A 60,948-nucleotide genomic window follows, 5' to 3' on the forward strand; every position below is an offset into this window, starting at 1 on the left:
CTGTATGACACAGAGGCCCAAATATAAAACCCCAAATCAACTTAACATGAGCCAGGATCCACAGCAGGGAATCATTGTCTGTAGACAGAGGAGACTAGCAGGTCCACTGACACCACTTACAATGACTCCTAACTCTTCCACAACACTACATTAACACACCTGAAGGCTTGGAGCTTAATGCCTATGTGTGTATTCATTTGTACAATGTGTGTTAATTTCTGCTCCTCTGTCATACAGACTGGTCCAGTAAAACACAGAAACTGAATTGCTGGTTAAATCAAACAATGGAATCGTGAGAATGATCTTATCATGTGTTTTATATAATTACTTCCAATGAACATTCAGATCAGAGATAACCATGTAATACATATTTATGCATAACCCATATTCATGCCCAGTCCATTACCGTTTCTTGCCTTGCTTTTCTGTTAAAGCATTAGCGAATCCCAATCATTTTTACCAACTAATATCAATGATGTATAATGCAATGCTGTAGGCATGACACATCGCGCAAGTTCTCTCAGTAACTTTACAACCAAGGCCAAGTTTTCTGAAACACTTCTTTGCCAATATAGTGGGTTCCCAGCCTTTTCTCTGCCTTGACTCTCACAAGAGATTTTTTTTTCTTCTACGGAATAAACCAAAACAATCTTACAAGGTACTTACAGCAGTACACAAGGACACTAATGTAATGTAAAGTGTGACCCAGCCCTGTTTGTGTTATGGTGTGCAGGGTGTAAAGCGGCAGGTAGGCTAGTGGGGAAGAGCGTTGGGCCAGTAACCGAAAGGTCGCTGGTTTGAACCCCTGAGCAGACTGTGAAGAATCAGTTGATGTGCCCTTGGAGTAAGGAACTTAACCCTAATTGCTCCTGTAAGTTGCTCTGGACAAGAGCATCTGCTAAATGACTCAAATGTAAATGTAGTAATCCTAGTGGGACATTAGTTACTCACTATGACCCCTGCGTTGCGTACTGCCAGGGGAAGACCCAGCAACCCAGTTCCAATGTTCCCTTTCAGCAGGTGGATGAGAGCCTGAGTAAACCTGTGGAACACAGAGGGTTCGGATTAGGGGTCCACTCTGAGACCAATGTAATTTGATCTTGAATGGCATGGGAGTCAAACTCAATTCCTGATGGGCCTCAGTGTTCACTATCACAGACCTGCAGTACAACAACTCTAACCACTAATAGAGAATGCCTCTATGTTTCAGAATCTGGTATTTGAAGTGTTTCATGGTTGAGGTAGTTGACAGGTGTGTTAATTTACGTGATGCCCTGGTGGCTGTTTCCCAGCTCATAGTGTCTGACAGGTAGCAGCTCTGGATCCTGGTCCTCTTCAGAGTTCTCCTCCTCCTGCCCTCCTCCTCCTCCAGGGTTCTCGATGAGGGGGGTCATCACCTCCATGTCTGGAAGGGTTAACCAGGAGGTTAGAAGTTAAGGTCAGTCACTAGTTCAGTTTTCCTTAATCTAATGCTCCCTCCCAAATCGAGCCCTGAACACCTAGCCCCTAACCATCTGAAAAGATAGGATAGGTAATAGCTATATTTTTAACACCTTTCATGAAGTAGTGTATTAGTATACAAAAGATTAAGAACACCTGGCTCTTTCCATGATATAGACTGACCAGGTGAATCCAGGTGAAAGCTATCATTCCTTATTGATGTCACTTGTTAAATCCACTGTGGTATTATTTAAGATACTCTTTGAAGAGGTAGGGTTTCAGATGTTTGGCCAGGGTAATGACAGGGGCAAAGATCAGTTATTCATTCTATTGCAATCCTATTCTTTAACCTTTGAGTAGATTCACTCACGGCAACCTCAACCTCTAGCCACACACAGGGAAAAGAGAAGAGACCATGCCTTGACTTCCTTCTTTGCAAATAGTCTCTTCACTCACTCTACCCATTTAAGAAACTACAATAACAACAGTGTTGCTCCTACTTTCTCTGTTTACATTGACATTGAATGTCAATGGACTGTTGACATTGAAATACTACCAGCTAAATGTATTATTAGACTGACTCAATTGTAAACTATAATTATGTGCTCTCTTTGTCCTTGAGAATGTGTTCTTAACACTAAGAGCTGGTCTAACACCATGCCCAAACCAGACACGCGAGTGCGCCATCGTGCGCAAATTGATTTTGTCCCCCCACGCCAACACATACAGGACACTCAGGTTGAAATATCAAAACAAACTCTCAACCAATTATCTACATTTGGGGACAGGTCGAAAAGCATTAAACATTTATGGCAATTTAGCTAGCTTGCCGTTGCTAGCTAATTCATCCTGGGATATAAACAGTGAGTTGTTATTTTACCTGAAAGGTCCTCTACTCCGACAATTAATCCACACATAAAACGGTCAACCGAATCATTTCTAGTCATCTCTCCTCCTGCCAGGCCTTTTCTTCTTTGGACTTTATATGGCGATTGGCAACTAACTTTCATAATAAGATGTATTACCACAACCAACCTCAATTCATCTTTCAATCACCCACGTGGGTATAACCAATGAGGAGATGGCACGTGGGTATATGCATCTAAAAGCCAATGAGGAGATGGGAGAGGCAGGACTTGCATCGCGTTCTGCGCCACAAATAAAAGCAACTTCTATTTTAGCGCCTGGCAACTGAGACGCTCGTTGGTGCAATGATTGAATAACGTGTACATTCACTTTGCAAAACTCGCGCACATGACCAACCGGTGTGGTCAGCATGTAACACCATGCCCAAACCGGACGTGTCACGTGCGCAAGCTTTGCAAAATAAATGTACACATACATGTTATTCAATCATTGCACCCACACTGCTCGCGCACGTTTCCGTGCACCAAAATAAAAGTTGCTTCTATTTGTGACGCAGAATGTTCTGCCTCTCCCATCTTCTCATTGGTTTTTAGGAACATATACCCACATGGATGAATGAAAGATGAGGTCAATTGTGGTAATGCACCTTATTATGAAAGTTAGTTGCCAATCACCGTCCAAAGAAGAAAAAGAAGCTTGGGAAGAGAGATGCCTAGAAACAATTCGGTTGACCGTTTTATGTGTGGATTAATTGTTGAAGTAGAGGACCTTGTGCATTTCAGGTTAAATTACTCAATGTTTATATCCCAGGACAAATTAGCTAGCAACTGCAAGCAAGCTAGCTAAATTGCCATAAATGTTTAATGCTTTTCGACTTGTCCACAAATGAATATAATTGGTTCAGAGTTTGATTTGATATTTCAACCTGCATGTCGTGATCGCGTTTGGTGTGGCGGGACAAAATCAATTTGCGCACATCCGGTTTGGGCATGGTGTAAGTCTGAGGCAGCAAAGAGGTGTACTTTTCTGTAGAGCAAGAAAGAGGTTGTGGCTCACTCACTGTTGGAACAATTTATAGAATACTTTAGCTGCCTGTGTCAGATCTATTTAAACCACTTAAAACCAGTCCGCTAACGTTCTTCACTAACATACAAAGAAGAACATTGAGGTGGAAGCTCAAGGCTTTAAAGACACTACATCATGGACTCTTATTTCACAGGATCCAATCTTTTTCTTTCAGCAACTGATGCTTAATGCTCAGATCAGATGCAATGCAAAGAGTTGACAAAGATGCCATGCAAAGTGGTGGAACCAGGAGTGTCAGTCAGCAAGTGTTGAATCTCAAGTATAAGTCTCTCATAATGTTATGCTAATAACTACTGGATTATTACTATTATACTAGTATTATTCCTAAGAAATGTCATATTGGTAGTTCATTTAATGAGTGTCTCTTAAACCTTCAATAGATTAATAGCAAAGTCTTTAAACGGTGGTTGGACATCACAATATTGTATGGGCTGCTCTAGTCCACTGGTTCTCAACTATTTTTGCTTACTGTACCACCAACTGAATTTTGCTCTGCCTGGAGTAACCCTGAAGCTCCCCCTCATGTTCATTTTACCACTAGACCTATGGTCTCATGAATCTTCTCAAGTACCCCCTGTGGACAGGCCTAGTACCCCTTGCTGGGAACCACTGCTTTAGTCACACCAAAAAAAGAGAGGCTACTGTACGAGAGGGAATAAAAAGCACGGCTGAATCCGTTTCCACCAAAACGTTGAAATGATAGTTGTTCCCTTTAATTCCGACCCCTAAATCACAGCGTCATCATTCCCAGAGAGGCTAGTAGCTACCTAGCTGTTGCGAAGGCATCCTCCACCGGGCATCTGGGCAGCAGTCGATACAGACAGTCCTGTCACTGTGTGGCGGTTAGCCCTGGCCAGGAAAGGGCGAGATGGGTAGGCTTGCAGTTGGTCTACTGACACAATAATATAAGGAAACATCAACAATGTTATTGATTAATCTTCACAACGCTATTGACACGTTGTCATTTGGCTTGCTCGTAGAAGACACCAGCAAGCTCCGTGATATTACAGACATTGTAGCCAACTAAGCTAATAGCAGTTTAGGCCTATCGCATAATGTATTGCAACGTATCTAAACAGAACGTGCAATTCACCGGTTTTGCAGTAAAAGTTGTGGGCTAAAATATGCCGGCAATGTAAGAAACGGGGTAAATCAGTGCTATTGTTGTTTGAACGAACAGACAAATAGAAACGTAGCCAGCTATCAAATCTGTAGCAGTGTTATTATGGATACAATGTAACAGCGACAGCAGTGCTATCAATTTAACGTGGCTCTATGAATGATGTTAATGCTAGTTACGTTGTAGTCTAGTCGTAAGCAGTGTGGGGTTCTGAATGATCCTACCAAACTGTCTCGCGGTTCAGTCAGGGAAACTTGCTACTTCGGTCGAAAGCTCTGTCAAAACCCAGACGTTCCTGTCGAGACTTTTTGTTGTTCTTTTTGGATGGATGTTGAAATGACCGGAACACTTCCATTGAGTTTATGAATTCATAGCTGTCCTCTTTGGTTACAATTTCATTACCAGGTTGAAATTCTCCGGATTAGAAACCGTAGAACAGCATATTTTCCTTAGCCGACGAGATGTGGTAAACGTCACACCAGCTACAATTGTCAACCCGGGAGAGGGGAGTCTTAAAGGAAACGTGTCCATTTATTTACGATTCCTCTTGCAGTTGTGAAGTTATTTCGCTTCGTGCCTGAAGTAGCCCCAATTAGAGTTGGGTTGACAGTCATCAACTCTTCACCCCTGGCTGGCTGGATCCCTTGCAGTGATGCAGTCCCTGTACAAATCTGATGGCATGTGAGCTGAACTAATGCCCTGGTCCCATATTGGAACAGTGTAGTACAATAGTGCAGCTATTTTTACACAAATGACCAGCCTGGTCTCATAGACTTGATGCAACAGAGTAAATGTAAATCCGGGATACTCAGTGCCATATAGACCCTTTCTATGTTTGCAAACATTGCCGCACAAGGGTGATGTGTGCAAGTTGGTGGCAGAGCAAGGGGGGTGTTTTTATGGAACACCAGCAAAATAAAGCCTCTATTTACATGTTGCTTATGAGTGCATTTCACACTACTTTTGGTTTATAATTTGATTTTAAGGCTTGTATAAATGTCTTAATATGTTTGTCATCGCAAATCAACTGCATTATACTTTTTTTAAAAACACTTAAACTTCAACCTGTAAAATGGCTCTTTGGCTAGCTTTTGCTACAGTCTATATCAATGTGTGTTAGTATTCTAGCTAACAACTGTTGCATCCAAAATAGTTATTTTGCAAAGATCACAACCAAATGTAATCTTAGTGACTATTCAAGCAAGAATCAAAACATCATTGTAAGTGTATGAGAACCCCAAAAAGTTGTTTTGTTTGGAAGTAATCAAAATGTTAATCTAGGCTATGATGAATGGGCGCAGATGGCAATGGCTTTCTTACTGCCGTCAAGAGTCACGCGCATCTGTCAGTGTGTCATGTATGGCAAAAGGGTCTATACTAAATGGGGGATTCAGATTTACATACAGAATAATATGAAATTATCTGAGACCAGGTTGTAGCCCAGCCAGCAACAGGTCACACTCACACAATCTACTGTATGTACCTATATGTACCAGACCAGTGTTTCCTCTGTACTCATTTTGCTGTGGGGGTGCGCCACGGCAAAATCATTGCCACTACGCAACCAAAACAATATGGAACATGAAAAAATATTTCTGCTGAGGTGCACTGAAGATGCTAGAACATTCTACACCTACTTTTCCTCTGCAAACAAAACAAGTAATTAATAGAAAAATCAAACAACCCCATGGTATAATAGTTGATCTATTTACCTAGTCAGCTTGTTGTTGTGTTCCATGCTAGATAAATATTCCTCTCTTGGCACATTCATGTTATAAGTGCCACAGGGAGGGAAACATGCATTCTGACAAGCAGTGAATGCACAACAATTCTTGCAATTGCAAAAACAACAGTTTTAATGGCTTTTGTTAAAAAGTGGGAAATCCCAGCTTTCTATTCCTGCTTTATTTATTTATCAACTCCTAAATATGAGCGAACTGAGCCTTTTTAAACCCAGGGTTTTTAGCAGAAGTATGGTTAAGCACGAGGGGAGAGTGGGGCTAAATATAACACCGGTCAATCGTAGGGTGACTTGGGTTACAATGCCTCTCTACCTTGGAGGAAGCAGTAGTGGGCCCCCACTCAAGATCAGGTGGGGACTCCCCAACGGAGCCGGTGTCTGGAAGCCAGGGCCAAGTGGAGGGCACGTTGCTGGAGATGAATTGGACTCCTCATCAGGAGCAGGTGGGGGCTTGTCGTTGGCTTCTGGCGAAGCCCCCCTAACTGAAACAGGGATGACTCTTAGTCTAAAGCCAGGTGGTGGCCCCTGGGCTGCAGCTGGTAGGAGAGATACTGGGATTCAGGCTGGGAACAGATGATGGAAACAGGCTGGGCCCTCATGGATGGAGAATGCTGCTCCTCATGCCTGGCAGACAGTGAGTCTGACTTGACAGGGGTAGGCTGAGCTCCTATAGCAAGAACAGACAGGAGGCTGGAGCACGGAGTAGGCTCGGCCCCATAGTCAGTGGCATACAGGAACCTGAGGGAAGAATGGGTTAGCTTTGTAGGGATCAGCAGTAACCCTGGGGAAGGTGGCTGACTGGGCCCCATCTTCAGTAGCTGGTCTGGACTCCAGGACACAGTAGGCAGAGCCCCTGTGGCTGGAGCAGCTAAAGAGTCCACCTCGTTGATTAACTTCGGCTCTGTAGCAGGAGCGGGTGGCAACTCTGGAACAGTGGCTGGCTGCAGACTACTGTTGACTGATGGGTCCTTCGTGGTGGCAGACTGAAACACCTCGTCAGGAACAGGCTGGATACCCATGCTGAGGGTGAACTGAGAACCAATGGCAGGGACAGGTAGACACACCCTGGCACCATCAAGGGGCTGATACTCCACACTGGGAGTGTCTAGGAGCTGACAGGTAGGTATTTCTCTTAGCTGGACGACTGGTGGAAGAGTAGCCTCCTGACAGGTGGAGTGAGCACCGGGACTGAGGGAACTCATAGCTGCTGGAGGAGGCTCTTGGTAGCCGCACTATAGGCTTGGAGTCACTGATGACATGGCAGTAGTGACTCATCACATGCTGGAGGCCACGTTGGGGGGGGGGGGGGGGGGGGGTTCAGGCCACTCACTGTTGTCATACTGTCCATCACAAGTCGTATCTTCTTTGTTGGTTGATTGCTTTGTATGCTCAACCAGCTCTAACGCAGGCCGTGGTGGTGTCAGCTGAACTTTATCTGCTGGAAGGATACCTCAGCATGAGGGCTCTGTAGGGGCTGGCTTAGTGGGAGAGACTAGCTATAGACTGGGATGTGAGCTGCGGCAGCACGGAGAGGAGAGTCTCGGCGAGCTGTACCATCTCTTCTTGTTTCTCACGTAGCTGAGTGGGCCTGACCTGCATAGCTCGCTGGGACTGCCGCAGCTGGCCTCTCTTGCTCAATGTACTTTCTCGCTAGCTCGTGCTCTGTAGGTGGCTTCCTGTGTTCCCAGGGACTGTTGTAGACCAAGGACAGATCTCTATGTTGCTCCTTACTCTGCTTACTGTGGCTCATCCTTCTGCTCTTGTGGGTCAGATGAGGGTTTAGAATGGCCCTGTACTCTCTGAAGGTCTCCAACTCATCTGGAGTTGTTTCATCTGGCCTGGCTGGAGAGGAAGGGACTGGGTGGAGTGAGGGGTGTCATCTTGGCAGCTCCCTCCATGCGAGGCTGAAGGTCATCTTCTTGTCCATGTGTCCTGTGCTCGTATAACTTGGATAAGGTGAGGCTTGGTGCCTTGGATGATCAGACCAGGTCCAGGCTTCACCTGCTGCATCTTGATCCTGGAGTAAACACCTTTATCCGGCTCGAACAGAACACAATGTTAGCGAGGACTTGATGGACTGTATATTCTTTAGGTTAGGTCTTACTTTATGTGTTCGCTCCCGTGTACTGGTAAGGGCACAGATGACAGTCAGATCCATACTACAGTATGACAGTATGTAGTATGGATGGGCTAGGGCACTTAGTGGTCTGGCAACTTGCTTCAACCAGTGTGTGTCTGTGTGGTCTGCAAGTAAAGAGATAAATAAAATAAACAATAGTAAATGACAGAATACTATCTCCAATTCACATCTCTCATAAACAACATGACTATGATGACTTAATGCTATACAGGACCATACAGTGCAATACAACTTGAATGTGACTGCACTAATTTGAGATTAATGGGGTGCCGCCGCACGTATACTACAAAGCATAGCACTATCATATTCAGTACTGGGCTACAACTGCACAATGAACTTGAATTCCTAGAAACAGTGAAATACAATGTAATACCCATATAATGATGTACCATACACGTATACAATTACAGGGTATATAAACAACGCACTGGGGGACATTATTCTTTACAAATACAGGCTTAAATGTACGAAATGATATGACAACCAAAACAGTGCCAACCAGCTCACAATAGCCAAGTAGCTCGCAGTATAAACTACTAATTAGCATAACCATAAATCTGACATTATCGTCGCAGAGTGCATCTTCAGACATAAACCGCTGAAAGATATGAAATATGTACTTACATATCAACAAGGACGCACAATGAAACCTAACTGGTGGGAAAACACAAGGATGGCTGGAACTTTCTCTCACTTAACTTCTCTCGAGCTGATCTTCTTCTCTGAGCTGGAGATCACCCAGCATGCTCTGCTCCACTTCGCCGGTGGGCGGAGCTACAGCTCTGCTATGAGGAACTAACGTTACTGATATGATTAACCAATTGGATATGACACAATTGGGGAGAAGAAAGGGGGGGGACATATAATAAATGAACCAGTGGTGTAAAGTAGTTAAGTAAAAAACTTGAAAGTACTACATAAGTTGTTTTTTGGGGTATCTGTACTTTACTATTTATATTTTTTACAAATATTACTTCACTACATTCTTAAAGAAAATGATGCACTTTTTACTCCATACATTTTCCCTGACACCAAAAAGTACTCATTACATTTTGAATGCTTAGCAGGACAGGAAAATGGTCTAATTCACACACTTATCAAGAGAACATCCCTGGTCATCCCTACTGCCTTTGATCTGGCAGACTCACTAAACACATGCTTCATTTGTAAATGATGTCTGAGTGTTAGAGTGTGCCCCTGGCTATCAGTAAATTAAAACAACAAAAAATGGTGCCATCTGGTTTGCTTAATTTGAAATTACTTATACTTTTACTTTTGATACTTAAGTATATTTTAGCAATTACATTTACTTTTGATACTTAAGTACATTTAAAACCAAATACTTTTACACTTTCACTCAAGTAGGATTTTACTGGGTAACTTTCACTTGAGTCATTTTCTATTAAGGTATCTTTACTTTTATTTAAGTATGACAATTGGGTACTTTTTCCACCACTGTGATTAACTACAAATACTTCATAGCCTTTTGTATACCATCAGGTGCATAATCATGACACTGTAAAATACTGCTACAAGTTTTTCTATGATTGACACTGTCACAAGGTTGTTGTGCATATGATTCAGTGTCCTAGTGAGGGGAGAGAACAGCACTTTCACCAAGAGGCCTACAGTACTATGACCTGACCTATCCAAGTGGTTGGTTTCTATAGAGAGGTCTACAGTACTATGACCTGACCTATCCAAGTGGTTGGGTTCTATAGAGAGGCATACAGTACTATGACCTGACCTATCCAAGTGGTTGGGTTCTATAGAGAGGTCTACAGTACTATGACCTGACCTATCCAAGTGGTTGGGTTCTATAGAGAGATCTACATCACTATGACCTGACCTATCCAAGTTGTTGGGTTCTATAGAGAGGTCTACAGTACTATGACCTGACCTATCCAAGTGGTTGGGTTCTATAGAGAGGTCTACAGTACTATGACCTGACCTATCCAAGTGGTTGGGTTCTATAGAGAGGTCTACAGTACTATGACCTGACCTATCCAAGTGGTTGGGTTCTATAGAGAGGCATACAGCACTATGACCTGACCTATCCATGTGGTTGGGTTCTATAGAGAGGTCTACATCACTATGACCTGACCTATCCAAGTGGTTGGGTTCTATGGAGAGGTCTACAGTACTGTATGACGTGACCTATCCAAGTGGTTGGGTTATATAGAGAGGCCTACAGTACTATGACCTGACCTATCCAAGTGGTTGGGTTCTATAGAGAGGCATACAGTACTATGACCTGACCTATCCAAGTGGTTGGGTTATATAGAGAGGCATACAGTACTATGACCTGACCTATCCAAGTGGTTGGGTTATATAGAGAAGTCTACAGTACTATGACCTGACCTATCCAAGTGGTTGGTTTCTATAGAGAGGTCTACAGTACTATGACCTGACCTATCCAAGTGGTTGGATTCTATAGAGAGGTCTACAGTACTATGACCTGACCTATCCAAGTGGTTGGGTTCTATAGAGAGGTCTACAGTACTATGATCTGACCTATCCAAGTGGTTGGGTTCTATAGAGAGGTCTACATCACTATGACCTGACCTATCCAAGTGGTTGGGTTCTATAGAGAGGCATACAGTACTATGACCTGACCTATCCAAGTGGTTGGTTTCTATAGAGAGGTCTACAGTACTATGACCTGACCTATCCAAGTGGTTGGATTCTATAGAGAGGTCTACAGTACTATGACCTGACCTATCCAAGTGGTTGGGTTCTATAGAGAGGTCTACAGTACTATGATCTGACCTATCCAAGTGGTTGGGTTCTATAGAGAGGTCTACATCACTATGACCTGACCTATCCAAGTGGTTGGGTTCTATAGAGAGGCATACAGTACTATGACCTGACCTATCCAAGTGGTTGGGTTCTATAGAGAGGTCTACAGTACTATGACCTGACCTATCCAAGTGGTTGGGTTCTATAGAGAGGTCTACAGTACTATGACCTGACCTATCCAAGTGGTTGGTTTCTATAGAGAGGCATACAGTACTATGACCTGACCTATCCAAGTGGTTGGGTTCTATAGAGAGGTCTACAGTACTATGACCTGACCTATCCAAGTGGTTGGGTTATATAGAGAGGTCTACAGTACTATGACCTGACCTATCCAAGTGGTTGGGTTCTATAGAGAGGCATACAGTACTATGACCTGACCTATCCAAGTGGTTGGGTTCTATAGAGAGGTCTACAGTACTATGACCTGACCTATCCAAGTGGTTGGGTTCTATAGAGAGGCCTACAGTACTATGACCTGACCTATCCAAGTGGTTGGGTTCTATAGAGAGGCATACAGTACTGTATGACGTGACCTATCCAAGCGGTTGGTTTCTATAGATTGCATTGTGTCCATGACTTTATGGGGTAGATCATCATTCTTATGAGGTTTTGACACTGTGCCAGTGTGCCTGTAACTATACTGAACAAAAATATAAATGCAAAATGCAACAATTTCAATGACTTTACTGCGTTACAGTTCATATAAGGAAATCAGTCAATTGAATACAGGCCCTTAACTATGGATTTCACATGACTTGGCAGACTTGGCAACACATTTTTATTTTTTATTTATTTTACCTTTATTTAACTAGGCAAGTCAGTTAAGAACAAATTCTTATTTACAATGACGGCCTACCACGGCCAAACCCTAACGACGCTGGGCCAATTGTGCGCCGCCCTATGGGTGGGCCAGGGAGGGAATAGGCCCACCCACTGGGAGCTGGGCCCAGCAAATCAGTATTCGTTTTTCCCCACAAAAGGGCTTTATTACAGACAGAAATACTTCTGTTTCATCAGCTGTCCGGGTGGCTGGTCTCAGATGATCCCGCAGGTGAAGAAGCCGGATGTGGAGGTCCTGGGCTGGCGTGGTTACACGTGGTCTGTGGTTGTGAGGCTGGTTGGACATACTGCCAAATTCTCTAAAATGACATTGGAGGCAGCTTATGGTAGAGAACTGAACCTGCAATTCTCTGGCAATAGCTCTGGTGGACATTCCTGCAGTCAGCATGCCAATTGAGACATCTGTGGCATTGTGTGACAAAACTGCACATTTAAGAGTGGCCTTTCATTGTCCCCAGCACAAGGTGCACCTGTGTAATGATAATGCTGTTTAATCAGATTCTTGAAACGCCACACCTGTCAGGTGGTTGGATTATCTTGGCAAAGGCAAAATTCTCACTAATAGGGATGTGAACAAATTTTTGCACAAAATTTAAGAGAAATAAGCTTTTTGTGCATATGGAACATTTCTGGGATCTTTTATTTCAGCTAATTTAAAAATCGGAGCAACACTTTACATGTTGCATTTATATTTTTGTTCAGTGTAAGTTATATGAAGAGCGTAGCATATGGGTGACCTATATGGTTTTAAACTGGAGGTTGAGGTAAATAAATAAAGATAAATCCACTAGTGAACACTGACTGTACTCCTTAATATGCTAGGCACTTTTCTTCATCACTATAAACAAATTAAGAAATAGCACTCAGTCATTCTATGTGTTTAACATTTGGCCAAATTTTACATTTAGCAAAAAGTGTATTATCCAAATGTAACTAAATCTGCTGAATACAGAATCAATCTGCTTTATTGTTATAGTTATGATTCATTGAACGCTCAATACGTCACCATGCATTAATTATATATCATTTGATTCAGAAATTAACTGAGGATTGCTTTACAGTACTTCCAAGTTGAAAGGCTGAATTAGCTATTGTTACCTCCACCGTGGCAGGCAAATTGGTAGGAAAATATGATCTTATATGTAACGGCTGTCGTAGAGAGGGGACCAAAGCACAGCGTGTTTAGTGCTCATGATGATAATTTATTAACTCAAAAACACTAAAGATAAAATAACAAACGCAAAACGATCAGATCACAGTTCTGTCAGGTACAGAGACTAAACAGAAAATAACTGCCCACAAACACAGGTGAAAAAAAACCCTACTTAAGTATGATCTCCAATTAGAGACAACGAGGACCAGCTGCCTCCAATTGGAGATCATCCCAAAAAGCAGAAATAGAAACCTAGAACTTAAACATAGAAAAACACAAAACACCCCCTGTCACGCCCTGACCTACTCTACCATAGAAAATAACATCTTACTATGGTCAGGACGTGACATTATAATTTATCTCAAAAGGCAGTTCAATGACTAGTGCTCCAAATGTAAATTCTGCATCTATATATTTTGTCCGTATACTGTGTTCATTGTCTGTCTGTGTATTCTGTTTATTGTGGCAGCACCATTCCACCGAGTCAAATTCCTGAACATGCAAATGTATTTAGCAAATAAAGGTGATTCTGATCTATACTCTCTCTTGTCTTTGAAATCCGGTCCTCTAAAAATAATCTGACTTTCAAAAGCTATGAATCAGTTTTCTGCCACATCTAAGATGTAATGTCCCTTTAGAGTAGAGCTCTTCTCAAAATTGCATTTGCTCTATGCATGTCGGTTCAACTGGCATGCAAAATCAAATCAGTTTTCAGCTGAGCTGACTAAGACAGGAGGCCTAAACACTTGCTACAGGCCAGACACATTGTGAAGATATAACTAGAAGAAGCAGACTATTCTAGCCAGAGACAGTTAATGACAGTGTAATAAATAACACATTTTCTGTAACAATAAACAGAAGATTTTCACAAAACATTTTGAGGTGCTCCCTCCTAATGTGAAGGCTTTTCACTACAGCAGTATCTGGACAAGTCACTCTGTGCTGTTGTGTATGTCAGTGCCTGTGCATGTCACCTTCATGAACTGTTATTCAAACAGCTTTTCCCATTTCTTGTCTGCCCAAATCGAGAGATATGAATCAGAGACTAAAATTATCTATTAGCATTAGCAACATTACCAAATGGCTTTAATATGTTCATCTACGGGGAGTTAATCTTGTAAACAGTTCTTAATTGAATTATGGTTGAAACATGCTGTTTCAGAGGTTATCAAGTTTAGATTTTGTAGTGGAAAAACTTGCAGGCCAATTAAATTTGCCCTTTAAAGTCATCCATTATACTTGTTTAGCAAACTTAGCTGAGGTCAATGACCAACAATCGAAAGCAACACAGTGTTGACAGATGTGATTCCCCCTCATTTGTAACAGCACTGAACCTAAAAACACCATTTACGTTTAAATACACTCCCTCAGGGTAGTCCTCCATCACAACAAGAAACAATTATCCACAAGTTCATTTAAAACCAAACGGAGTGAAGAAAACCTATCAGTTTTATATCCAATACTTGTTTGCTTCTTCCAACTGGAAATGAATTGGTTGTGATAGAGAGATAGAGAAATGCTCTCAGATAGACATTGAGAGGGTGTGTTAGAGAGGCTGAGTAACACTGAGTGCTACAGAGAGAGAGAAAGACAGAGGAGGACAGAGTAAGAAGGATACTGTTGTGCCCTTTTGACAACACCATGCCCGACCAAAACCTTACTATGGTGTTTGGATATTTTCTTTTCACATTGACTTTTCTAGAATGGTTCAGTTCCTCAGCAGTGCTCTTCATAATGCATGTGGGAGCCAGAGAGAGAGAGAGAGAGAGAGAGAGAGAGAGAAAGAGAGAAACAATGACTCCTATGACCATGGTAACATCTGTTTGGGGTCCCTAGCTGCACCCCTATTGGGATACACTTTTAATTAGGCTAGACCATCTCTACACTACTTTACCTGATCCTATCTGTTGGAGACAAATCCCAACTTTGTAATTAACTTCCTTGAACCGAGGCTGAAGAAACAGCCTTTTCCTAATTTCATACTTATGTCTTTTAAGCGCTCTTTGTGCAAGGCCAGAAAAACGATATAATTTCATCCTCCCGGGTTCTCTCGCTCGAACTGTCATTTATTGCATCCCAAGAGCCAGACAAATTGGAGAATTTTGGGGGGGATCTTTAGTGACCCCAGACAAATTCAGCGACCTATCATGTTAGAACTTGGAATTACTTTCTATGATGATAATGAAATTGTCATTTTCAGCCTATTGCAAGTTTAATTATAGCCTATTTCCCATGAATTAAAGGTGAAATGTAATTGGACAGGTGGCTGGTGGCTGGTTCCACTTGCAGCTGGATGGACTCATCTAGCCGGAGAATGCCCATGCACCCCTGAAATGGAACTCCAGGGTTTAATAATAATGAAGCTTCTCATTTTTGTCCTTCTTTATTTGAATTAATCTAGCTACTCCCCTCCTGTGTTATTTACACATGCCACTGGGAGAAAGTGTTTTGCTTTTCCCAAACTTCCTCTCTGTTTGTGTCTGTAGCAAAAGTGAGTTTACTCTAAGACCACACAAGTTGAAGCTGAAGTAAGTTCAACAAGTGGGCACACAACTTGAATGCTAGAGCCAAGGTAAACGTGGTCCACAAGGGTTCGAAACTTGGGTATCCTGTGTGCTACAAGATTATGTTATCCCTCTGAGCTAAACCACATACAGAACTCCATGACAGTCTGAGCCAATCCCTTTGAAGTCTGACTCAATGTAAACCCACACGAGTGCAAAGCACCAAACAAAGTAGGTTGTGTGTGTTGGGGGAGTGCTCGGGGTGGCACTCTCAGAAATATCTAGTCATTTCTACTTCAAAGCAAATTAAACCTTGACAGAGGTTTACCTTCAAGGGACTGCAGGGACTATCGGTGGGAGTTAATAATATGAAAAAATATATTATTTGATCAATTAGGATTAAGACACAATTTCACAAGCAGCTATTCATTTCCTGAAACAGGAAAGGGCCTTCCCCAAACTGTTGCCACAAAGTTGGAAACACAGAATCGTCTAGAATGTCATTATATGCTGCAGCGTTAAGATTTCCCTTCACTGGAACTAAGCAGCCTAGCCCAAACCATGAAAAACAGCCCTAGACCATTATTCCTCCTCCACCAAACTTTACAGTTGGCACAATGCATCTAGGCAGGTAGCGTTCTCTTGGCATCCGCCAAATCCTAGACGTTTCCAGTTCACAGTAACAGCACTTACAGTTGACCGGAAAGCTCTAGCAGGGCACAAATTTGACGAACTGACTTGTTAGAAAGGTGGCATCCTATGGCGGTGACACTTTGAAAGTCACTGAGCTTTTCAGCAAGGCCATTCTACTGCCAATGTTTGTCTATGGAGATTGCATGGCTGTGTGCTCGGTTTTAAACACCTGTCAGCAACGGGTGTGGCTGAAACAGCCAAATCCACAAATTTAAAGGGGTGTTCACATACTTTTGTATATATAGTGTAAATATATCACAAGTGTGTGATGTATTGTTGTCTCTACCTTCTTGCCCTTTTTTCTGTGCCCAATACTGTTTGTACCATGTTTTGTGCTGCTACCATGCTGTGTTGTCGCCTTGCTATGTTGTTGTCTTTGGTCTCTCTTTATGTAGTGTTGTCTCTCTTGTCGTGATGTGTGTTTTGTCCTATATTTATATTTTTTATCCCAGGTCCCGTAGGAGGCCTTTTGCCTTTTGGTAGGCCTTCATTGTAAATAAGAATTTGTTCTTTAACCTTTATTTAACTAGGCAAGTCAGTTAAGAACAAATTCTTATTTACAATGATGGCCTAGGAACAGTGGGTGAAACTGCCTTGTTCAGGGGAACAGTGGGTGAAACTGCCTTGTTCAGGGGAACAGTGGGTGAAACTGCCTTGTTCAGGGGAACAGTGGGTGAAACTGCCTTGTTCAGGGGAACAGTGGGTGAAACTGCCTTGTTCAGGGGAACAGTGGGTTAACTGCTTGTTCAGGGGAACAGTGGGTGAAACTGCCTTGTTCAGGGGAACAGTGGGTGAAACTGCCTTGTTCAGGGGAACAGTGGGTAAACTGCTTGTTCAGGGGCAGAATGACAGATTTTTGTCAGCTCGGGGATTCGATCTAACAACCTTTCGGTTACTGGCCTAACGCCCTAACCACTAGGCTAACTGCCGCCCCTTAACTTCTTAACTGACTTGCCTAGGTAAATAAAGGTTGAATAAAATAAAAAGACTGCAGCTATTGATGTTTCAAGAAAGGAGTATATATATTTGGCCTGGCGAAGCTGTTTTATGCGCTTACTGAATGGAAGCTGATAATTGTGAGTTTTTTACTCTGCTGGTCTCGGGAAGAAAGTCCTCACTGTCCGAGACCTCACTGTCCGAGACGCGTCAAGACCGAATACAAATGTATCTGACACCTAGACAAGACATGGACACTCAAAATGTGGTCTCGAGACCGAGACTGATCTGGTGTAGTTATTAACATTCCAGTGTCAACAACCCAAAATCCCTGGTTATGAGCTGACTGAACTGAGTATCCTCTGAAACAAACAAGCTAATTATGAAACGCCACAACTCAGCTGGCCCTATAATGAACCAATTTACTCAGAGAACAACACAACCCTGCTTGTAATTAACTGATTGGGAAACAGCAGCCAGCGCTCCATGCGTATTCTGACTTTCACAGCAGATCTGACTGGTGAGATGCTGTGACATACTGTACATTCTTCAGGGTTTCATTTGCTGCTCCACAGAAGGCTATTCCTTCCTATACACCCACCTCCACTTCTACCCTCTCCTCCTCTCCTCTCCATTCCCCATTCCTCCACAATCACACACTGCACATTAGTCATTGCTTACACAAGCTGTGTGTATGTGTGTGTGTGCCTACTACTGTATGTGTGGGAGCATGTTTTTGGTTATTCCTAGGATGCATTGTCATCCTGTATATATTTCATTTGAATGTGTGAATGGACTCTAGGTTAGCAGTACCATTTATAATGGCAGTTACGAAATCCTATGATGTCCACTCTCTCTCACTCCCTCCCCCATTCTGACCTCCCCATCTCCCTCCCTCCCCCATTCTGACCTCCCCATCTCCCTCCCTCCCCCATTCTGACCTCCCCATCTCCCTCCCCCATTCTGACCTCCCCATCTCCCTCCCTGCCCCATTCTGACCTCCCCATCTCCCTCCCTCCCCCATTCTGACCTCACGCATTCTGACCTCCCCATCTCCCTCCCCTCCCCCATTCTGACCTCCCCATCTGCCTCTCTCCCCCATTCTGATCTCCCTCTCTCCCCCATTCTGTTCTCCCCATCTCTCTCCCTCCCCCATTCTGACCTCACGCATTCTGTCCTCCCCATCTCCCTCCCTCATTCTGACCTCCCCATCCCTCCCGCATTCTGACCTCCCCATCCCTCCCCCATTCTGACCTCCCACTCTTATCTTTGTGAGCCCTCTCTGTTACATAGCCAATCCTGTCACTTGGGAGTAGATGTTACATAGGGTAAGTGCTGTTTGATAAGACTGCCTGAAATTTCAGCCTGTTTTGGTGGGATAGAGTTTTGGCCTGCCTGGGGACATCACCAGGTGGTAAATGAGTTAATAGACAAAACCTTTCTTCCCATATCAGCTAGTTTTCAGTTTTCCCCTCCCCACTCAGACCACTCCCAGACAGTCCAAGCTAAATTTCTGCTTGAGAAATTGCTCGTTGCTAATAAGCAATAAAAAAATGTATTACACTTTTAATTGAAAGCGATCACAGTAAGGTAGTTAATTGTTACCCAGAAATGATTTGATATTGAAATAAAAACGTCTGCATTGGACCTTTTTAAAGTGTGGTTTATATATATCAAAATAGCTTGTACAGTTGTGAGTAAAATATGAATAAATCCATTTATCATTTATTAATAATTTGCAAATGTGTTTTGGACTGTTTCGATCCAGGACCTATTTGGCCCGGATCCAGGACCTCTCATGGCATGACAAATAATTGTCACATTTTGCAATGCAAAATTCTAATAAAAGCAATCGCAGATAATTCGAGTTGCCTCTTTGTTAATTGTCCAAGACTTAATCAAACCCTAATGCAGTGGTGTAAAGTACTTAAGTAAAAATACTTTAAAGTACTAAAGTTGTTTTTTGGGGTATCTGTACTTTACTATTCATATTTTTGCCAACTTTTACTTTTACTTCACTAAATTCCTAAAGAAAATTATGTACTTTTTACTCCTTACATTGTCCCTGACACCCAAAAGTACTAGTTACATTTTGAATGCTTAGCAGGACAGGAACATGTCTAATTCACACACTTATCAAGTGAACATCCCTGGTCATCCCTACCGCCTCTGATCTGGCAGACTCACTAAACACACATGCTTTGTTTGTAAATTATGTCTGAGTGTTGAAATGTGCCCCTGGCTATGAGTACATTTTTAAAAAACAAGAAAATCGTGCAGTCTGGTTTGTTTAATATAAGGAATGTTAAATGATTCTTATTTTTACTTTTTATAAAGTATATTTTAGCGATTACATTTACTTGTAATTCTTAAGTACATTTAATACCAAATACTTTTAGACTTTTACTCAAGTAGTATTTTAATGGGTGACTTTTACTTGAGTCATTTTCTATTAAGGTATCTTTACTTTTACTCAAGTATGACAATTGGGTACTTTTTCCACCACTGCCCTAATATGAAAAAATTATATTTCAGCCCGGGCCTAATATTCTAAGAGTTGATTCGGGTTGGGTCAGCCCAGGTTTATGGTTTGCGTAACATTGTGAGTGTGAGTAGCACGCCTGTATCTCTCACAGAACTCGAATGAGATTCACTTTCTATGATCTCTCTCCTTATCAATTCAATTCAAGGTGCTTTATTGGCATGGGAAACATACACTACCATTCAAAAGTTTGGGGTCACTTAGAAATGTCCTTGTTTAAAAAAAAAAAAACTTTTTTTTGTCCTTTAAAATAATATCAAATTGATTAGAAATACAGTGTAGACATTGTTAATGTTGTAAATTGTAGCTGGAAACAGCAGAATTATTTATGGAATATCTACATATGCGTACAGAGGCCCATTATCAGCAACCATCACTCCTGTGTTCCAATGGCATGTTGTTAGCTAATCCAAGTTTATCATTTTAAAAGGCAAATTGATTAATAGAAAACCATTTTCCAATTATGTTAGCACAGCTGAAAACTGTTGTGCTAATTAAAGAAGCAATAAAACTGGCCTTCTTCAGACTAGTTGAGTATCTGGAGCATCAGCACTTGTGGGTTTGATTACAGGCTCAAAATGGGCAGAAACAAAGGACTTTCTTCTGAAACTCGTCAGTCTGTTCTTGTTCTGAGAAATGAAGGCTATTCCATGCGAGAAATTGTCAAGAAACCGAAGATCTCGCACAACGCTGTGTACTACTCCCTTCAAGGAACATTGACGATACCATCAACACCACAGGCCTTTTTGGGTTGGAGGGTTTTTATTTTGTCCTGTAGTTCATTCAAAGTAATTGGATAATCCAGTGTTTTCTGGTAGTCTTTAATAGTTGATTTGTATTTGATCATGTATATGTTTTTGCAGTTTGTTCTTTGTTATAGAGCCAAAAAGATTGGAGAAGTGGTTTACCCATACGTCTCCATTTTGGATAGATAATTATTTGTTTGTTTAGTGTTTTTACATTTTCCCAGAAGTGGTTAGTCGATGGATTCTAAAATTACATTGAGCTGATTTCAGATGTGCTGTTCCTTATTTTTCTGTATTGTTTTAGTGATTCACCATAGTGAAGCTTAGACATGTTTTCTGGGTCTCTGTTTTTGGTTGAACAGGTTTCTCAATTTCTTTCCTAGATTTTTGAATTCTTCCTCAAACCATCTGTCATTGTTAATTTTCTTCGGTTTTCTGTTTTGAAATTTTTAGATTTGCTAGGGAAGCTGAGAGGGCAACTATACTGTTTATATTTTCTACTGCCAAGTTTACACCTTCACTATTACAGTGGAACGTTTTGTCCAGGAAGTTGTCGAAAAGGGGTTGCCTAATAGTTTTTTGGTAGGTTTCCATACTACATTCCTTCCATCTATAGCATTTCATGATTGACTATTACTCTGTGACTGTGATTTTGCTATGAACTGATAGGGGTGTCAGTGGGCTGACTGTGAACACTCTGAGAGACTCTGGGTTGAGGTCAGTGATAAAGTAGTCTACAGTACTACTGCCAAGAGATGCGCTATAGGTGTACCTACCATAGGAGTCCCCTTGAAGCCTACCATTGACTATGTACATACCCAGCGTGCGACAGAGCTGCCGTTTTTGTTGGTTATGTTGCCATAGTTGTCCCTAGGGGAGCATATGGGGGAGGGAATGCTGTCACCTCCAGGCAGGTGTTTGTCACCCTGTGTGCTGAGGGTGTCCGGTTCTGGCTTTTAGGTCGCCACAGACTAGTACATGGAAATGATTGATTTCCCCCTCCAGGGTGGAGAAGCTGTCTTCATTAAAGTGGGGGGATATAGGTAGCACACAGGAGAACATTTTTCTCTTAAGATAATTTCTAGCCAGATGTAAAATGTTCCTGTTTTGATTCATTTAATAGAGTGAGTTAGGTCTGCTCTATACCAAATTAACATACCCCCTGAGTCTCTTCCCTGTTTCACACCTGGTAGTTTGGTGGATGGGACTACCAGCTCTCTGTAACCTAGAGGGAAACCAGTGGGGTCCATCTCCTCTATACCATGTTACTTGTAGGATGACAATGTCTGTATTTCTGATTTCTTTGAAGTCCAGGTTCCTGCTCTTTAGACCAAAGGCAGATGGCCTTGGATATTCCAGGATGAGATAGTGAAGGCTTTGTGTTCCATAAAGTGTCCAATGTTGTTGGTCGTGTGGTTTGGCTTATCTCTGCTCAGATAGACATGAGCCTGAAACTCTCATCTCTCCAGCGTTGCACTTCATAATTTATTTCTTTATAGAATCATAGCCGCGTGAAGGATTCTAGAGGGTCTGCAGCACCCCTGATTAATTAAAATACATTTACCAAAGTTATAGAATAACTGCTGTCTGTTCAGAAATAATTCAGAATAGCCTACTACAGCATGAAAATGCCCTTAATTAAGCCACAGATGATTGATAGTTTATTTTTTTTAATTGCGTAGCTGTAGACTGTGTGTAGTCCAACAAGGAATGCGCGGCAAATCTGTCAGTGAACAGTACACAAACAGTCCTTTCGCAATATGTCAAATACAATCGCGGGCAAACAGGTTGGAAACAAAATGGCTCCTGCTGAAAGACAACTATAATCTGTCTGCTGTAGGCTAACTAAATATTTTATAAACTTCCAAATACTGTTTTACAAAGTAAGACGAGCGCGAGATATGGGCTTTTGGCAGGAACGCATCGGCCATCACCAGCGAGTGAGCTGCGCTTCATTTGGTGAGCCAGTGAAACTGGAAGGCATGTTTAGGCCTATAATTTCCTCATATTGTAGCCTACAACGTGTCCACAAACCTAGGCCTAGGCTATTGATTCATTCAATGTCGTTTTTATTGATCTCAGATTATCAGTGTCAAAGTAGCCTGTCATTTCGATCATTTGTGCGGTATTAAAAAATATTCTGCCCAATTCTCCAGTCATGTAGAATTGCACGAAATACGGTTATAGAAAGGCCACATTTTTACCTGACCCTAAGCTACTAAAATGTTCCCCAAGTGTTATTGATTCTACTCTACTGCTCTATGCCACAACGCAAATCCGATTAAATGCATGCAACGCTTTTATTAAATTTTTCTCATGCGTTCCGGTACCTCAGGGCTCCCCAGGTCACATCTCGCGCTTATTCTTTTGTTCTGGCACCTCTCGATTTACAAATGAAGCACTGCGGGTATCCCCTGAACACCCTTTGATGGGAGGACAATTCACAGACAATAGAAAATAGTCAGAAATCCCTGGTCTTTTGTATCTGTTGTGTTGTACTTCTTGGTTGGTTTGGCAACCGTGTGCTCTAGCAGAGAACCTAGTTTTACCCAAGGGTGCACACTGCATTCCGAATTTGAAGGTACAATTGTTTTGTTGACTTTGAGCTCGCCACGAGGAGGCATTGAGGACGTTGTGTGGCAAAGGAGAACGTATCTTCTGGCGCCCTCTGCTGACCACTACACTCAATGACATCTGGCTGGAGCCAACAACTGTTGACAGGACTCACAAGTTTGCTATTTTCCAAAGAAAGTAATGTTTACTTTTTTTCTGATAAGTCAGCTGTTCAGAGAAGAGTAAAAGCAAACATAGTGTAGTCGTTATGGTTAAGTGTTAGGGACCCCACAAATGTTGACTTTGTAATTGTATCCACATGCTACAGCTCATGAAACATGGGGGAGGCCAACACTTCAGATGCGCCTGTTTTATAACACAGTTTCAGAGTCTAATTTAAATAAGGAAGAGATCATTATAATTGCTGTGCAAATGTTTTGCCTATGAATGAGGTAGGACATTGTGCACCAGAGGCAAAACATGGGTAAATTCACAGCCAACAGAGCCACATTTTGTGACCAAAGTGCATTTAAAGAATTGAAGGAATGTGTATCCTTTGTTCATATTAATATTATGAACATATCAACAAAGTATCATGCAGAAATACAGACAGGCAGACTCACCACCAGAACATATTTGTAAGTCTAAGTTAGTAGCCCAGTACTGAGGGGTTTGAAGTGATAACTCACAATCACCAGACAGTCATTGGAGTGCTATTAGACCACAGCTTCTGCAGCTAGCTAGGCTATACCACATCACATGGATTGGATTAACCTCCAGGTCAAATTACCTGGCTATAGGCCTTGATATTATACAGAGCTAGTTCCCCTTTATTTTGCTACTATAAACTGTGAAAGATATGGCCTTTTTACAATGTCACTTAAAAGTAATGACTATCTATGGACTAGTTCTAAATAGGAAAGTAGTTATATGTGAGTTCATTGTGAGGGGAAGTACATTAGTAATTATGTCATCACTGAGGTTGACTTTATTTGCATAAGACTTTCATGATGAGTGAAGGGATAGACTTGCACTAATTCCCTGCTGGGCTGGTTTTACGGAATCCTAATTCCCAGCGTCCTCCTACCATAATTCAAATGTGCTTCACTATGATGCTACACACTAATTCTATATAGCCTATAGGCACAGACGTCAGTTCAACGTTTTGATTTACATTTGGTTGAGTTGTCAATCAACGTGAAAACCGCCAAAAAATGAACCATGTCATTGGATTTAGGTTCAAAGTTGCAGAGAAATGAAGGAATTCACTTACACAGATTACTTTTTTATTCTGGGACATTGTTACATTGTGGGTTGCAACCAATGACGTGTACAAACCCTGGATTACAAACCCTGGATTACTGATGCTATGTATTGGCCATTGAGAGGTTTTGAAGCCACCGGTTGGCCATATTTGCACTCCCTAGTAGGAGCAGTCCTCCATAGGAATGAATGGAATTCTACAGTACTTAAATAACTTTTTTTTTTTTTTAGGGTAACTCAGTGACATCAGTTATCTCTAAACATTATACTTTAAGGAAAATGTTTTTATATACAGTACCAGTCAACTTTGGACACACCTACTCATTCAAGGGTTTTTCTTTATTTTTACTATTTTCTACATTGTAGAATAATAAGACGTATGAAATAACACATCAATATGTAGTGACCCAAAAAGTGTTAAATCAAAATATATTTTGTGTTACTATTTCCTTTTTTATTTAGCAAATATTTCTTACTTTTAACTCTGCTTTGTTGGGAATGGGCTTTACGCCTGTCGTACTCGGTGATTTGATTTCAACACAGCGCCCCCTATAAGTAATCTAGTGTATATATGAATCATTGGAGGGAAACCGTCTGCCTAGGCCGGAAGACTGGACGTTCGTTTCTGGCAAGGGAATGCAGTCTGTAAACCACGCCCCTTTACTATAATTTTTTTAATTTTTTAATGGTGCTTGTATTGCATTCATGGAATAAAATGAACCCTGAAATGTGCACCACCGGCGAATTTAGCTGGAATGTCTCATACAAATATTTATCATAATAGTTGACGAGTAAACATACATTGAAGGGATATGCAAAGCAAATTGACTTGGAAATGAAAGCACAGTACAAAGCCCGCTTTGGACGAGGACAGTAGCCTAGTCGGGTAAATTGCTTCTGCAGTCTACACGCTGCATTTTTTTTCACTGTTGCAATATGTAAAAAAGAAAAGTGAACTAGGTTACTTATTGTAAACGTTAGATTGTCTCGCAGGAAGTGCAGCTCAGTTTCCACCACATTTTGTGGGCAGTGTGCACATAGCCAGGTTATGGCCTATCTCAATAGCAAGGCTATGCTCACTGAGTCTGTACATAGTCAAAGCTTTCCTTAATTTTGGGTCAGTCAGTGGTCAGGTATTCTGCCTCTGTGTACTCTCTGTTTAGGGCCAAATAGCATTCTAGTTTGCTCTTTTTTTGTTAATTCTTTCCAATGTGTCAAGTAAATATTTTTGTTTTCTCATGATTTGGTTGGATCTCTCTCTCTCTAATGAAACCAGACTGTAGGAAATTGAGTTACAAAACCATGATGCATTGGCAAAAATCAACTTATTCTGACACTTGGCTAAGTGTCTTATTGAATATTATTTTGTACATTTTCACCCTAAATAAAATGTTACTTTATTTTCATTTACACAAAAAATGTTTGTGGTAGTTTGTCCATAAATTGTATACTAGTTGAATTTTACATTACTGTGACACTTTAAGTTTCTGTAAAAACGTATTCACCCATGATGCATCATCCACAGGAGTAGTCCTTAGATGAGCACAAGTTAAAGCTACAATATGTAACATTTTGGGATTCCTGACCAAATTCACATAGAAATGGGAGTTATAGATCTTTCATTCCAGTTGAAAGCAAGTCTAAGAAGTGGTAGATCTGTTCTGTTTCCTTTTTGTGTTCAAACAGCTGAATATACAATATTTTTGGTTATAGAATGATATTTCAGTGGCTTAGATGGTACAATGATTCTCTACACAATGACTGCTTGTTTTGCCACAAACTGAAATTAGGTGAACTATTAGAATTTTAGCAACCAGGAAATGGTGTAGTGATTTCTCCATAGTGCATCTTTAAGTAAATGTATTCCCTTAAATGCCATCAGCATGAAGTTCCTATTCTCAAACACCCCCTTAACCCCACTTGGCATTCTCAATACCAAAATGTCTAAAACGCTCAAATTGGTAAAATAATCATTTTCAAATTGAATTTTAATTATTTTTATTTTCATTGTTATGTTTAACTGAAGCCTTTTCATAAGGGGAGCAATGTAAAAAAAAAATATATATATATATATTAGAAATTGATTTGTTTTAACTTTTTTGGACTATGAAACTGTTAATGATGATTTTGTGGTAAAATACATATCTGATTAAAAAAACATAATTATGAAATAGATATGTACAGATCCTAATCTCAGTGATCCAAGAGGAAATCTCATGAAAAATGACATGAGAATAAAGCGAGACCTAAGACAACATAGCAAGGCAGCAACACATAACAGCATGGTAGCAGCACAAAACATGGTACAGCACAAAGGGCAAGAAGCTAGAGACAACAATACATCATGCAAAGCAGCCACAACTGTCAGTAAGCGTGTCCTTGATTGAGTCTTTGAATTAAGAGGTTGAGATAAAACTGTCCAGTTCAAGTGTTTGTTTCAGCTCGGGATATGCTCTCCACTGGTGCCAATAACATAGGCTATACTGTTCTCTCAATTAAGTAGAGCATTTTTATAACTAAAGTATTTTCATTGTCTTTTTACAGCAATAGTTTGGAAAGCAAATGTATGTTTTCCCGCAATTGTGTTTGAAAATATTGCAATAGGGGTGGCAGGTAGCCTTGTGGTTGGACTAGTCACCGAAAGGTTGCTAGATCAAATCCCCGACTGGACAAGGTAAAAAATCTGTCGTTCTGCCCCTGAACAAGGCAGTTATCCCACTGTTCCTAGGCGATCATTGTAAATGAGAATTTGTTCTTAACTGACTTGACTAGTTAAATAAAAGTATGCCTCGCTGGGCCTCCACTTTTCACTGACAGTCGCAACTCAACAATCTATTTGGTAATTTCAGCATGCGCTGCCCAAATTCGCCCTTCTGATTTGTAGACAATGCGATTTAAAACAATCCACAGCTTATTCTTTTCCCAAAAAACGAATGATCCTCTGTGGCCAAATCATGCTTTCTGGTGTAGTAGCCTATTTTGAATGATTTTAATTTATTTCTGTATAGAAGGGGGAGTCTATGAATATTACCCATAATTCTGTAAAAAAAATTCCTAAGGCTAAATCAATGCAATCTAACAATGGAATGTTGTTCAGCTTTGGAGTCTGCTCTTGGCTCAACCTCATCACACCTGAGAGAGCTGGACCTGAGTGGCAGTGATTTACAAGATTCGGGTGTGAAACTGCTCTCTGCAGGACCACAGAAATTGGAGACTTTGAGGTATGTGTTTTTCTTTTTTTTTTTCCAGAACGAGAAGTGTGTTCAGTAGTAAAGAAAAGCTAGATACCTCGACCTCTTATGGAATGATTGACTAAAGCATGAAACGCATCGTGCTCTCACTGCCGATAGGTACTTATCACAGTGGGAGGCCGGTCCTTTTCTCTTGCTAGAACAAAAGCGGTAACTGCAGCATGCCGACCCGGTAGCGGCGAACCAACGGCAATGCTCGTCAGTGGCCAGCAACGTGACGTTGAGCCAATCAGAGAGCATGAACCCCCACGCGGGGGAGCCAACAAACAGGAAAGAAATGGGTAATTTTCTCGTGGAGGTCGACGAGAGTGAGGGAGTTTTTTATTGTATTTATTTATTTGTAATAATGACAATTACAACAATACTGAATGTACACTTTTGTATTTTAAGTTAATATATTACATAAATAAAATCAATTTAGTCTCAAATAAATTATGAAACGTGTTAAATTTGGTTTCAATTATGCAAAAACAAAGTGTTGGAGAAGAAAGTAAAAGTGCAATATGTGCCATGTAAAAAAGCTAATGTTTAAGTTCCTTGCTCAGAACATGAGAACATATGAAAGCTGGTGGTTCCTTTTAACATGAGTCTTCAATATTCCCAGTTAATTCGTTTTAGGTTGTAGTTATTATAGGAATTATGACGTGTCGACTATTTCTCTATACCATTTGTATTTCATATACCTTTGACTATTGGATGTTCTTATAGGCACTATAGCATTGCCAGCCTAATGTCGGGAGTCAATAGGCGTGAAGTCATAAACAGCGCTGTGCTTCAAGCATTGCTAAGAGCTGCTGGCAAACGCCGTCAAGTGCTGTTTGAATTAATGCTTACGAGCCTGCTGCTGCCTACCACCGCTCAGTCAGACTGCTCTATCAAATCATAGACTTAATTATAATATAATAAACACAGAGAAATACGAGCCTTTGGTCATTAATATGGCCAAATCCGGAAACTAACATTTCTAAAACAAAACGTTTATTCTTTCAGTGAAATACGGAACTGTTCTGTATTTTATCTAACGGGTGGCAACCCTAAGTCTAAATATTCCTGTTACATTGCACAACCTTCAATGTCATAATTATGTAAAATTCTGGCAAATTTAATTAGTCTTTGTTAGGAAATGGTCTTCACACAGTTCGCAACAAGCCAGGCGGCCCAAACTGCTGCATATACCCTGACTCTGCTTGCACTGAACGCAAGAGAAGTGACAATTTTCCTATTTTGCCTGCTAACATGAATTTCTTAACTAAATATGCAGGTTTAAAAATATATACTTGTGTGTATTGATTTATAATAAAGGCATTGATGTTATTGGTTAGGCACAGGGTGCTTTTTTTTGTGAATGTGCTTTTGTTAAATCACCCGTTTGGCGAAATTGAAGTAGGCTGTGATTCGATGATAAATTAACAGGCAACGCATTGATTATATGTAACGCAGGATTGCAACGATTATGTGAAGATTGTTTTTTTTACAAGTTTAATGCTAGCTAGCAACTTACCTTGGCTCCTTTGCTGCACTCGCGTAACAGGTGAACAGCCTGCCATGCAGTCTCCTCGTGGATTGCAATGTAATTGGCCATAATCAGCGTCGAAAAATGCCGATTACCGATTGTTATAAAAATTGGAAATCGGCCCTAATTAATCGGTCGACCTCTAGTCCATGTCCCTACAAACTGAGGCGAAAAGGCCTTGTGGGTGTGTTTTGTGGTCATTTGTCTAGACATTTTTGCTAGACCTGTCAACTCTGCCTTCCCTTCACATTTGTCACTGTCAATCGTGAATGATAATTCTTCAAGTTTTACTGATGAAACATCCATGCAGCATCTGCATACCAACCATTTGACTTCAATCAGTTTATTGGGATATGCATTTAGATTTTCTTGAGTTATACAGAGTTGTTTCAAAGTTGCCTAGTGTTTTTGAATGATGTACAGGGACCACATTTTTGAGCAAATGGTGTTTACAAGCCATAGCATAGTTTACCTGTGTATTTTGCATAGTGGCGCACAATGTTGAGTTTCGGCCACATGGGAGAAATGTGTTTTTTTGTCTTACAGTAACATACAGTAATACTATAATCAGTTATGATTGTGATCTTGTGATCTACTCTCTCCTCTTCCATCCTATCATCTCTTCCCTCTGCTCAAACCTTCTCCAACCTATCTCCTGATTCTGCCTCCTCAACCCTCCTCTCCTCCCTTTCTGCATCCTTTGATTTTCTCTGTCCCCTATCCTCCAGGCCGGCTCGGTCCTCCCCTCCTGCTCCGTGGCTCGACGACTCACTACGAGCTCACAGAACAGGGCTCCGGGCAGCCGAGCGGAAATGGAGGAAAACTCGCCTCCCTGCGGACCTGGCATCCTTTCACTCCCTCCTCTCTACATTCTCCTCTTCTGTCTCTGCTGCTAAAGCCACTTTCTACCACTCTAAATTCCAAGCATCTGCCTCTAACCCTAGGAAGCTCTTTGCTACCTTCTCCTCCCTCCTGAATCCTCCTCCCCCTCCCCCCTCCTCCCTCTCTGCGGATGACATCGTCAACCATTTTGAAAAGAAGGTTGACGATATCCGATCCTCGTTTGCTAAGTCAAACGACACCGCTGGTCCTGCTCACACTGCCCTACCCTGTGCTTTGACCTCTTTCTCCCCTCTCTCTCCAGATGAAATCTCGCGTCTTGTGACGGCCGGCCGCCCAACAACCTGCCCACTTGACCCTATCCCCTCCTCTCTTCTCCAGACCATTTCCGGAGACCTTCTCCCCTTCCTCACCTCGCTCATCAACTCATCCTTGACCGCTGGCTACGTCCCTTCCGTCTTCAAGAGAGCGAGAGTTGCACCCCTTGTGAAAAAACCTACACTCGATCCCTCCGATGTCAACAACTACAGACCAGTATCCCTTCTTTCTTTTCTCTCCAAAACTCTTGAACGTGCTGTCCTTGGCCAGCTCTCCTGCTATCTCTCTCAGAATGACCTTCTTGATCCTAATCAGTCAGGTTTCAAGACTGGGCATTCAACTGAGACTGCTCTTCTCTGTGTCACGGAGGCTCTCCGCACTGCTAAAGCTAACTGTCTCTCCTCTGCTCTCATCCTTCTAGACCTATCTGCTGCCTTTGATACTGTGAACCATCAGATCCTCCTCTCCACCCTCTCCGAGTTGGGCATCTCCGGCGCGGCCCACGCTTGGATTGCGTCCTACCTGACAGGTCGCTCCTACCAGGTGGCGTGGCGAGAATCTGTCTCCGCACCATGCGCTCTCACCACTGGTGTCCCCCAGGGCTCTGTTCTAGGCCCTCTCCTATTCTCGCTATACACCAAGTTACTTGGCTCTGTCATATCCTCACATGGTCTCTCCTATCATTGCTATGCAGACGACACACAATTAATCTTCTCCTTTCCCCCTTCTGATAACCAGGCGGCGAATCGCATCTCTGCATGTCTGTCAGACATATCAGTGTGGATGACGGATCACCACCTCAAGCTGAACCTCGGCAAGACGGAGCTGCTCTTCCTCCCGGGGAAGGACTGCCCGTTCCATGATCTCGCCATCACGGTTGACAACTCCCTTGTGTCCTCCTCCCAGAGTGCTAAGAACCTTGGCGTGATCCTGGACAACACCCTGTCGTTCTCCACTAACATCAAGGCGGTGACCCGATCCTGTAGGTTCATGCTCTACAACATTCGCAGAGTACGACCCTGCCTCACACAGGAAGCGGCGCAGGTCCTAATCCAGGCACTTGTCATCTCCCGTCTGGATTACTGCAACTCGCTGTTGGCTGGGCTCCCTGCCTGTGCCATTAAACCCCTACAACTCATCCAGAACGCCGCAGCCCGTCTGGTGTTCAACCTTCCCAAGTTCTCTCACGTCACCCCGCTCCTCCGCTCTCTCCACTGGCTTCCAGTTGAAGCTCGCATCCGCTACAAGACCATGGTGATTGCCTACGGAGCTGTGAAGGGAACGGCACCTCCATACCTTCAGGCTCTGATCAGGCCCTACACCCAAACAAGGGCACTGCGTTCATCCACCTTTGGCCTGCTGGCCCCCCTACCTCTGAGGAAGCACAGTTCCCGCTCAGCCCAGTCAAAACTGTTCGCTGCTCTGGCACCCCAATGGTGGAACAAGCTCCCTCACGACGCCAGGACAGCGGAGTCAATCACTACCTTCCGGAGACACCTGAAACCCCACCTCTTTAAGGAATACATAGATTTAGATGCACTATTGTAAAGTGGTTGTTCCACTGGATATCATAAGGTGAATGCACCAATTTGTAAGTCGCTCTGGATAAGAGCGTCTGCTAAATGACTTAAATGTAATGTAAATGTAATCTTGCAGACATCGATTCAGCTTTGATCTAACCATTCACCAGAGTAGTAGAGCAGAGAATGAGCGTAAAGTACAGCATAAACAGAAGCTCCGAATGTGATCCGCACATGCGCCGACGTTTCGTGATCTTTAGCCTGGAGAAAAATATCTGAAAAGTCGGATAAGCAGCCACTCTTTTAAGGACACTGCCTTAACACCTGAAATGACAGGCTGCATTTACACAGGCAACCAAATTCAGATCTTGTGACAATAATTGGGCAAAAGATCAGAATTGGGCTGCCTGTGTAAACCCAGCCTTAGTACTGGTTCTTACCTTATCAACCACGCCAACGAGACCAATCATAATGCAGGAAGTTGTACACATGACATTCGGACGGGCTGGTCACAACAAAAAGGCAGATTTTTACACCATCAGACAGCGTTCTACAAAGTACGTTTTACGCTCGTGGATTTCTTTTCCTCTGCTACTACTAAGTAACTGGCATTGGTGCTCGTTGCAGGTAGACATTTTAAAGGTTTAACCTTTTAACTACAACTTAAACAATCTCACAAATATTGTGGTATTTAATATTTTCAAGATTTCTCTGAACTCTTCCTGCAGGATGTCATCCTGTGGCATCACAGAGGGAGGCTGTGCTTATTTGGCTTCAGCTCTATGTTCAAACCTCTTGTACCTGAGAACCCTAGTACTCTGTGACAACCTGCACAATTCAGGAGTGAAGCTGCTCTCTGCTGGACTGGGGAATAAACATTGTGAACTGGAGACACTGAGGTAGTTATACATTTCACTTAATAGATTATGAAAGTCATACACAGGCCATTTCATTAGACAGCCTATTTCATGAATTATCCATTTACATATGTGAAATGAGTAGGTAGAAGTCTGCTTTTAAAATAGTGATGTCTTCCTTTTGCAGGCTTTCTGGCTGTCTTGTCTCAATGGAAGGATGTGCTTCTCTGGCTTCAGCTCTGAGATAAACACCTCACACCTGCGAGAGCTGGATCTGAGCTACAATCACCCAGGAGACAGAGGAGTGAGACTGCTCTCTGATGTACTGGGCGATCCACTCTTCATACTAAAGTAAATCAGGTAACTTGAAAGTGCTCCTTAGTCCAAAACTAGGCTTAATCTGTGTCTGAGAAACCATTCAGTGCCAGTTTCACTGAGTTACAACCAGTCTTGTTTCTGTCACTAAATCACTGTTCGTCTGCTTCTCTTAGTGTGGAACACAATGAAGAGTGCTACTTAAAACCAGGCCTGAAGAAGTGTATGTTTTTCATCGTTAACTTCACTAGTCTCCTAAATGCATAAATTAATCTTGGCATGTGTACTGATTCCTAACCTCTATTTATTGCAGATGTCTGTGCGCTCACACTGGACCCTAACACAGCACACAAAAAGTTCTCTCTGTCTAACAACGGAAGAACTGTGACATGGGAGGATGATGATCATCCATGTTTGCCTCAAACAGAGAGATTTAATGACTGTCCTCAGGTGCTGTGTGGAGAGGGTCTGACTGGGTGCTGTTATGGGGAGGCAGAGTGTAGTGGGAAAGGGTTTCATGTAGGTGTTGCATATAAACACATGAGCAGGGTTGGAAAAGGGCATAACTGTTTGCTTGGTTACAATGACAAATCCTGGAGCCTAAGACTCCTCAAACATGGTTTCCTCAAACTCTCCGTCTGGCACAAAAATGAGCACACGGTCATACATGCCCCCTCTTCCAGCACTGACAGAGTTGGGGTGTATCTGAACTCCTCACAAGGCATTCTGTCCTTCTACCTAGTCTACTCTGACCTACCTCCACACATTCCAGTCCACCTTCACTGAACCACTATCCAGCATTTTCAGTCAATGACTATTCATCAGTGTCCCTGTGTTAGGTCTTAAATTGGCGTAGAGAAAAGGAGGATTATGTTGAATGTTTACTAATAAACTGCTGTCCTTCTGAGTCCAAGATAGAGATAGTCTAGACCATATCCAGTCTAGACCATATCCAGTTGACCAATACATGAAAATACTCAATTCATATTATCCATAATTGTTTGAACTCTTTCCCCCCAGTACATTGCAAAATTACAAACATTTCAACGTTTCGAAAGAACCTGGATTCCCGATCTGAGGTCCTACTGTATACGAACTGTATACTTATTCAATATAGGGGTTGAAAGTTTGACCTGTTCTGTATGATATGTTGTTGCGTTCAGATACAAGGGGAGCTTTGTTTCTGTACATTGTTCTCAGGGTCCGGTGTGTTTTTATTTTTGAATAATAGAAATACATTTTATCAAACTATTACATGTACTATATGTATGATTGTGGTCTTATGTGTTAATATGTATTATAAGAAATGTTCAAATATTTTTTTATATGAAGGATTTCTTAAACTCTTAACACCAACATGTTTTATACTTTCATCCCACCAATCCATCCACACTCTCTACCCTGAAGGGTGGACCATTAGGAATACACACTCACCCACAGGGGAGGAGAGAGAGAGAGCGAGAAAGGAAGAAGAGTGTCAGGCTGTGCTCATAAGATCTTTTCAGAGCTGATCTAACTGGTCAAAAGACCAATTTAGTGAGAAAAAAATATCAGAATTAGGCTGCCTGTCTGAACGCTGCCTAAGATGTACACTAAACATCACACACAGAGATAGAAGCCGACATATGAAGTCAGCCATGCTTGACTTAAACCGCACCATCTGTCTCCCTCCACATTTTAATGAGACACCCGGAAGAGAGGGGAGATCAGGGAAGGGGCTGGATTCATTCAAACAGACATCTTGTTAGACTACAGTGCTTCTCCAAGGTAATGGTCTGCTGGGTATTTTTGCCACATAGAGGAAGGAAGCGGACCTATCCCCATAACACCCTTTGAGGGGAGGACGATACACAGACAAGAGAAAACAAAGACATTCCTGGCCTTTTGTATCCGTTTTATTTCTTGGTTGGTTTGGCAATCGTGCTCTAGATGAGAACCTAGATTTACCAAGGAGTGTACACACTGCACCCTGAATTTGAAGGTACAATATTTGCAGACTAAGCCTTCAGGATGTTGAGAGGTAAAAACGTATCTTCTGGCACCCTCTACTGACCACTACACACTGACATCTGGCTGGGGACAACAACTCAAGACAGGACTCACTCATTTAAAGTCATGTTGACTTTTTTACTGATAAATCACATGTTCAGAGTAAAAGCAGCCATGTTGTGGTATTGTCAGTGCTATTCGGGATCCTTGACGTCCCTACCCTAACAATAATCCTTACCTAAACCATCTGAAATTTCCACTTCAATGAGGTTGGGATGTCCCAAGGATCCCAGATTGCATGTGGGTACTACAGCAGTCCATGCTAATGATGTAGCCTCCTTTATGCAGATCTGCATGTTTTATAGTAGAGTATCATGGTCTCATTAAAACAAGGAAAAGATAATTATATAAGAATTACATTATTGTATATGAACATATCAAAGTATCACACGATGTAGAAACAAAGACAGGCACTCACCACCAGATCAGATTGATAGGTCCAGTTTAGTAGCCCAGTACTGAGAGGTTTGAAGTGATAACTCACAATCACCAGACAGTCATTGGAGTGCTATTAGACCACAGCTTCTGCAGCTAGCTAGGCTATACCACATCACATGGATTAGATTAACCTCCAGGTCAAATTACCTGGCTTTAGGCTTTGATATTATACAGATGTAGTAGTTTCCCATTAATTTGTGCTCAAAACTGTGAAAAGATGTTGCCTTTTAATGCTGAACAAAAATATAAACAATTTGTACACGTGCTGAAATAAGACTCCAGAAACGTTCCATACGCACAAAAAGCTCATTTTGCTCATATTTCGTGCACAAATTCGTTTACAACCCTGTTAGTGAGCATTTCTCCTTTGCCATGGTAATTCTTTCACCATATCAAGAAGCTGATTAAACAGCACGCTCATTACACAGGTGTACCTTGTGCTGGGGACAATAAAAGGCCACTCTTAAATGTGTAGTTTTGTTACACGACACAATGCCAGATTTGTCAAGTTTCGAGGGAGCGTGCAATTGGCATGCTGACTGCCGGAATGTCGAACCGAGCTGTTGCCAGAGAATTTAAAGTTAATTTCTCTACCATAAGCCCCCTTCAACATCATTTTAGAGAATTTGGCAGTACATCTAACCGGCCTCACAACCACAGACCACATATAACCACGCCAACCCAGGACCTCCACATCTGGCTTCTTCACCTGCGGGACCGTCTGAGGGGGTGCTCAGGAGTATTTCTGTCTGTAAGAAAGACCTTTTGTGGAGAAAAAAATCATGTTGATTGGCTGGGCCTGGCTTCCCAGTGGGTGGACCTACAGTTGAAGTCGGAAGTTTACATACACCTTAGCCAAACACATTTAAACTCAGTATTTCACAATTCCTGACATTTAATCCTAGTAGAAATTCCCTGTCTTAGGATCACCATTTTATTTTAAGAATGCTTTTTTATGGCGGTTTTGGAGCAGTGGCTTCTTCCTTGCTGAGCAGCCTTTCAGGTTATGTCGATATAGGACTCGTTTTACTGTGGATATAGATACTTTTGTACCTGTTTCCTCCAGCATCTTCACAAGGTCCTTTGCTGATGTTCTGGGATTGATTTGCACTTTTCGCACCAAAGTACGTTCATCTCTAGGAGACAGAACGTGTCTCCTTCCTGAGCGGTATGACGGCTGCGTGGTCCCATGGTGTTTATACTTGGGTACTATTGTTTGTACAGATGAACGTGGTTTGGAAATTGCTCCCAAGGATTGCTCCCAAGGATGAACCAGATTTGTGGAGGTCTACAATTTATTTTGCTGTGGTCTTGGCTGATTTCCCCATGATGTCAAGCAAAGAGGCACTGAGTTTGAAGGTAGGCCTTGAAATACATCCACAGGTACACCTCCAATTGACTCAAATGATGTCAATTAGCCTATCAGAAGCTACTAAAGCAATGACATTTTCTGGGAATTTTCCAAGCTGTTTAAAGGCACAGTCAACTTAGAGTATGTACACTTCTGACCCACTGGAATTGTGATACGGTGAATTATAAGCGAAATAGTCTGTAAACAATTGTTGGAAAAATTACTTGTGTCATGCACAAAGTAGATGTCCTAACTGATTTGCCAAAACTATACTTTGTTAACAAGAAATTTGTGGAGTTGTTGAAAAACGAATTTAATGACTCCAACCTAAGTGTATATAAACTTTCGATTTCAACTGTATGCCCTGCCAGGCCCACCTATGGCTGTGCCCCTTCCCAGTCATCTGAAGTCCATAGATTAGGGCCTAATGAATTTATTTAAATTTACTGATTTCCTTCTATGAACTGTAACTCAGTCAAATATTTGATATTGTTGCATTTATATTTTTGTTCAGTGTACAATGCCACTTAAAATTGGAGTGCACATCTAGGCTGTGTCCATATTGTGAGGGGAAGTCCTTTACATTGGATTGAAAAATGGATTGACTTTGCATAGGACCTTCACTGTGTGAAAAGATAGCCTTTTTACCATGTCACTTAAAAGTAACGACTATATGTATGGACTAGTACTAAATAGGAAGGTAGCCATACTATGTGTCCTTAGTGTGAGGGGAAGTCTAAGTAACTATGTCACTGAGGATTCATTTATTTGGATAGGACCTTCGTTGACAGGGGTCCCGAGTGAAGGGATAGACTGACAACTAGCCACGCTGAATTGGTTTTACAGAAATGTAATGCCTAGTGTCCTAACATAATTAAAAAGTACACTTGTTAATATGAATTTTTACGAAATAGACAGTTGACTTTGTGGATGTGGTAACCGTTTATCCGCAAACATGCTTGAAAAATCCCCGCACCAGTTCTTACACCGCCGTCGCCCAATCCTGATTCGTCCCACTTAAATCAATGACGAAAACCCAAAACCAGGAACTACTGCTGCTCGTAATCACATAATTCTATATGAGCCTTGACAGATTCTCTCCATTTCATCTGTCCTCAAGAGATTAGTCTAGAGAGACTAGTATCAAAGTCGGCTTCTGTCAAGGAAGTTGGCCTACACTTTGTAAGCCGGGCCCCTTCATGGGAAATTTTGTTGTTGTCTTCCATGGAAAAAAGACCAGAAATATGCAGTGGAGCTTGGATCACTGGTGATTTTACCTGACATGTCACAAAAATCTTTATCCTAATAGTTGACGAGAAAACATTGAATGGCATATGCAAGGCAAGCAAATTGACTTGGCAAAGGCAATGAGATTGCAGTATAAAGCCTACTCTGTAATTAGCATAATAATCAAATAAACAATCAAATGACCATTAAAATCCATTAGTTTAAACTAGACTTGTTTGCATGGGCTGCGTCTCAATCCACCGCATCGGCAGTGGAAGGTGGCACAGAGCTACAGCAGTGTTTGTCAGACCAGGAGACATCTTGGAAATCGGTCTTCTCACAAAATAATCTGTAGATTCAGCACGGTTTGGGCTAGAAACTACTAGTAATAGCTCAACCTTTTGTAAGGAACAAAGTTCAGGGTGAGTTTGTTTCTCACTCAAGCGCTGCTGCTCTCACCTCACCACCTGTGTAAATTGGAATAGAAGGACAAAACAAACTAAATGGTGATGTCATTGAACCAAAGGTGTTTGCCCTTAGCATTTCTCTATGGAAAGACTGCAAAATGACTCCTCTCAAAAAGTCGAGGAGTCTGAAAACTCTCCGGATGCACTGTAAGAGGGAGGCATTTCCTGGAAAAGAAAAAGGGTTAAAAAAAATACAAATATTCAGTCACTCATATTGTTTGTTCGCTCTGCCGTGGAGTCTTTTGGTATTCTACAATTTCATTTGGTCTCTTGATTTATTCCTTGAGCAAAAAGTATCGAAAGTGTTCCAAATGTGATATTTTAGGTAAGGTGAGGAATAGACTGGCAATTGAATGACGCTCAACTGAGTTTAATTGAAAAGTAAAAGTTATAAATACAAAAACAGAGAACAAACTGCTATGGCTTCCCAAAGAAAACATAGGAAGGTATAATATACATTTTAAAAAATGTATCTACCTCTAGAAAAATGCTAGACATACACTTATAGGTATAAGTGATGCGTGTTAAAACATACGTCCCATGTAACGACAAGAAATTATTTAGCAAAATGGTTACATTCACATTTCCAGCCCAAAATGCAATTCCAGCCAATTCATAATTTTTTCGTAAGGGATGAAGATTAAGAAGACATTAAAAAATTGCAATTATAATTTTTTGGGGGCCAAATACCTTTTTCATGTGTCTACTTTCACCAATGCCCATAATAACCCTGTGAAACTCCAGGGTGTCATTACCTTAACCATAGTTATCAGAATAGTCGCCACCTTGCTGCTGGGTGATGAGCTGGGACCCCCAGTTCTGCTTGTTGGTCTGCCGGCGCTTTGAGTCAGGCTGGTTGAAGACGTCTGCCTTCCTCTTCCCGCCCACATTGCCCCCACGGTTCCCCCTGGCTCCTCGGGTACTGTGGGCCCTCTGTGGCTGGAAGAGTCCCCCACGGCCACCTCCTCTGCCACGCCTGGGCCCTCTGATGGGTGGCCCCCTCTGTGCATAGCCCCCTCGGCCCTGTCTGGGTGGTGTTCCACGGGCCCTAGGAGGGGGCGGGCCACCCCTGCTGCCACGGCCTGTCTCGCTGTACACGTCCTCGTAACCGTAGTAGGGGTCCTCGTAACCGTAGTAGGGGTCCTCGTAACCCCTGCAGGGGTCCTCGTAACCGTAGTAGGGGTCCTCGTAACCGTAGTAGGGGTCCTCGTAACCCCTGCAGGGGTCATGATAGTCATAGCCGTAGTGGTCATCGTAGCTGTGGTAGTCTGGAGGGTAGGCGGCGTAGCCCCCGCGGCGACCACGGCCTCTATCTGGTGGAGGCATGCGTGGCGGTGGCTGGTTATAATCGTCATTCCTGCTGAAAAACATAACTTTCAATGTAATCCCATGATGGGAGATTTTTTTATTTATTTTTATTTCACCTTTATTTAACCAGGTAGGCTAGTTGAGAACAAGTTCCATTTACAATTGCGACCTGGCCAAGATAAAGAAAAGCAGTTCGACAACATACAACAACACAGAGTTACACATGGAATAAAACAAACATAGTCAATAATACAGTAGAAAAATAAGTCTATATACAATGTGAGCAAATTGTGAGCAAAATACAATGTGAGCAAAAAAATAAATAAGATCTACTAAATCAGATATACAGTGGGCTCCAAAATTACTGGCAGCCCTGACTGGCAATGCACAAACAATACTTAAAAAATATAAACAATATAATTATAGAGATAAACTCAAAATACCAACGTGAAAAATACTGTACTTTATTAATGTTTCAATGGAACCAACCAAAATCATACAATTATTTAATACAAAATACATTTAACCAATATCAAGGTTTCATAATTATTATTTAGTACTTAGTGCCACCACCTCTGACAAGGATAACAGCATGGAGTCTTTTCCTGTAATGTTTGACAAGGTTAAGGAACACATTTGGAGGGATTTTGGACCATTCCTCTATGCAGATCCTTTCAACAAGATCCTTCACATTCTTGGGTTTGTGCTTATCAACTGCCCTCTTCCACTCAGCCCACAGGTTTTCGATTGGATTGAGGTCCGGAGACTGAGATGGCCATGCCAGAACATTGATTTTGTTGTCACAGAACCAGTTCTGTGTGGATCTTGAGGTATGTTTTGGGTCATTGTCTTGTTGGAAAGTCCACATACGGCCAAGTCCCAGCCTTCTGGCAGAGGCAACCAGATTGTCAGCCAAAATTGCCTGATACTTGGTAGAATTCATTATGCCATCAATCTTAACCAGTGCCCCTGGACCACTGGAATTAAAACAGCCCCAAAACATCACTGACCCCCCTCCATATTTCACCGTGGGTATGAGGTACCTCTCCTTGTATGCATCTCTGTTTCGACGCCAAAAATGCCGATGCTGTACCTGACCAAAACGTTCAATTTTGGTCTCATCTGACCAGAGCACCTTCTTCCAATCATAATTTAAATGAGGTCTGGCAAACTCCAAGCGCTTGCGTCTGTGTCTTGGGGTCAGAAAGGGCTTTCTTCTGGCAACCCTTCCAAAGAGCCTGTGGTTGTGGAGGTGGCGTCTGATGGTGCCTTTTGAAACCTGGTGACCCCAAGACGCCACCAAGGCCTGCAATTCTTTCACAGTGATTCTTGGGGATTTTGTTGCTTCTCTCACCATCCTCCTCCCTATCCTGGGGGGCAAAATGCATTTGCGTCCTCTACCCGAGAGGTTTTCAACTGTTCCATATCGTTGTAATTTTTAATAATTGCCCTGACAGTGCTCAGTGGTATATTCAATCGTTTGTGGATCTTCTTGTAGCCATTACCAAATTTATCAAGGTCTACGACCATCTGTCCCTTTTGAACTGCCAGTTCTTTTCTTTATGGTGTTGGATGACAAAGGGATATTGCATGTGTGTTACCTCATTTTTATACCATAGTGAAACAGGAAGTGATGTAATGGCTCAATATAGTTCCTTAAGACTTACATAAACTTAAATAAGTGGAATGTAATTTGTGGTTTCATTTTGGTAGAGGTTATTTACAATAATATTTAAGGGTGCCATTAATTGTGAAACCTTGATTTGGAGGACATTGATTTTTAATTAATTAAAACAATAAATTATTTTGGTTGGTTCCATTGAAACATTAATAAAGTACAGTATTTCTCACATGTTGGTATTTTGAGTTCATCTCTATAATTATATTTTTTATATTTGTTTAAGCATTGTTTGTGCATTGCCAGTGAGGGGTGCCAGTAATTTTAGAGCCTACTGTAAGTCAATCCCATTCTCTGTGGCCTCACCCTGGGTTTCTGGTGGTCTGGCGCTGAGTCTTCCGCGCCTTCTTCTTCTTTGCTATTCTTATTTCAATCGCCTCTCCCCCCAGCTCCTTTCCATTCATGTCTACCATTGCCTGAGAAATACAGAAAACATTTTGTCAGACATCCGAAGCATGGTAAAAACAATTTTTTTTTACTGAGGGTAACCCACCTTCACAGCGGCGTCCCTGTCCTCAAAGTGGACAAAGGCGTAGTCTTTGAGCTTATACACCCGCTCCAGTTTGCCAAAGGCAGAGAATGTCTTCACTAGTAGCTCCTCTGTGACTGAGGTGGCAAGCTTCCTGACAAACAAGACCTTCGCCTGCTGACTCACACGGACAAAGTTGAACTCCGTTTAGAGAAGTATAAATACAAGTTGAATAAAAGTCAGACGTGGAACACATAGGGGGTTGTTCATGTGTTGTTGAAAAACAAACAAGAGATGGGGGAGGAAGCGAGAAATGGACAGAGAAAGTGAGAGATGACTCACATTGGCCATGACATCCGTGTCGCGCTCAGTGACCGGGTTGGCCCACTCCACAGTGACCGGGTTCCCCCACACCATCACCTTGCCACTCATGAGACAGCGGCGGGCCTGGGCCGCAGACTTGTGGTCCTCGTACTCCAGGAAACAGAAGCCACGGTTCGTCTCCTTGTCATCCGGCTGGTGGTAGAGGATCACTTCCTGAAGCCCCTCTGGAGGAACAAGAATGAGAGTGACATAACTGATATCTGACCAATGATTACCCACAGAACATAAAACCAAGTAAACCAAATTGGGGTGTCTGCACTTTCACTGACCTGTGACTTTGCTGAAGTCATCCAATATGCTCTCTCTGGTCTTGTTCTTTGGGATTGATCCGACAAACAGGCGGTTGTTCGCTACAGATATGCACACGCCAAGGTGTTTCCTAGACCGGATTTCATAGTTGTCACACTGAAAACAAGAGTAAAGGAAAGATGGCTTTGTAGGGTTGATAAGGTAGCAGGAGGCTGGCTGACAACCGCTCCAAAATTAAATATGCATCACATCTTGGGCCGGTTTCGATACACAACCTGGCCCTAGACTAAAAAGCACACTCAATGAAGATACCCTATTGAAAGTGATTTTCAAAACCAGGACAAGGCTTAATCTGGGTCTGGGAAATCAGCCCTTTGGTTCTTAGAAGGTAAACTAAGACCATGTCTGACTGCAAGGACTTACAAGTTTCACCGCCTCAGCTGCTGCATCCTTGCTGCAGAAGTTGATGAAGGCGTAGCCCCGGTTCTGACCCGACAGGGGGTCCATCATTAACCTCAGATCCCAGATTGGGCCCGCCTTCTCAAACAGAGGCACCAGCTCATCTTCATACAGGTCTCTGGGGATCTTTCCCACAAACACCTAAAGGCAGAAAACAGCCTGAATGAGGGTTCCAGTGTGATTGGGGAAGAATGCTGTGGTATTGCTATAAACTTCTCAATTGACATTCTTGGGGCCACAGACTTGCAAACTCATCTCTCTACTCTATATCAGTTAACAGATTTGCCGCGATGACCCTAAACCTTTCAAATACTGTTACTTGAAAATGGAGCATCTCCAGCAGCTTTACCTCAGTTCCAATCCCAGGCTGTGCTCCTTTAAACACTTCCTCTGGTGGGGGTCCTCCGTATTTCCTCTGTCCGGTGGTGACATCCAGGGTGTATCCTGTCCGCTCCAGCAGAGCCTGGGGAACACGTCGACAACAGCGTAAACACTACAGAACTACACACACACAGCAGGTTCTATTGACCCACTGAACGAACGTTCAAACAGCTGTATTTACCTTGATCTTGGACTCAGCAGGACCCTTAGAGGTTTCCTGTACTTTACTTCCTTGCTTTTCCCTCTGTCTGTATGTCTTCATAGCTGCACAAAGAAAAGCACTTTTGTTCTGGAAAGCAAACCACAGCAGAGTTGATTCATGTATTGGTGTTATGACCAGAGGAAAAATTATAGACCCCTCAATGTCAACTTCTTAGACTCTTTCTAATGCAATTATCTAAACTGACTTCTCTTTCATTCCAGTCCCACTAACTCACCTGGACATGGGTCAGGTCACTTTCTTTGAACTGCGACAGTACAGACAACGCTCCCACTTCATTGAACGCCCGCAGAGCATCGATGGCCCTCTCGTCTAGGTCAGCGTATGCCAGCAACCCTGTTGGTACAAGACAGATTTGTACTATTACAACCTGGCCTTTATCCACTTCATGCATTCTCGAGCAACAGCATGTTTCTTTGGAAAATAGATTAGACTCAGCCATTGTATGACGGATGCCCCACCAGTAGAGAATATTTTGTTGAGACTGTCTGCCACTTTCTGCGGCAGTCCGGCATCAAGTAGTGTCTGGTAGTTCTCTGTATGCTCGCCTTCGGCGGTGACTTCTATAGGCTCATTTTCCTCCATCACCGGAGCAGAACTACTGTTCAACTCGGCAGCAGCCATTCTCCTGAGAAAAAGGGGGAAAATAGGTAAGATAAAAACAGTATTTCAGTTTGACATTCTAATCTAAAACCCAAATATATTGTTTCAGCTGATTTTTACAGATGGACACTAGCAACTTGTAGGGAACATACATTTTCCCTTTTCTAACATGTATATTTGCAAATGCTGCCCTGCTGCAATAGTTGCTCCCATTTAGCTAAAACTTCTAAAGGACTGTAAAAAGTTAGCATGATGCTAAAGACCCTACCGTTACGCTTGTTTACGCTGCTGCTCAGTGTAAAGAAGCATAAAGGTAGAGTTGGTATCCTCTGGCAATCTAAAACGTTTCTCTCCGATGGCAACGTTGGCTAAATATGTAACTGCATCAGAAAAGCTAACCCATTCATTTCAATGCAGACAACCATGAGGTCAAATATAAAATACATGGAGACAAGTGAATCCTACGTTTATATTGGTGGCTAGCGAACTAGTCAAGCCAAAATTAAATCTGTGGTCAAGCAAACTAAAACGTTGAGTTGAAGCTAGCTTGGATGGCGGTGTGTATTTCTTAGTTAAGTCTCCGGCTAAGCCCCGTCCCACCCCTAACGTTAGCTACCTAGTTAAAGCTGACTGGATTGTCACAATTTTGAACTTTAACATCCAGCTAAATAATCGCTTTAACGTTAGAAATAACAATATTTAAAAAATATAAAACCTAGTATCAAGGTTCATACGCGTAGCTAAGCAAATAGCTAGCTACCAGTGCTAACGTTACCCAGCTAGTAACAGCCGAGGCCTTGTTAGGTTGCTGGACACCTTTTACAGAAATCAAATAAACCACCGGCCAAAGAAGGTGAACAATGAACAGTTAGCAAACGATTACCAATCTTTTCCAGGAAAATAACAATATCGTAAAATGTATTTTGCCGCAATTAACCAAAAGAGTTATCCAATATGGTAAATATGAATAATATGTTTCAGCAGAGCGGAAGTCGCGAAACGAGAGGGACCAAAGTATCATTTGCATTACTCCATTGATTTACTCTGCCGAAAATCTGTCCACGAAAAATGAGACTTCTTCTTCTGTGACTTCTAAAATGGCAGTTGGCAACCAAAAGCTGCATTACCGCCACAAACTGGACTGGAGTGTAAATCCATTACACTTTGTGAAACAAAATATGAAAGGGGAAAGAAAATCAGGGTAATCCGGGAACTCCGGCGCATATTCGCGACCACAGTTGCAGGATAACACCCTGCGTCCCGCTGCTGGCTTGCTTCTGAAGCTAAGCAGGGTTGGTCTGGGTCAGTCCCTGGATGGGAGACCAGATGCTGCTGGAAGTGGTGTTGGAGGGCTAGTAGGAGGCACTCTTCCCTCTGGTCTAAAAAATATCCCAATGCCCCAGGGCTGTGATTGGGGACACTGCCCAGTGTAGGGTGCCGTCTTTCAGATGGGATGTGAAACGGGTGTCCTGACTCTCTGAGGTCATTATAGATCCCATTGCACTTATCGTAAGAGTAGGGATGTTAACCCTGGTGTCCTGGCTAAATTCCCAATCTGGCCCTCATACCATCACGGCCACCTAATCATCCCCAGTTTACAATTGGCTCTTTCATCCCCCTCCTATCCCCTGAAACTATTCCCCAGGTATTTGCTGTAAATGAGAATGTGTTCTCAGTCAACTTACCTAGTAAAATAAATAAATATAACCTCAACTGGTATATGATATAATTTCTGTCTGCAAACACTTGATACATGCCCAAATCTTTTGCATTTATAACACTGGAGGGGATTGTGTGCAAAAGCTATTATAGGGTATATCATAAAGCCTAGTTTAACATGAGAAATGAGAGACAAATCAAATCAAATGTATTTGTCACATACACATGGTTAGCAGGTGTTAATGCAAGTGTAGCGAAATGCTTGTGCTTCTAGTTCCGACCATGCAGTAATATCTAACAAGTAATATAACCTAACAGTTTCATAACAACTACCTTATACACACAAGTGTAAAGGAATGAATATGAATACGTACATAAAAATATATAAATGAGTGATGGCCGAACGGCATAGGCAAGATGCAGTAGATGGAATAGAGTGCAGTATATACATATGAGATGAGCAATGCAGGGTATGAAAACATTATATGAAGGGACATTGTTTAAAGTGGCTAGTGATACATTACATCAAGATGGCAAGATGCAGTAGATGGTATAGCGTACAGTATATACATATGAGATGAGCAATATAGCATTATATATTGGGTATGCAATGCAGGGTATGAAAGCATTATATAAATTGGCCTTGTTTAAAGTGGCTAGTGATACATTTAATTACATCAGATGGCAAGATGCAGTACATTTACATTTTTATCATTTAGCAGACGCTCTTATCCAGAGCGACTTACAGTAGTGAATGCATACATTTCATAAATGTTTTCTCCGTACTGGTCCCCCCTGGGAATCGAACCCACAACCCTGGTGTTGCAAACACCATGCTCTACCAACTGAGCCACACGGGATAGCGTACAGTATATACATAAGAGATGAGTAATGTAGGGTAAGTAAACATATAATATAAAGTCGCTAGTGATAAATTGATTACATCAATTTTACCATTATTAAAGTGGGTGGAGTTGAGTCAGTATGTTGGCAGCAGCCACTCTATGTTAGTGATGGCTGTTTAACAGTCTGATGACCTAGAGATAGAAGCTGTTTTTCAGTCTCTCGGTCCCCGCTTTGATGCACCTGCACTGACCTCGCCTTCTGGATGTTAGCGGGGTGAACAGGCAGTGGCTCGGGTGGTTGTTGTCCTTGATTATCTTTTTGGCCTTCCTGTGACATCGGGTGGTGTAGGTGTCCTGGAGGGCAGGTAGTTTGTACCCGGTGATGCGTTGTGCAGACCTCACTACCCTCTGGAGAGCCCGACAGGATGCTCTCGATTGTGCATCTGTAAAAGTTTGTGAGTGTTTTTGGTGACAAGCCGAATTTCTTCAGCTTCCTGAGGTTGAAGAGGCGCTGCTGCGCCTTCTTCACCATGCTGTCTGTGTGGGTGGACCACTTCAGTTTGTCCGTGATGTGTACACCGAAGAACTTAAAACTTTCCACCCTCTCCACTACTGTCCCGTCAATGTGGATAGGGGGCTGCTCCCTCTGCTGTTTCCTGAAGTCCACGATCATCTCCTTTGTTTTGTTGACATTGAGTGTGAGGTTATTTTCCTGACACCACACTCCGAGGGCCCTCACCTCCTCCCTGTAGGCCGTCTCGTCATTGTTGGTAATCAAGCCTACCATTGTAATGTCGTCTGCAAACTTGATGATTGAGTTGGAGGCATGCATGGCCACGCAGTCATGGGTGAACAGGGAGTACAGTAGAGGGCTGTGAACGCACCCTTGTGGGGACCCGGTGTTGAGGATCAGTGGGGTGGAGATGTTGTTACCTATCCTCACCACCTGGGTGCGGCCCGTCAGGAAGTCCAGGACCCAGTTGCACAGGGCGGGGTCGAGACCCAGGGTCTCGAGCTTAATGACGAGTTTGGAGGGTACTATGGTGTTAAATGCTGAGCAGTAATCGATGAACAGCATTCTTACATAGGTATTCCTCTTGTCCAGATGGGTTAGGGCAGTGTGCAGTGTGATGGCGATTGCGTCGTCTGTGGACCTATTATGGCAGTAAGCAAATTGGAGTGGGTCTAGGGTGTCAGGTAAGGTGGAGGTGATATGGTCCTTGACTAGTCTCTCAAAGCACTTCATGATGACGGAAGTGAGTGCTACAGGGCGGTAGTCATTTAGCTCAGTTACCTTAGCTTTCTTGGGAACAGGAACAATGGTGGCCCTCTTGAAGCATGTGGGGACAGCAGACTGGGATAAGGATTGATTGAATATGTCTGTAAACACACCAGCCAGCTGGTCTGCGCATGCTCTGAGGACGCGGCCAGGGATGCCGTCTGAGCCTGCAGCCTTGCGAGGGTTAACACGTTTAAATGTTTTACTCACGTTGGCTACAGTGAAGGAGAGCCGCAGGTTTTGGTAGCGGGCCGTGTCAGTGGCACTGTATTGTCCTCAAAGCAAGCAAAAAAGTTGTTCAGTCTGTCTGGGATCAAGACATCGTGATCCGCGACGGGGCTGGTTTTTATTTTGTAGTCCGTGATTGACTTTAGACCCTGCCACATACCTCTCGTGTCTAAGCCGTTGAATTGTGACTTCCACTTTGTCTCTATACTGACGCTTAGCTTGTTTGATTGCCTTGCAGAGGGAATAGCTACACTGTTTGTATTCAGTCATGTTTCCGGTCACCTTGCCCTGATTAAAAGCAGTGGTTCGCACGTTCAGTTTTGCCCGAATGCTGCCATCAATCCACGGTTTCTGGTTGGGGAATGTTTTTATTGACGCTGTGGTTACAACATTACCGATGCACTTGTTAATGAACTCGCACACCGAATCAGCGTATTCGTCAATGTTGTTGTTCGACGCAATGCGGAACATATCCCAGTCCATGTGATCGAAGCAATCTTGAAGCATGGAATCTGATTGGTCGGACCAGCGTTGAACAGACCTGAGGGCGGGAGCTTCCTGTTTTAGTTTCTGTCTATAGGCTGGGAGCAACAAAAAGGAGTCGTGGTCAGCTTTTCTTAAGGGAGGGCGGGGGAGGGCCTAATATGCGTAGCGGAAGTTAGAATAACAATGATCCAGGGTTTTGCTACCCCTGGTAGCACAATCGATATGCTGATAGAATTTGGGGAGCCTTGTTTTCAGATTAGCCTTGTTAAAATCCCCGGCTACAATAAATGCAGCCTCAGGATATGTGGTTTCCAGTTTACATAGAGTCAAATGAAGTTCCTTCAGGGCTGTCGATGTGTCTGCTTGGGGGGGGGGGGGGGGGGGATATACACGACTGTGATTATGATCGAAGATAATTCTCTTGGTTAGATAATGCGGTCGCCATTTGATAGTGAGGAATTCTAAGTCAGGTGAACAAAAGGACTTGAGTTCCTGTATATTGTTATGATCACATCACGTCTCGTTAATCATAAGGCATACACCCCCGCCCTTCTTCTTACCAGAGAGATGCTTGTTTCTGTCGGCGTGATGCGTGAAGAAACCAGGTGGCTGTACCGACTCAGATAGCGTGTCTCGAGTGAGCCATGTTTCCGTGAAACAAAGAACGTTACAGTTTCGGATGTCTCTCTGGAATGCTACCCTTGCTCAGATTTCGGCTACCTTGTTGTCAAGAGACTGGACATTGGCGAGTAGTATGCTCGGGAGCGGTGCGCCATGTGCCCGTCTACGGCGCCTGACCAGAACACCGCCCCTTCTTCTACGGCGTCGTTGTTTTGGGTTGCCGGCTGGGATCCGATCCATTGTCCTGGGTGGTAGGCCAAACAGTCGGCTCTGGAAATAATATGGATGAAGTGGGTTTCCTTACCCCATTTACCATACAAGTCTGTCGACGTGCACCAAACACTTCATCTACTTCCTCAGGTATAACATTTGCATCCACTTGAATGTGCAACCCTGGCTCCCTGACTCATCTAGTGCTACTCATTGGACCCTATGATCACTCGGCTACACATGCCTCTCCCTAATGTCAATATGCCTTGTCAATTGCTGTTATCTACCTCATCCCCATACTGTATTTATTTATTTATCTTGCTCCTTTGCACCCCAGTATCTCTACTTGCACATGCATCTTCTGTACATCCTACCATTCCAATGTTTAATTGCTATATTGTAATTACTTCACCACCATGGCCTATTTATTGCCTTACCTCTCTTATCCTACCTCATTTGCACATGCTGTATATAGATTTTTCTACTGTATTTTTGATTGTATGTTTGTTTATTCCATGTGTAACTCTGTGTTGTTGTATGTGTCGAACTGCTTTGCTTTATCTTGGCCAGGTCACAGTTGCAAGTGAGAACTTGTTCTCAACTAGCCTACCTGGTTAAATACAAATAAATAAAATACAATTTTGGTTAGTGATTGTCTTATTTCACTGTAGAGCCCCCAGCCCTGCCCAATATGCCTTAGATAGCCATTTTGTTCCACCCCCACACATGCGGTGACCTCACCTGTCTTAACAGGTGCCTCGAGAGACACTCAATGCCTAGGTTTACCTCCACTGTACTCACATCCTACAATACCCTTGTCTGTACATTATGCATTGAATCTATTCTTCCGCACCTAGAAATCTGCACCTTTTACTCTCTGTTCAGAACGCAACGCACTAGACGACCAGTTCTTATTACCTTTGGCTGTATCCTTATCCTACTCCTCCTCTGTTCCCCTGGTGATGTAGAGGTTAACCCATGCCCTGCAGCCCCCAGCACCACTCCCATTCCCCAGGCGCTCTCATTTGTTGACTTCTGTAACCGTAAAAGCCTTGGTTTCATGCAGGTTAACATTAGAAGCCTCCTTCCTAAGTTTGTTTTATTCACTGCTTTAGCACACTCCGCAAACCCTGATGTCCGAGCTGTGTCTGAATATTGGCTTAGGAAGGCCACCAAAAATCCTGAAATCCCCATCCCTAACCATAACATCTTCCGACGAGATATAACTGCCAAAGGGGGCGGAGATGCAATCTACTGCAGACTTCTGTCATACTATCCAGGTCTGTGCCCAAACAGGTCTGTGCCCTTATTTTTTTAATTCGCTTTCCAAAGCTAATAAACATGTGGAAATGTGAGCGGCATTTTGTATTGCTAGTTGAATTAGTTAAGGAGCGTAAACAAAGTACAAACTTCTTTTTACATTCGAATTTCAATAGCTCCTTGGTCATGTGACCTACTGACTTCAAACAAGGTTCAGAATGTCCACTCAGTGGGCCTACACATTGCACACACTTTAGTTTGTCTATTTTCATCTCACATGATTTTACATACATTTTTCCAAATTTAAAATTTCAACAGCTCCTTGGTCATGTGGCCTAATGACTTCAAACAAGGGTCAATGTCCACTGACTACCCTTCTATATTGCACACCCATTAGTTTGTCCATTTATCTCACAAGATTTTACATTAATTTTTCCAAATTTAAAATGTCAATAGCTCCTTGGTCATGTGACCTACTGACTTCAAACAAGGTTCAGAATGTCCACTTACTACCCTTCTAGCTCACTCTTGTTTGTGTACTGTGAAATCACGCGGTGTAATATACATTTTTCATAGTTTTAAATTGCAATAGCTCCTTGGTCATGTCAATTACACACCTAAGAAGCGTGCAGTGGATTTACACCCATAATGCATAACCTCTAGTCATGTATCTTCTATATTGTTGTACATTAATATTAGTTTGACAATTAGGGGGTTTAGTCCAGTGTTGTGTTTACCCTTTTCTTTAATATTTATCAATAATAATTGGTAGTTCTAAGTACTTATTTTCCCAGTTTATTTTTCCACAGTATTTAACAGTGGTACACAATAGGAGAGAGACATAATATCTCCCTTCATCATTAATATTAACCATAAAGGAAAATGGCAAAGTACAAAGAGTCATGTTATTAATTGTCCAACGCAGGGATAGAGAGTGAGCTAGGCTGCAGTGGGTTTGCTGGTCAATACATATCCTGAACATGTAACCACAGTAATGGTGGCCAGGAAATCAATGAATAAAAATGTTATATTAACAAACTAAACAGAAATTGTAGACCTTTAATCTTTCCCAACATGTGAACAGACATTTTACGTCAAATAAGTACGAAATATTTCAGTGTTAACTTTCTCTTTATCCCTGGTTGATGTACATTTCAGAGCCTGTGTGGATGGGGTATAGCATACATTTTCAACAACAAAGACTGCACTTCCAGTTTGTGTTCTTTACTCTGTTGAACTCTTTTGTCTTCATTCCTAGGCACAGCACATGGAAACACCGTTTGAATGTTTTGCATGCCATCTAAAACAAAACAAATAATATCAAATATCAATGCAGTATGACAAATTAGCCATCCATTGTGTTATATCATAAATTGTCTTACATGTTACTTACTAACCCAGTCAGTCTTTGGGCCACATCCAGGTTCTTTATCAGTGGCACACATGAAGCAGTTGTTGGCTTTGTTGAACTCTGAAAACATAGGCATGAACTGAACATATGGCTGTCCCACACAACTACATAAAAATAAAGAATTTACATTTACTTTGAATTAAATGTGTAACGGCCGTCGAAGGGAGTAGACCAAGGCGCAGCGTGTTGCGTGCTCATCATATAATGTTAATAGAACACTTTAAACAAAACCACAAACGACAGCCAAACAGTTCTGTCAGGAACATCAACTAAACAGAAAGTAACCACCCACAAAACCCAAAGGAAAACAGGCTGCCTAAGTATGGCTACCAATCAGAGACAACGATCTACAGCTGTCCCTGATTGAGAACCATACCCGGCCAAAACAAAGAAATACAAAACATAGAAAAAAGGACATAGAATGCCCACCCTAGTCACACCGTGGCCTAACCAAAATAGAGAATAAAACCCTCTCTATGGCCAGGGCGTGACAAAATGTCATTACATACCAGACATTTTTAGTATATTCTCAGCCATTTCTTTTCGCAGTTGCTCCATGTGTTTTTGTGAAGGTTCTATATCAATTTGGGAGGGGATGTTGGGGAAGTTATGTGCATCTTCCTTGGCCATCTACACCAAAAAAATTGTGTAGGCGTTAAGCGCACGCAAATGTGCATGCAGGCGGTTCAACATGTGCTAAATAAACGGCTGCAAGCGGTCCTGCACACGTCAAGTTGAGGCCTACAGCTGCTAAATATACACCTACACACGGTAACTTAATGCGTTCCTTAATATGCTAATTTTACTAGCCAATTTCCCTAGCTCCTCCTTTCAAACAGGTTTCAATAATCAGTGTACAGTCAGTTTGATGCAACAACATCCAATTGAAGATGGCACTTCCTTATCCGCTGCAAATAGACCCTAAATGACTGCACTTGGCTTCTGCTCTCTGATAATCCTGAACTTGATGCCCTTGAGTCCACGTTAACAAGGTTGATTATTTTTAAATACTACTATGAATGATAAAGTTGATCCGCACACCCCAGCCATTGCCGCAGTGAACGGCGCAGTCTTGTAACATTTTTACAGCCCAGCTAGCTACATAAAGGTGATTTATTGTCGAGGAGTAGTGACGTGAAACATGTTTTTGTATTTTTAGGCATTTTTTGTATTTTCAGGCTGGCTAGCTATAATTGCAATGCCACCTAGCCTTAGCCGTGCTAGCTCGCGATTAGCATGAAAACATTTACAAAACTCACATAAAGCTCATTTGACCTAAGACAACCCTGTAAAAACATTACTAAAATCTACAACATACCAGCTTTCCAACAGTACAGATATTACTTTTGAATACCCTTTGAAATGTTAATATTTAATCTAAGCCTATGGTGCAGAAATGAACAACTTCAGAACCAGGAACGTTAACGTTAGTACTATGGCACAGTTTTAACAGGAATCGCAGTCCTATGTTCTCTATTTTCACAAAACTGTCGTCTTGCAGAATGGAAACCATGCAGAGGAGCCTGGGCTAGGGGGAGGCTGATTAATGATGCTTCAGCAGATGATCCAATTGATCAAGTATCTCAGTTCATTCAGGAGATTCGTTCGTCTGGCTGGCATGCACAACAAGGTAAGCAGCATTGTAGTGGGTGTGGTTGGGTTTACTGTTGGTTTTTCCCCTCTTCCTTCTCCTGCTGCCCATTGTATTTGTTCTTGGTCAACATTTCTATTTATATCTTGGCCTTAAAATCCAATATTAAAAAAACATTACTTGGCCACAATTTGTGACAGTTACTATAATTGTAAAGTGTTTTTGGAATGAGGGGGGCGGGCGGTGTGACAATACATTAAGTAGCCTAAACGCAGTGTATTATTGTTACAGCCAGTTCTGGTCACCGGCTCCTCGGACTTGGAGAGGAGCTAGAGGTGCACCTTGTTATGCCATCACTCAAGAGCAACAGGTTTCTGATGTCCAGTGCTTTCAGTGTGTCTCAGATGGCAGATATTCAACATGTGTCCTGATCAACACTCAAACGTCGTCTAAGTTCAGTTGTTCTTGGGCGTAATGCTATAAACTACAGACTTTATATGCATGGTTTCCAGTTTCATACCAATCAAACAATTTAGAATGACTATAATCAAGACGGGACTTTAAAATGACTATGATGATATACATTACCTCATCTCTGTCCATTGTTACAAATTTCCCAGACACTTCAATCTGTCACATGCACCATTATATTCTGACATGTCAGACTTGGCTCTGGATGTAAAGATGAAGGACTTGGTGGCTGGGAACGACGACCTTGGACCGGAGGCTGTTCGAGCACTCACGTTTTTGAAATGTGTAAGCCTTTAAATGACCTTTTACAGACTACTTCTACAAACGAGGCTACACTTGTGGCAGCACCTATTCCTGTGGCCCCCCCATCTTCTGCACCACTTCCTGTGGCCTCCCCTCCACCATTCCCTGAGGCTTATCGTCCACCTTCACCACACTCTTCTGTTGATGTTGGTGATGACAATGAGTAAGTCATCTCTGTAAATAATTAAATGTCTTGTTGTTACAGATGAATTGTGGGAAGTATCTGAGCTTTGTTATTCTGAATATCTCTTTTAGTGTTGACCTCCAAACACTGCTGAAGTTAATGAGATGCCAACCAAATGAACGTGGTGAGGGACAACGTTTATGATTGTGCAATGAGAGGCTTCAAGAGAGCCCGCTTTAATCAGGAGGCAAAAATTGACACGTTTTTTTAGGGATGCTGACGGTAAAGGGGCAGCTGATGAGGGTGGTCCCTCATGAGAATTTCCCCAGCTGCTAATGAGTGCCATCCATTCCTCTGCAATATTTGAGGGACCTGATTGACAAAAATGCCTTTCTTGCAACTCTCAAGGTGAGTTACACTTTTACACCAACAAAGACATGTTTGTTTATGGCGATAAATATATGACTTGAGTAAGACATTTGGTTTTTGTATGTAATGTGTCCTTTATTTACTGTTTGTCTTCTGTATGACAGCACTCTATGATGGCGTATACAAGCAGGTGGGCCGCATGATTGCTGTCTGTCTGGTACATGGGGGTGTAGAGACACCATTTTTTCAGAGAGGCTATACAGGCAAGTGTGTGGCCTAAACCTCCTGTGCCAGAACTGAAAGAAATTGCGGAATATGACTTCAGAGAGAAGTTGGAGAAGGTAAGTACTTTATACTGTGATGGATGTTATGTTACTGTTAATTTGCACTAAGTTTGTAGTTCATGAGAACTTTTCCACATGGATTTGGTTTATTTTTGTTGGCAGACAATCTTTAAGGGTGGTGATAATCAGTTTATTATTTTGCTAATTTGTCCCAAAACACAGTTCAATAAACAATCTAAGATCCAGTTAGCACAAACTGTTGACGAGGCACAGGAAGTGGTCATGTTGGGTCCAGTGCGATACATTCGTACATTGGAGAGGGATGCCCTGGTGGAGTCAGCCACAAAGTTCTACTTAGAAAGCAGGATACGGGATGCTCTTGAGTAGTGAGTTTCCATATATCTAAGGAATCTCAAGTTTAGTTCAATTCTTCAGGGCAAATTCATACTTTTTTAAAACTTTATAGATTCAAAGAGGGTCTGGAGTGTCTAGGTCTCCTGCCTTACATGAATAGACACTCAAGCCTCTTCAGAGGTTTTCATCTACGCTGAGAAACCTCATTTGGCCAAAGACATAGCTTCTCTCTTCAAAGCAGAGCGCTCCCCACCTGGTACCAATTAAAGAGCAATAGAGAAGAGTTCTATGTTTCTGGAGCGACTGGCTGCTGGAGGTGGAAGGTTAGATGCAAAACCATGATCATTGAAGTAACACGGCCCACATCAGTAAAACATCACCTAATCACTCTCACAACTGTGGGAAAGCATTTTGTAACCTTATTCTTCCATGGGCCCCCTAAGAATGTAATAGATAAGTGAAAGTAGTTTGGATTTAATTTAAGAGTATTGTGTTCTCCAACAAGTGTTACTTATGCACTTTAATGTCCCCCCCTTTCCTTTTTTCAGGGGGGAACACATACTCTTTAACCATGGAGAAGGTTTTCGTTTTCACTTCAGGGGCTTCAGCATTCCTAGGCTGGGATTGCCAGTGGAGCCACAACTACAGTTCTCTGCAACCGCACAGCAAGCGGTACCGGAGCGCCAAGTCTAGGTCCAAGAGGCTTCTAAACAGCTTCTACCCCCAAGCCATAAGACTCCTGAACATCTAATCAAATGGCTACCCAGACTATTTTCTGCTACTCTATCTATGCATAGTCACTTTAATATCTCTACCTATATGTATATATGACTAACCAGTGCCCCCGCACATTCTCTGTACCTGTACTCCCCCTGTATATAGCTTCACTATTGTTATTTTCCTGATGCTCTTTAATTATTTACTTTTTTTTTTTTTTTTTTTTGTAGCTGCATTGTTGGTTAAGGGCTTGTAAGTAAGCATTTCACTGTAAGGTCTACACCTGTTGTATTTGGTGCATGTGACAAAGACAATTTGATTTGATTTAAAGAATTCATTTAAGGGGAATTATCCAAAACGTTTATTGCATGACCACCTAGTAAATTCGGAATACTGCAGCCAATGTTAATTGATGTGCTAGCTAGCTGACTTCTGTGGCTAGCTACCATAGGTGAGAACGGGGGTTGAAAATGCTTCGAGGGAATCCAAAAGTGAAGGTGGAGGTAGGGGACGATTATGGCCAAGGAGGTGCGTGTGCATGGACGTCGGAGGATCTGGCTGAGGAGATCGCCAGGACGTCGGAGCCCAGAGGCCGCTTGAGGGAGGACGTTAGAGTGATGGTTGCTGAAGCGGGCATGAGTGCTTCATTGACTGTGCTTCGCGCGGATTCTGGTGGGCGGACCGAAGGGGTGACGTCGACGAGGAATCTGGGGCTCAGGATGTAAACAAACATGGCGGCGCCCAGCTCCCGGCTGTGTCCGTATCTGTTAAGACCCCGACGTATTCCGGTAAGGCGGATTGGGAAGCTTTTCATGCTCAGTTTGAACTGTTAGCTCATTTTAGGGGATGATCACGGATGATGCTCTGGCCTGTTTGATATTGATTAGCCCCGAGGACAGACGTGATTATGGTGCTTCAGTGGGAGCACTGAGGAGGCGCTATGGACTGTATGTACAGCCCGGCTGCTGCGCTCCGAACTGAGTAATAGACGCAGGCAGCCTGGAGAGCCTCTACGGGTGCTAGCTAATGACATTAAGAGCCTCTCTCGGCCGGCATATGCTCACATGCCCCCCTCCGTGCAGAGCGAGCTAGCACGGGACCAGTTCATACAGGCGCTCTCCTACGGAGCTGCGCATACAGACCCAGCTGGCTCATCCTGAGTCATTGCCGATAGCTTTGGAGAGGGAGCTGGTGTGGGCTGGGGCTTTGGTGGGGGTGCAGGGAGACAGACCCTCTGTGCGGGCTGGGGGGCAGAGCAGCCCAGACCTGGAAAAGCCTGCATGGGTGGCTGAAATGACAGAACTCATAGCGTGCTGTGTCGCTACCCTAGTCCCAGGGTCTGCTGGGGTTGTTGCCAGCCAGGCCATCTGCGCAGGGGTTGCCCCTTGTCCCCCAGAGCTCAGGGAAACGGCTCGGGGTCCGCATAGACCGGGTAGTGTGGACCCCTGGCTTTCTTTCCCAACCACCATCTTCTTCAGGAGGAGCCCACCGGCCCAGACGGGGAAGCAAGGCTCCACTTCCCCCAGAAGCAGACGAGGGCAAGCGGATGGAGCCTGTCGTTGTGATGGGCCGGACCTGTGTTGGAGACTTTTGTCATGTCCCTGTCACTGTGGAGGGTGTTCCCTGCTCTGCCCTGGTTGACACTGGGTCCACAGTAACCCTGGTGAGGCCGGATATTGTGCCAGGTTGGACTCAGTGTGAACCCACAACTGTGCAGCTCCGCACAGTCACAGGTGAGCTGGCACCCATGAAAGGGAAGGGAATAATGACTCTGACAGTAGGGGGCAGGTCTGTGCGTCATCCTGTGTGGGTGGCGGCTGTGCAGGACCCTTGCATCCTGGGGTTGGACTTTCTTAGGCGCACAGGCTGGCAGTTAGACCTAAATGGGGGAACACTGAGCTTCCAGGGAGGGCCGGCAGTCACCATGGCCCCCCTAATGTCACATTCACTCAACCCAACAAACCCTTTACTCCAACAGTTAAAGCAGCAGAGACTCATGGCTGCCCCCCCTCCCCCCACATCTGTGTGACTTTTCCCCAGCCCCCCTGTCACCTACGGCTGTGCGTTACATTCCCTCGGCTACCTCCACGACACATCCCTCCGTGGCAGTTGCTGTTTGAATTCAGAGACGGCTTTGCGCTGAGTGAGGAAGAGGTGGGTCAGACTCATCTGGTGCAGCATGAGATCGACACAGGTGATGCTTGACCCATCAAGATGCGTCCCCGCCGTATCCCGCTGGCACGCCAGGAGGCGGCAGACAAGGCTGTGTTGAAAGGAGGGAGTAGTGTAACGACCCTGGGTTTATAAGCGTGGAAATCGACTCTGCCGCTCGAGCATGCTTTTGCGGCACAGTCGATAGCGCGCTGGACTTCGGGCTAGAAGGTCGAGGGTTCGAGACCTGCTGTTTCATTACATTGGTGTCAGAAGTGATCGAACCTTGCATCCACGACAGTGCGTGTGCTTGGCTGGTGAGCACGTTTCAAGACCTCCCTGCCTGTTTCATTACAGTATATTTAGCAGCTGTAGGCGTTAACTTGACGTGTGCAGGACCGCTTGCAGCTGTTTATTTAGCACATGTTGAAAAAACGACTTTATATCGGTGTTATATGCATGTTCACACGCGTATCTGCCGTCTCATTGACTAGAATGGTCCCACTTCAACAGCTGAGGGATATACTGATCGCCAAGGTGGATTTCGTGGCATTTTATTGTGCAAGTGATTAATTGTACTGGCCAAATGAGTCCAAGAAACTGGCCGTCGTATCTGCGGGTGAAAGGTTCTTGGGTATCCACGATTTCACGGCTGAAACGTAAGGAATACTGTCTGAATATGTTATTCTTTCTCAGGCACCAGAGAGCCTGTAGCAATCAGTTGTTTCATTGTCATTTGTTTATTATTTGGGAAGAATGTGATTTCTCTCCCCCTTTTTCTCTTATTGTTTTATTTGATCTCGTATACTACCCTGTACAGTGGGTGGCGGCATGCACCTCTAACATGTTTGCGTACCGCTATAATACCATAGAAGAGTTGTCCCAACTGATCGGTCATGGCTAAAAGTTAAATTAACGTCAAAAGTAGTTCATTTTGCATTTTAGCTAACTTTAACCTAATTATTCTAACCTGCTCCAGAAAGTAAAATATGACAAAACCCACCTGGTCTCTTCCTCGGGCCTGCCTTCCTTCTTTGAAGACAGAAAAACAGGAGAACTGTGCAATGTCTGGATATGGAACGTCGGAATCTACACCGAGAGATTTGCCGACTATCCTCAGGTGTTGTGAAGAGAAGGTTTGACTGGACGTTGTTACTGGGAGGCTGAGTGCGGTGGGAAATCGTTTAATGCAGGTGTGGCATATGAAGACATGAGCAGGGTTGGAAAAGAGCTCAACTGTTTATTTTGTTACAATGACAAATCCTGGAGCCTGAGACGCCTCAAACGTCGTTTCCTCAAACGCTGACAAAGTTGGGGTGTAGCTGAACTCCTCAAGGCATTCTGTCCTAACAAGTCTACGACACACCTGCATTTCACTCAACCTTCACTGAACCACTCTATGCAATACTGTCAGTCAGTGACTATTCATCAGTGTCTCCGTGCTTGGTCTCAAATGAGGAGAAAAGGAGGATGGCAGATGGTTAAGATAATATCCTGTTCGAGGGAGAGATCAGTTGACTGAGAAAATACATTTGAAAAAATTCACAATATTTTCCATAATGATTTGAACATTTCAATGTTCTGAATGACCTCCATTCTTAACGTGTTTATATCGGAGGTCTTACTGTACACCTCAAACTATTCAGATTAACAGTATACACCATTCCATGGTCTTAGTAAAAAAAATGTTTTAATATTTTTAGATGTGATGCATTTTTATCTAATAAAGTAATTAACATTTCTCAAGCACTTGACCCCAAACTCTGGTCTTCTTACCCCAAACCACCACACCTCTAACCCAGCAAGTATGGGGATAGTGAGAGAGAGCACACAGAGATAGAGAAGCTGACATATGAAGTCAGCCATGCTTGACTTGCACCGCACCATCTGTCTCCCTCCAAATTTTAATGAGACACCAGGAAGGGGGGAGACTAGAGAAGAGGCTGGATCCATTCAAACAGACATCTTGTTAGACTACAGCGCTTCTCCAAGGTAATGGTCTGCTGGGTATTTTTGCTGTATAGTGGATAGATAGAAGTAGACTAACTTCATGTTGCTGCTGTGTGTTGGAAGAAGGGAGGGGGTATGGTGTGAGGTGCTTGTGTCTCGGCTTAACCTTCTCTATTTCACAGGGGTCCCACACACCGCCGGCATGATTTGGACTTCTAACCCCTTTTAAACATTGTGTGTTTGAGCTACAGACTTCTGGGTTGTACCATTAGATTTGTACCATTTGATTTGTCTATGTCTCCTGCTTCAGCTTTG

At 42.8% G+C, this 60,948-nt stretch overlaps 2 protein-coding genes and 2 long non-coding RNA genes across 13 annotated transcripts in view; 1 reads left to right on the forward strand and 3 right to left on the reverse strand.

Moving 5' to 3' along the window:
• slc36a4 (solute carrier family 36 member 4) overlaps nt 1-9,151 on the reverse strand; it is a 261,847-nt gene extending 252,696 nt beyond the window's left edge. For 3 of the 6 annotated variants that reach the window (XM_014163297.3, XM_045703959.2, XM_014163304.3), the window contains exons 1-5: nt 9,019-9,151; nt 4,738-8,498; nt 4,161-4,282; nt 1,267-1,405; nt 952-1,042 (exon numbers count right to left, since the gene is read on the reverse strand). In XM_014163297.3, the coding sequence (XP_014018772.1) occupies nt 952-1,042; nt 1,267-1,405; nt 4,161-4,179 (249 nt within the window). In that variant the 5' untranslated portion in view covers nt 4,180-4,282; nt 4,738-8,498; nt 9,019-9,151. Of the gene's footprint in view, nt 1-951; nt 1,043-1,266; nt 1,406-4,160; nt 4,286-4,737; nt 8,499-9,018 lie in introns of all 6 variants that reach the window. The other 3 variants (XM_014163300.3, XM_014163299.3, XM_014163298.3) reach the window with 3 other exon arrangements.
• A 25,763-nt stretch (nt 9,152-34,914) lies between these two features.
• LOC106581325 (heterogeneous nuclear ribonucleoprotein R) lies at nt 34,915-45,575 on the reverse strand. 5 transcript variants are annotated; one of them, XM_014163308.3, is made up of 12 exons: nt 45,351-45,574; nt 44,179-44,345; nt 43,935-44,053; nt 43,679-43,786; nt 43,466-43,579; nt 43,081-43,257; nt 42,678-42,813; nt 42,367-42,572; nt 42,049-42,201; nt 41,862-41,971; nt 39,325-39,929; nt 34,915-38,569 (listed from the first exon to the last, which is right to left on the reverse strand). In XM_014163308.3, the coding sequence occupies exons 1-11, from the start codon at nt 45,353-45,355 to the stop codon at nt 39,326-39,328; spliced, it is 1,899 nt and encodes a 632-aa protein (XP_014018783.1). In that variant the 5' UTR covers nt 45,356-45,574; the 3' UTR covers nt 34,915-38,569; nt 39,325. The 5 variants fall into 5 exon arrangements, with proteins under 5 accessions (XP_014018783.1, XP_014018785.1, XP_082822853.1 ...); XM_014163310.3 differs by lacking the exon at nt 34,915-38,569 and having other exon boundaries at nt 38,924-39,929; nt 42,049-42,198; nt 45,351-45,575; XM_082966727.1 differs by lacking the exon at nt 34,915-38,569 and having other exon boundaries at nt 38,924-39,929.
• Nucleotides 45,576-51,947: 6,372 nt separating this feature from the next.
• On the reverse strand, nt 51,948-52,684 carry LOC106581328 (uncharacterized). Its single transcript, XR_001323074.3, has 2 exons — nt 52,306-52,684; nt 51,948-52,208 (listed from the first exon to the last, which is right to left on the reverse strand). It is a non-coding gene; the product is annotated as an uncharacterized LOC106581328 (long non-coding RNA).
• Nucleotides 52,685-53,824: 1,140 nt separating this feature from the next.
• Nucleotides 53,825-60,429, forward strand: LOC106581326 (uncharacterized). The gene is made up of 4 exons (XR_014381928.1): nt 53,825-54,847; nt 54,940-55,216; nt 55,342-55,518; nt 56,364-60,429. It is a non-coding gene; the product is annotated as an uncharacterized LOC106581326 (long non-coding RNA).
• The last annotated feature ends 519 nt before the right edge of the window (nt 60,430-60,948 follow it).

This window comes from Salmo salar, chromosome 20, assembly GCF_965601325.2.
Source record: "Salmo salar chromosome 20, fSalSal1, whole genome shotgun sequence".
Classification (NCBI taxonomy): Eukaryota; Metazoa; Chordata; class Actinopteri; order Salmoniformes; family Salmonidae; genus Salmo; species Salmo salar.

Coding starts and splice junctions, on each gene's coding strand:
- LOC106581325 (XM_014163308.3), bottom strand. Junction 43,580..43,678: donor CTGCTGAGTCCAAGATCAAG/GTAAATACAGCT, acceptor CGTGTTCCCCAG/GCTCTGCTGGAGCGGACAGG. Junction 42,202..42,366: donor ACACGGATGTCATGGCCAAT/GTGAGTCATCTC, acceptor CGTGTGAGTCAG/CAGGCGAAGGTCTTGTTTGT.